At 44.1% G+C, this 60,948-nt stretch overlaps 1 protein-coding gene across 1 annotated transcript; it reads right to left on the reverse strand.

The window, feature by feature from the left end:
• Positions 1–40,245: 40,245 nt before the first annotated feature.
• On the reverse strand, positions 40,246–56,661 carry TACC3 (transforming acidic coiled-coil containing protein 3). Its single transcript, XM_009479809.2, has 15 exons — positions 56,460–56,661; positions 56,167–56,312; positions 52,650–53,744; positions 51,388–51,487; positions 50,731–50,923; positions 49,654–49,706; positions 48,640–48,773; positions 48,439–48,550; positions 47,561–47,713; positions 44,825–44,901; positions 44,695–44,738; positions 43,508–43,668; positions 42,043–42,149; positions 41,715–41,835; positions 40,246–40,420 (listed from the first exon to the last, which is right to left on the reverse strand). The coding sequence occupies exons 1-15, from the start codon at positions 56,637–56,639 to the stop codon at positions 40,355–40,357; spliced, it is 2,742 nt and encodes a 913-aa protein (XP_009478084.1). The 5' UTR covers positions 56,640–56,661; the 3' UTR covers positions 40,246–40,354.
• Positions 56,662–60,948: the final 4,287 nt, after the last annotated feature.

The following is a 60,948-nucleotide window of genomic DNA, read 5'->3' on the forward strand; positions in this document are numbered from 1 at the left end:
GCCCTTCTTGTACAGCTGCCCTGACATGTTTTAGGGGAATTTAAGTCCTTCTTCAGATCTGCCCTGAAGAGGGACCTGTGTGTCCAACTAGTTGTTGATAGATTTCTATCTAGATAAAGTAATCTAATAAAAAATCTCCTTTTTACCCTACAAACTTGTCTCTTCTTTTGACAACTAGACTATCACCTCTAAACCTTTCAGGCACATAAGGACCTTGATTTTGGACCATAAAAGCTATTTAGGCATTTCCAGGCTGGGGCACCTGGCTGTATGCACACATGGTTTCTCATCTTTGCTGCCTGGTCTTCAGTCCAGTGAGAAAGACACTGGCATGTGTCTAGAAATATCTGAGGATTTTTTTTTTTTTTTTTTTTCTTTTCATAATCACTCTCACACTTTGATGCAGATACAATTCAGAGAAACACAGAGTTGTCATATTTTGTGAGAGGGTCCTGGATCTGAGGGGAGCACTGAGGTGGTGTTCTTGCCAATGGATCCAGAAGTACCCTACTGAAATCAGAGAAAGCCAAAATCTTCCCCTCTGTGGGCCTCCAGAGAATAAGGATCACCTTCAAATCCCACCCGCATTTGGAGGTGAAAACCAGAAGCCAGGCAGAGGGGAACTGTAGGGTGGTCTTTGAGAGCCAACTCAGCCAGTGACCATTTCTGATAGGATCATCTCAGAATTTCCACCACTCCGTCTGTTTCCTGTAATTGTGTAGGGGAACACAGAGACAGCAGACATGCTGGCTGGCCTGATAAGATTAAGCAAATTTTTAAACAGCATCATTCCAAGACAGAAATCAAAATGCTCAAGTTTGTCATCTTCTCCTTATACCCTCTTCCTGAGTCTGAATAGGAAAATCAAAAAAAGAAAGCCTCAGATGTTTCTAGTTAGTATTTTAAACCTTTCCACTATGCTAGCTAGGAAATGCTGCAAAACTGCTCTAGATACTCAGAGCTAATTGAGCCACTGAGTGCAGGAGGGTTCATTGAACCAGACTGAGCCAAGCAACAAATTATAGCCTGCATGACCTACTGAAGAATCTTTTCATACTTATTGTTTTAATTCCACTCTTCCTTTTAATTAAACTGTTTATTTTTCAGGATAAAGAGGAAATCCAAAATGCCATTACTTGGAATTTTCAAGTAGTTATTGTCTTGCAAAGTCTATCCCTGGACACTCAAGGATTTAATATGGCTCAGTTCTGGCTAATGAACATTTGTAGAACCATTTGTAGAACAAATGTAGGTTTGTATGGAGGTCCTATGGACCTGAAGGAAGGCCTGTGTGGACACCAGATCATTTGAAATCAATAATAAGTGGACTTCAGCAGGATCAGGATTAATTACACTGTTTTCCCCTGAGAGCAGGGAGCTTTTCTCCTCCAGCTTTCCATAGCTGTCATGACCTCATGTTGCAAGGATATTGCGTTATCCCAGCAGACGGTTGAAATGGCAGTTGGGTAGTTACAATTAATAGCAATTATACAAATAATTCTGATAGACATCAAATGACTCACAGACTCATAACACTTCTTGAGCTGGAAAACAACTTTGCACCAGCCAGGTTAAGACTAAGAAATATTGTCCGTCTCTTTGTGGCAGATGTTCACTAATTCTGATAAACATGGAAAAGGTGGCTTCTCTTTCCATCATGATCTGGGTAATGGTCATCAGTTCAGACAAGCAGAGCTTTGGTATCAAAACACACAGGAGTCCTGACAGTTCAACAAGAGGTTTTTCCTTCCACTCTCTATGGTTCTATGTCTGTTGCTTTTTCTCCCTGCTTATATTTAGCACACTTAAAGGAACTGCAGAATAACCTTTATTTATATCCATAAAATAAATCCAGAGGGAGTCAACGAGCTGATGAAGAAAACTGCGCAAGGCTGCAAAGACAGCAGATGTCCTTGAACATTGTGAATCCAAATCCAGAATCAATAAGTGTGTTAGGAGCAAGCAATGCATGGGAATGGCATGAATGAACTCCAGACAAAGAGTACAGTGGGACATCTATGTGTTAGGCACAGAGGATAATAAATCATAGCTGTACTTACATCATTATGGTCACCCCAAAGGAATTCATGATTACAGATTAACATATGAAGATATTTTCACCTTCCTCAGAAAAGAAATTACCTCGGTCTACATTATGTCAGGAGAGAATAACAGAATCACTGGGACCAGAAGTAGAGAAAAAATTTGCACCCAGCTGAAACTACGGAAAACCTTGGTACAGAATCATAGAAAAGGGCTGAAAACAATCCCAGGACTCGTGTACCATCTGCTGCTGCCCCAAGACAGCAGCCCTGCAGAGGAGGACTTGGAGGTACTGGTGGGTGAAAAGCCAGATGTGAGCTGGCAATGTGCACTCACAGCCCAGACAGCCAACCCCATCCTGGGCTGCATCAAAAGCAGCGTGGCCAGCAGGTCGAGGGAGGGGATTCTGCCCCTCTGCTCTGCTCTGGTGAGACCTCACCTGGAGCACTGCGTCCAGCTCTGGGGCCATCAGCACAAGAAGGACAGGGACCTGTTGGAGCGGGTCCAGAGGAGGCCACAAAAATGATCCGAGGGCTGGAGCACCTCTCCTATGATGCCAGGCTGAGAGAGTTGGGATTGTTCAGCCTGGAGAAGAGAAGGTTCCAGAGAGACCTTATTGTGGCCTTTCAGTACTTAAAGGGAGCTTACAAGAAAGATGGTGACAAACTTTTTAACAGGGCCTGTTGTGATAGGACAAGGCGTAATGGTTTGAAACTAAAGGAGGGTAGATTTAGACTGGATATAAGGAAGAAATTTTTTTACAATAAGGGTGGTGAAACACGGGAACAGGTTGCCCAGAGAGGTGGTAGATGCCCCATCCCTGGAAACATTCAAGGTCAGGTTGGACGGGGCTCTGAGCACCCTGATCTAGTTGAAGATGTCCCTGCTCACTGCAGGGGTGCTGGACTAGACCTTTAAAGGTCCCTGTCAACCAAAACTATGATTCTGTGAAGACAAGACCTAAATCCGTTCCCACAGATCCCCATAGCAGATCCCACAGATAACACTGCCAGTGCTTCACTGTGTTTCTACTATTCCTAATGTCTAAATTGATTTTCTCCTGTAATTTATGTTCCTTGCTTCCTGTCTTAGCTTCATAGATAGGCAATGTGTAATTAAGAAACCAAATCTCAAAGTCTTCACAGTCTTGAATTCTGGAGTGTCAGCCAGCCTAGACTTGATTTTTTTTTTTGGTAGCCACAAGTTAAGCTAAACATGGGATCTAAATGTCTCCACTTGACTTTAAGGAAATACAGATCTGGGGTTTCACCCTGTAGCAAGCAGTCAAGCAACCGGCTGACTCTTACCTTCCTTTATTCTGGCAGGAACCACTGCAGATACTTGAATAAATTGCACCCATGTTTTTATATCACATAAGAGAAGAAGAAATATGGACTGGCTCAGAAGTAAAAGGCTTCAGAGGAATATTGCTGGGCTAGGGGGCAAAGTCCTGAGCATATATATCCCAGGACCTGAAGGTGGAGATTGCTGGCAGGAGGGAAGAAAGATGGGCAGAAGAGGAGCTGAAGCCTCTTCTGTGAGGCCTGGGACTTTTTCCAACTCAGCCAGAATACCCTTTCTGCAAATATTTCAGGGCCTCAGAAAATGTTGGATGGTATCAATTTAGCCCTCCATAAAAATAGCTGAAGCAAGGGATAGGGAAGAGAGGGTGCTGCTCCATTCAGCTGTGCCTCTTGCAATTACCTGGCAGAGTCCTGGCCTGACCTTTCTCAGTCCGTACCAGGATTTGGCTCCGTGGGTAGTGACAGCAAGTGACATTTTGATAACATTCCTTATTTTATTTTCTTTCAAGGGTCTGTTAACAGAAATCTACCCTTTTGCTGCTTCACTGGTTTAACTCCCCTATGAACTCTGAATCCGCAAATTATGAAATCGTAGACAATACAAAAGGAAGCTTAGGAACCAACAGCAGTATTTTGGCTGCTTCAGCAGACATGCATTTGGACCAGCAGCTAATCCTCTTAAGAATTTCTCACCACTTCATCTACTGATGCGAACAGGGTGTCTGTCTGTTCCTTATAGCAGGATGTCTCAGGCTGTGCACTTCAGAGAGCCTGTAAAAACAGAGTGGTTTAGTATGCTTAAATGCCCCTAGCTGAAAAGAGAGCTAGAGAGACATCCCATGTCACCACGAGAGCCCATCTATTTTGACTGAGACAAGAGCAGTGACTGTGCTGCATGAGTGCTCGTCAGTGCCTGTCCGGGAAGGTTTAGTAACGATTTCTAACTCACGCAAAAACATTATTCATCTATTTTGGTGATAGATGCCTAGCACAAAAGTCAAGGCAAAGGTTTGCTTTGCTTGTCTAATCCAGACTTCCCACCTTCCCCCTTGTATTTTGGCCTATGCCTCATCCCCCAAGCCGGAGATGCTCCTTCAGGAATGCGATAAGACTTGAAACGGGGACAACGGCCCCGGGGCTGCACCCGGTCGGATAGGGTGGGTTCGCTCGGCTTTTGGTTTGAAGTCTGCAGCACGGAGCAGCAATTGCTGAGCCCAGGCAGGGCGCAAGTCCCGACTTGATCTCAGTGCACAGCCAAGCTGGGAGAAGTGAATCAGGAGGGGAAGGGTTTGGAAAGGAGTAAGTGGAGAGCTGGAACCAGCTCTCCAACACTGGTTACAAATGTTGCCATTTCAGCCAATTCATCAGGTACCAAAGTACCTCTCTGGTGTCTGCTCCTCCCACTCCACCACCCTGGGCCCAAGCTTAAAAATTGCATCAGCCAATTTTGCCCTCCTGGCTCCTGGCAGGACTGCTAATGTCAGCAAGATGTCATGCCTTTCCACCAGGGTCCCAGGTACCTCCTCTGGAAGAAGCGACAGGACCCTGGGCAGGCTTCACTCACTAATTTGATTCTTCCTTTTCACTCTTCTTTTGATACTTCCACCCGTGAAAACAGTTTGAATGGTGTACAGATCAGGTTTAGCCCATGGTGCCCCAGTAGGCGCCTGTCTGTCATGGTGGCCAATGTTCAACGAGTCATGGGCAACTCAGGGCACTTACTACCCAGCTTTTCTGCCCCAGCTCCCTATACAGAGAAGCTGCTATGATGCTAAAGATGCATCCTGTAGCTAGACAGTTTAAATATGGCCTTTCATCAATGCTGTCTGGAAGATGTGATGCTCCCTTCAGTCTCTGAAATAGGAAAGACATTTTTGAGCTTCTCTACAGTGGCCTGTGTACCAACCCTCTTCGCATCCAGGGCAGCAAAACGGAGCAATCTGCACCTTTCACCTCAGCCGTCTGCTTTTCATTTTCTCCTTTAATCACAAGCAGATTTCAGCTATCAAGTGTGAAAGTTTAGCAGAGCCAGAGACCCCTGCAGAGGAGGAGATCCAAACTCAGTGCAAAATTCATTTTGTGCCTGCTGATATACCTGATCCCTGATTTGAAAAAGGGGATTTACTGAATGTTTTACTCCCATAGAGAGAAAGAAAGAGGGAAGATTTATACACACAGGAAGGTAGTTAAGCAAATACCAGCAGTATTATAGACAGTTTCCCCCTGCTTTCAGGAACAAAACCCACCTTCTCTGTGATAAAAAGAAACACAAACCATGAAGAAAAATGTGCATGGTTACTGATTCACCCAGCTCAGCACTAGCTGACCTCTGCTCATTTCCTATGTGTTCTGCATTTGCATAGCGCCTTGCACCATGGGAAAATAATAACTCCACTCCAGCTCTGACAGGATGGGTACCAATGGCTTAAAGCCCACCAGCAGAAGAAGGCGAGGGACGCACACTGACTGCATGGGCAGGAATGCTCCAGGTGTGGATTCACATGGAGGTTTCTCACAAGGAACCCAGGAAGTGTCTCCAGCTGGAGGATGCACATGCTTAGCCAGTGCAGCCTTTAAGAGGCAGTGGGTGGTTTCTCACAGCCAAATCTAGCACAGGGTATGATGCAGAGCTTTCCAGCCCAGCAGGAACAGCTCACTGGGTGGGATGGTCTCTCCTGGAGTTGTTTCTATCACCCCGTGGACTGCTCAGTCCACTAGGTTGGAGTAGGGTGAAGTGTACATGGCGGGACAGGTCTGCTCTGAATCATGCACCAGAGCACAGCAGGGAAGCTAATGATGCAGGGAGCAAATTCCTCAATGCCCGAGGGAGGAACAGATATGTTAAAAGACTTCCCCCCGCCCCGCCCCCAAAAAAAAAAAAAAGCTGCAAGCAGTGTCAGTGTTGCTTTCTCCACTCTTACTTATTTTAGTCAGCTTATATAGCTCCAACCACCGGTCAGCTGGGTATGTCCATACCCAGGGGAGGAAAACACAGATTCAGGGTGAGGTATTTGATCACAATCCCCTGACACGCACCTCGTGCCTGTGAGAGTGGGGGGGAGCAGAGGGGCCATCCTCCTGGGAAAGGCTTGTGCAAGCAAGACTTTGGGGACTCACCATTCGCCTCCCAACCATCTGGTCCCCTTAGGAAGATCTCGCAGACAGTGATAGCTGCTGCTACTTGTTTTCTCCTACCATGCCTGGCAGCATCCCACGCATTCACCTTTTGAAGTATGTTCCCAAGGCTACGTTGGCCATATCAGCCATCCCCCACCCCTAGACCCTTTGAATTTGCTCATGAGTTTTTCGTGCTCAGCATACCAATATCTCACAACTTCCATCCATCTTAAAAGCCACCTCTCCATTCCTCTTACTCTTGTAATGTGTATGTTGTTCTGACGCTTAAACTATTTACTATTTTTGTGTCTGGCAACTGCATTGAAACCTGAATTCTAGCAGTCTCAAGAAAATGATGAAAACAAATATCTCCAATAGTATATCTATGTGATTTCTATTAATCTACAGTCGTCATCTCTGCAATGTGTGCCTTCTCTGAACCATTAGTTAGCATCAATATTATTGCTGTTAGCATTATCTCTCCAGAAGTCAATCAAGATTAGGGTGTTATCATGTTAGACACTGCTTTTTGCACAAAAGAGCAACTAGTTCTTGGACACTGAATAGAAAAATGTGGAAAAAAGTGAAGTGACTTGAAAGGGACTTGGCACGGCTGCTTGTCTCTCTGGCTGGACCATGGCAGCAATGAATTCAAGTTGTATGTGAAGGTGCTGTCAGCAGACACAAGTTTGCCCAGATTCACTCATTTATCAGATCTGCCCTCCTGGCCCTGCCACTCCTGAGCTGGGGATGAATTCTCCCCGTGCACATGGGATTTCAGAGAAGTTTAATTATTCTGTGGAAAAATTTAATTATTTTGTGCTTAAGCTGGCATTAAGGTATTTTTGTACCATAACATTGACAGAGCATTGCTACTGTGGGTTAGTAGTACGTGTTGTATTAAAATAACACCACACATGGCATTTTAATGGGGATCAAGGGTGAAAAAAGTCTAACTCTTTGGTAGGTCTGTGCCTCAAATTATTTTGCCATGCAGTGAAATAATCCCACATGACTAAATATTTTTTGCTGTCTGACATTTCTCACAGTTAACACCTCCCAAGAACCAAAGGGATTGAAACAGGCAAGTATAATCTCATCACTGGTGTAGACAGGACGGATTATTGTAGGAAGCTGAAGTGGCAACGGGGAGGGGGGCATTTATACCAAATTTGCTGCTCTGGTTAATAAAAGTGCCGAGGCATCATGTCAGCTGTTGTCAAACTTACACTGGTCCTTCAGTGATGGTCCTGCACAATATGCACTTCCCCAACTAGCACCTCCCCTGTGCACAACAGCATTCATGAAAACTGTGTTTGTTTGCTTGGTCCTCTGCAAAGACAAGACAAATGGCTTGTCTGCAATGAGACAGCTTTGTCACTTGCTGACGAGATGGTCCTGAGGGGACACTGCACCAACTGTTCGGGAAAACAGACTGGAATTTGCTGGAGAGGGAGGATGCTGTGGAGAGCTGAATGGCAGGCATCACCATGAACCATCCACCCCTGTAGGTTGTGCTACCAGCAGAGCCTCTGGTTTGCAGCAGGCATTGCTCCTGCCAAAGAGACTCTCTGGCTTGTCTCCTTGGCTTGGACGCATCACTCTCCCAGTTTTTCCCCTAAATAACTTGTCTTTGCAATGGTCAGTTTGTCAGCAGCGATAGCCACCTGAGGCGCAGCAGTCCCCTATCAGTCTGCAGAGAAGGGCTCAAAAGCAGCTGTGCCTTCTGGAGCCACCTCAGTTCCTTCAGAGGGCTGTACGCCCAAAACCACTTGCTCAAATTACCAAAGTATTGACCTACTAATCCCAAATTAGATACACAGGAAGCACAGCAATTTTCAAGAGAATCTGTGTCTGCGAGTGGATTCAAAGTCACTTGGGAATGTCACCTCTCTGGACCTGTGCTGGTGGAGGGGCCATGGCCCCACCAAACATACAAAGAGCCTTAAGTTCATTTCCCTCTGTGTCTCCCCATGCTCTCCATATTGTAAATATTGTGCTTATACCCTGCAGCTATTATGAACCTGGGACTTTGTTCTTATACGTAATATTTTCCTTTCCAAAGACAAACATAATAAGCAGGTTTTTAACGTGCTGGAAATGCTAGGGAATAGTTTGTGCTCAAGATAACAGTCCACTTGTGTTGAGTGCCGACCATCCTAAATTTCTCCCTTGGCTCTGGGCTAGGAAACACTCTCTGATGCTGGGAGAGTGGTAAAAGGAGGGGACCTGTGTGGCACCAATCCATTAGCTCAGTTGGTTAGAGCATGGTGCTAATAACACCAAGTTCACAGGTTCAATCCCTGCTTACTGCAGGGGGGGTTGGGCTCGATGATCTCTCAAGGTCCCTTCCAACCTAAAGCATTCTATGATGATTCTATGATCCTGATAGCATAGACACCCCCAAACTTACCCCATTCAGAGGACCACCTGCGAACTCCAAACGCAGCAAAGCTGCAGAAGTTTGAGTGGGGATTGAGAGATGGAGATGCGATGCCAGAGACCCTCCCCACCCATGCGGCCATTCAATAAAGATGTAATCATCAGATCAGAGCATCTTATGTACGTAGAAAAGGGCTGGTCAGAAACAGCTGGGGTCCAGCTGCCAGACAGCCACACACTGCCAGTTACGACATGGCCAACAACATGCCCCTGTTACATGCTTTGCTTGCTATTTGCTGTATGGGGGAAAGGGGGTAATGATCTTGCTGCTGAGTGCTAGAGAGGTTAAAGGTCCTTGGCTGATGGGAAAGGCATATTGTGGAGAAAAAGGTGACATCACAGCTCACTAGTGTTTATGAACACTGAAGCAGAACAAAAATTAAAGTTTGGACTTCAAACTAGGAATCTCAGGAGGCAGACGGACTAAGCCTGCCAAAAATGCCAGTTGCTTTGTAAAGCCCCAGTCTGGTGTTAGACTCTTGCCATACAAGGTAGCAATAAACTTACTAGCCATCATCACTTGAGGTGGGGATTGGGGATGAGAAGGAAGAGGCCTGCAGATGAATGCTAGGGCTGGCGAGCACCTTACTGGCCAAAGGAAGCCTTCCCTCAAACCTTGTTGAAATGTGAATTCTGCCACTGTGCAAGGCTTGAAATCTGAATGTTTCCTGACATCCCACACTGCTATTAAAAATAAACCGAAAAGGTTTCCAACAAAGCAGCACATTTTATATATGCCAGGAAGAAAATGAATTAAAAATGCATATCTTTGTTTCTTCCTGACAGTATCCCATTGATGCAAAGCAGCAAGCAAAGTAGAGCAACAATCAGTGCTCTGCAAAGAGGTGCCAGTAACCACGCAAGGAGGTTTTGTTCCCCACCTTGGACTACGCTCACTATTAATCTGGATTTCCACGCACATCTCCCTCCCCACCACGGGGAAATCTTAAGGCCTATTCACGTGCAATGGCTCTTTAAAGGAGTAAGCTCTTTACACCATCCCTGACACTGTGGAAAAATCAGGAAACTTTAATTAAGGGAGCAAAAACAAAAAAACACCCACAAGGCATTTTTGTATTTACTTTCACTAAGTGCAAAAATGAACTTCACGGGAATTTCATCCCACAGGAATTTCCAATATTTTAGTATTTGTTTCCGTTATGACTTGGGACAAAATGTTGAAATATCAAAGCACTTTCATAGAATGAAGTGTTCTGGGAAGCAATATTTTGTGCGTCATTTTGACGTGTTTCAGACTTGAACATGCACCTGGCTGAGCTGCTGAGAGGTGGCCATGCAAGTGCCTCATGGTCCCAGGCTCCTTTATAAACCAACCTCAGAACATGTGAGATTTCCCACCCAAAATACGTCACCAGGTCCCACAGCATAACACAGAAATGCAACAAGGCAGAAGGCAGTAGTTCATCACGGGATATGTAGTCCAGCTAATAACTTGGTCTATCTAAGAGAACAGGCTGTCAGATCTCCATCGTGTATGAGCTGAGCATACATAAAAGTTGAACACAGCTGAAACCAAATGTTTTGTTTCAGTATTGTCGCCTTTGTTTATTTTTTAGCATAAAAGATGGACAATTCTCAGCCCGCTGTAAGAGTGTATTGGTCTGTCAGCACTCCAGAGACATCCCCACCTCAAACTGCATGGCAGAACTGCACCCCTGCTGTCTTCTCCATGACGCAGATGGGCAGGAGAGGGGGGCTGTGGTGGCCAGCGCTGGGAATGCCTGTGCACACCAGCATGTCCTTGGCCTGGATCCGTTCTGGGGGCTGGATCTGTCCATCTCTTCCTTTCATCACCATCTTCAAGAGATCAAGCTTCTAGCTTAAGCTTGTCGCTTAAGCTCTCTCGCTAAATCTGTCTTTCTTTTGTGATCATTTGTCCCAGCCCTGCCTTGCCGAGTTTTCCAAAGGAGGTCAGGCTCAGGGAGCAGAGCAGCAAGTGGGGCCACCAGGAAGAAAGTCACCTTTGGAGGAAAGGGGAAAAACCTCATTCTCAACACAGAGCTGTAACAAAAAATCCCAGCGGTACAAGGGCCCTCGTGCCTCTTTCTGTTGGCCAGTCTCAGCATCAGATTTCACATCACCTGGCAGAAAAGGATGGCAGAACTGTTTGTGAGTTTTAATTTTTCAAACATGTCTGGCCTAAGAACCGTTGTTGTACATTTTCCATGTCTGATACTTTCTCACATATTGTTTTGTGCTCTCCAACCATTGCCTTTCTGGGAATTCAGGTGCGCTGTGGCTTGTGCAGGAATTTCCTTGCCAAACTTCATTCTTCCAGACATTTTTGGTATCAAGAAAAATAAGCCCCACTCTACACACACACCCTTTTTACCTTTGAAACCTCAATTTCTCCTGGAGCAAGCATGGATCAGGAGCTGGCCAGGACCACACACAGCTCTTCTAATATCCCAGCCTGATGAACAAGAGGGGGATGGAGGAGACAACCAGCACACTGTGCAGAAAGGAAGGAGATGAAATCCAGCCATCAACAGGAAAGGACCGTGAAGCTCTTGCTCAGATCAAAAAACCTATGAAAATGAGTGGAGCTTTTGACAGAATAAGGACAGAGGCCCATGATCTGAATCCTAGAGCTATGCCTGAGACATTCCTCTAGGCACGAGCCCTGCTTTGGGCAGAGCAGGCTGGCATGCCTACTGCTTCCTCTCAGACCCCTTGCAGGTCTCTCCATGGGCCAAAGTCTTATGGGCAGCCAGGGACAAAGGTGGGCTTCTCAATGCCAGCTCAGCCCCAAGGCTGGTCTAAGCCCCTTGCAGAGCTCCTGGTGGGGTGGGGAGCTGTCCCCGGGGTTTGGCTAGAAATAAATAACTATTGCATTCCTGTGGGTTTCCTGGCAGGCCGAGCAATCATGCCCTGCTGAGTTAGGATCACAAATGTTCGTTTACTGTGGACTTAGCTTCTCGTGTAACGGAAGGCTTGATTTCCACCATAACTTTTAAGTCAATATGTCACAGGCTGTAAGGATGCATCTAGCCAAGGGCTGGAAACAATGCACTGGACAGAGTTCTTGCAGAAGGGGATCGGTTTGTTCCAAAGGCAGGTCTTCACCCAGCAAAAGGTGTTGCCAGCAAATGCAGCTCCTTCCTGGAGCCCACAGCCCTCCATGCATCTCTTGCAGCAAGCACTTTCTCTGCTTACAAACAAGTCTTGCTCTTCCCAGTGTTTTCAGGGTGTAGGAAGATTTTTGATACGCAGTCTTCGTGGCCACAAACACACTGTGCATGTTGTCGGCTTAATAAACAAAGAGAATTTGTTATACTTTCCATCAGATTATTTCCACAAGATATGACACGTTCTCAGGTCCAATCAGTGGAAGCTTTTACTTAAGAAAAGACAGGGAAAGATGTCTGTTGTAGCAAATATCAGCTGATATTAACTGGGAGGGGGCCATTATCTCCTATAATGCTATGCTAATTCAAACCAGATCAGATTTCCTTGGACACCATGGTGGCAGGCTCAGATTGTTACAAGAACCAGGACCGCTCATAAGAGCAGACTCACCTAAATCCTAGAAATGCTGTAATCTGGTCAGAAAGCACCTGACTTGCTGACAGGGTAGATTCAACTGGTCCCACTGCTGTGAGGTCTGCCCATTCAGATGTCTGATCCCATGTCAGGCCAGGACTTCAACTCTTTCTCCTTGCCATAGTGCCAAGAACACTCAGTCCTCTGCTCTGCAAAAGGCTGAAGCACGTGGCTTTCTTTCCAGCCAAGCATCAAGGAAATAATGAATTCTCAACCTTTTGGTAACCTTTAAATAACGCACAACTTATCTAAGCTGGACAGATCCTGTCATTTTCCATGACTGCAAATTCATCCTACAGCTGCCCAGTAGGAACTGGTGAAGAGTCACTCCATGTGGGCAGTTATTTGCTGGTGTCAGGGCAATAGAACTGATTGCTTCCTACTCCTGCAGGAGCACAAACATATATATTTGTGGCATTGTGTTCAGGGGTTTTGGCTCCAAAAAGCTCTTGTCTCAGTTTGCTTGAGACACAGGAAGACACCAGAGAGTCAAATGATGCTTCTCAAAGTATGTGATTCCTCAGGACTGTAGGAGTCAGGATTTCCAGATGCAAAGTCCCCTCACAAACTCCAGGAAAAAATGTGCAAACACACTTACAGGCAGGGACAAGAGCAGCCTGAGCAACCCTGCTTGCTGACTGCTGGCCCCAGCTTTAGGTGGGGGTCCCCTTTTGTACCCAGTCATGCAGAGAAGGGTACCATGCTGGCTGACAGATCAGGTAAAATCACTCTCGTGATCTGCTCCCTAATTACACTTTTCCAGCATAATTTTACCTCTCACCTTTTTTACTCTCTTCCTAACTAATTTGTTATCTACACAGTTGTTTCCTACTTCTGCTCCTAGACCTTACCATAGCCTCTCTTCCAGTGATGCTGAATGCCTTCTTTGATGCTCCATGCTAAATAAATTCTTTCCCTGGTGTCCTAAATGACACTAGAAAAAATACTTCCTCGTATTGTTTTTTGGGCTTGCCAATTTTCAGATGTGCTGGCTCTGCCATCGTAGGAAGGGTCAGCTCAAAACGAGGAACACCTCATTTGTGGAGGCAGTGCTGGGAAGCAAGAGCAGCATAGATGGAAGAGGAATCGGGAGGCCTCGCAGAAATGCTGCCCAATGGTTGAAGGTGACACCAATACCTCAGAGCAGCAACTTCCACAGGTCAATGGCAGCATTTGTAAGAAAACTCTGTTTCCCTCTGTATTTGTCACCTGTGAGTGCAGGTATGTTAGAGATGGCCATAGTATTACAGCTAAACAGAACAGAACACCCTTCAATAACTATAAAAGTGGAGCCCTTTGACTCAGATATCTTTTTATCTGTCATGTCTTCCTATATGATCTGCAAAGCTGCAAGTCTGTATACAACACCATCTACCCGCAGGTGGGTCCACTGTCTCTGCAGCTTCAAAAATGAAAATAAAAAAATAAATTCCCAGCACAGGCACAGAAGCACCAGAACTAATTTTCCAGCAGATGCAAGAGACCGTCAACTAATGTAGGAAATTAAATGTTAAAGGAAATTATAGAACGAAAATATAAACTCTTGAACAAGAGCCAAAAAACACAAATTCCATCATGTATCAAAAAAACTCCAAAATGAGCCTGAAACAGTGTGGGGACAGCTGAATGAAAGGCTATATTCAGGCAGCAGCACTGTTTAGCTTATTTTTTGGACCTTTTCCCTTTATTGATGCTGTTGGGAGGCCCTCATTCCGAAACCTCTAATGCCGTCGTGTTCTAGGATGAGTTACTAAAAGCAACCGTTCTTCTGCATATGAAAACATTCGATTATTTGCATGTTCGGTGTCTTTAATGCCTCTTTTGTGCCTCTGTTTTTTTGGCAGGGGGAGGCAGATGAATTTCAGGAGTATTCTGGTATAAACTTCCTCTGAGAGAGGGAAGGCAAAGAAGAAAAAGTCTTTGCAAGCCTGAAATGAAGTCGAGGAGGGCTGGCTTTCTTGATTTACTTGAAGGGACTGATGAAGGTGTTTATTCAGGATTTGTGGAGTCCTGCCAGCCCTTAAATAAAGACTCAGCCCTGAAGTTTCAGCATTACCTAGCGTTCCTTGAGCCATGTGACAAAAAATGCCCAATCTGATGATCCCAAAATGTTGCTGTAGTGGCACGAATACTGGCACTGTGCACAGAACAGATGAAGGGCTCAGAAAGCTGCTCCATAAGCATCTCCACACAGAAAAGTGTGAGGGTGTGTAATGCTAGGCAAGTGTTTTGGGGCAGAAAACCTCCAGGCACGTCACAGCAGTCAAGTCCAAGCCTCCATGTGGTCATCTTGGCTCTCCATTGCATGTGCTAGAAGGTTACAGGAAAGCTGAAGGCACCTGGCCAGCTGTAGACATGTTACCAGCATTAGGAAATACTTTAAATACTGTCCAATTGACCTGTGAAACTCACTGTTACAAGGCATTACCAAGACTCTGGGTATAAGCAGATCATGGCTTGTTCCCTAGCACGCTGGATGATGTTGAACCAGTGCCTGGTGTTGGGGGAGATCCTACCCTTCTGTAAATGCAGGTTAAATCTCAGTTAAAAATGCTGCTGAGCTCTGCTGTGCAACTGCAAAGAGCTAAGAGCTCACAAATGGCCAGTGGCCACCGCTCAGTGGAGAAGTGGTAATTCATTATGCCATGATAATTCAATTGCTTGTGATTTTCTTCCCATAACCAACAAATGTAGCAGGAATCCAAAAGAGAATTGTTTGCATTTATGGCTAACAAGATTAGCTGGTCATTAGAGCCAATATTAAACAAACAAAAATAAGAGGTTTGGAATAAATAAAAATCCTCAGGGTTTAAACCAGTGAATGAGGATTAGGAAGAAATTTCTCTGAGGTTCAGTTGTTCCTAATCTCTTGTGGCTTGTTACATCTTCTGCCAGAGCCTCTAGCCTTTGCCCGAGAAGCACTGGCCTAGAAAAAGCACTATCCTGCTTCACTGTAGGCAGGCATGGGTCTGCAGAGAACAGCCAGAGCAGAACACCTTGTCCCTGTGAATCCCATGGTGGTCCTCAATCACTTGATGCCATCTCTCTGCATCCCATTTTTAACTCACCAGCGTTTGGCATCGGAGCTCAGGATTTACCTGTCAAGGTGCTCCCACAGCCCTGAGCCTCCCTGGTTTTCTCAGTCCCTCTGACTTGCTCATTTAACACTGCTTTTATTGGAGCTTTTATTATCAGTGAATAAAGAGCCCAGCTTTGCTTTCCTGGGCCAGCAGCACCATCTACAGCCGGCTCCAACATGTGCAGTCCGCTTCTGCCTGCGGGAACCTACCTCATCCTTCCATCTGCAGCTGAGGAAAAAAAAGAGACAAAAATAGTTTACACATGTTAGGGTGGAAAGGAGAAGGTGGCAGAGTGAACAGCACCTCTGGGGCTAGAAAAGCTAATAAACAGTCATATACAGCTGATGTATTGTACTAAAAGAAGGGAGGTAGGCTTTGTACAGCTAGGGGCAAAAAGGATGTGATTTGTAGCTAAACATGTTATCTGCTGATACAAGGTAGCACTGCACGTATTTGGAGGAGAAAGCTTCAAATATATGCAGGCATATATGAGCCTTGCATACTGCTTCTGTGATGTGAAAGCAGGGAAGTGACTTGGGCAGTGTTACAAAAACAGCTGGTGACAGAGCCAGGGCTGGAGCCTGTGGCCACTGCTTACAATTTCCCAGCCAACAGCAGGGTCATTGCTACTTTTCCCAAGGCAAAGAAAGAGGCTCGCTGCCTTCAGTGTCCTAAAAACATCCACCCAGTTCAGAACAAGGGCCCATGCACCTTGACATGCGCTGGTGCTGTGCAGTGCTTCCAAGGGCCACTTACAGGGCAAACTTATAACCTGCAGCAGAACCATATGAAATCATTCTAACATGCCACTGGAAGAGTGTGGGAGAAACCCAGGGCATAGCCTCTTGCAGACCTCTGCAACAGAAAGGAATTTGTAAGGTAAAGCTCTGAGATAATGCTAGCAAGCAGAGCGTGCCCCATGCTCACAGAGAGCAAAAGTGAAAAAACTACTTTCCTTTGTCTTCTGGTCTAGGGGAAAACCCTTCCTCATGCCCCATTTTAAAATCACCAGGCTGACCTTGAAGCACTTAGCTGGATAGGGAGCTGGTACCCTAGAAATGAGCATGGGTAGCGTGCTGCCTTTCCCCAAATGACTTGGAAACATCATATCCTGAAAAATGGGTTAGCCGAGGCACTGATGTTTGTACAGGAAAGGACAGCCCTGCATGGCCTCCGTGCTGCACGCCACCACTGAGGACATTACAGCAGCTGCATACATCTGCATCATGATACACACAGAAAAGCAGGAGGAAGAGCTGGATGCCCAAAAAGTGGAACAAAATGTCCTAATCTATCCTATCTGGTTTTGCAACAAATCTATGTTTTGCTTTGCTGTTACAGGAGCCATGGGCCAGTGAACCCAAGGGAGCAGATAGATTTCTCCCTCATCTCCTCTTCCTTCCTCTCTGCAGAAAGCAGGATCTGCTGCACTGGCAACAGCCCAGTTAGACCCCACCAGCACTTGTTAGACAAAGCTCTCTGGCTACATCCACACCAGTAACCTAGATAGTCCCATGGGTGTCCATGGCCTCCCACAGGATGGTAGGACACAACAAGGTAACACAGGCCAGGAGCTGCTTTCCCAGTTGGTAGCTTGGATGAAACCCTCTGCCGCTCCTGAGGAATTGCTTTGACCACTTTGGAGAAAGCTGCTATATACGCAGTAGCACACTGCAGTCTGGGGTACTCAGGAGTACCATCGACCAGGGCCCAGAGCCACAACTGCAAAGCAAAAGTTCCTGGGAGGAGGGAGCAGAGATTTCCCAGGAGATGCTGAAGTGCCAGGACTGTGTGTCTTTGATCTCATTCACTCTGTCTCTCTCTCCAAGTAACAAGGGACTGTATGGGAATAAATCAGCATATTAATGGAGATGCTAATTACAGCTGAAACTGGGATGGACTAAAATCTGCACATTCCCTTTAATTATGAGTTCTACAGCCCAATTTAAACCACGCTTGGAACAATTCATGAGAGCAACTATTATTTTAAAGATCAGCCATCCTTTCAATGGTTTTGATTTTTAGATTAAAATATAAAGGCAGATAACAGGACAGATCTGATCTCTATATCACATCTCTATATCACAGCATTATCCAGACTACCTCCCTTATAGTGGAGGAGCCATTCAGAGTAACTGAGGTCAGGATAGGGCCCTGTTTTTGAAAATATGCCTTTTTAATAAAAGGCGGAAATACACTTCTGTTCCATTTCTCCTTGGCTGAGCAATGCTGCAGTGATAAGTAATTGGCATTTCAATGCCTGTGTGCAGCGACCACATTCTTGAGTGAGCTCAGACCTATGAAGTTTCTGTAACTACAAATCCTACATATTGTTGTGCATATGGGGGGGGGGGGGGGGGAGGGTGTATGTGAGAGGCGTGTGTGTGTGTGTGTGTGTGTGTGTGTGTGTGTGTGCACTGCTTTGTTACCACTCCTCCATGTGCAGAGGAGTTGGGGGTGTTACCAGTTTTCCCATTCCAATTTCCCCAGCCCAGAAGGACTTCAAAATGGGGTTTAAACACCTTTAGCTTTTTCTTTTCTTTTTAGGCACCTTAATGAAGGAAGTCTAAAAAAAATGAAATGTTGCCTCTCACCCGCAGTGTTATACATGGCCCAGAGCCTTGTCTGGAATCTGCTACCACTGAAGACAGCATGAGCAAACCAGTGTCAAAGATGTCTCCCTCGTGGGAACCTGTCTAAGGAGAGGATGATCTACAGCCACAGTTATGAAGATTAATGTCTCTTACAGGACTCTTTTGATAGCAAGGAGAGGCGAGAAACTAGGTTCTACATCTTCCCCACCTCCTTCCAAGCTCTGTTCATTTGCTTCTTCGGGCTGAGCTTCCAGCCCTCGAGGCGTCTTGCAGCAATGAGTTCCACAAATCATACCAGTACTCCTCACTCAGTGCACTACTTTGTATGAATTATCTCCAGGCTTTGGTTATTTAATGTAGTTTAAGTGTCCAGTCTGCCTTCTTTTTTCAGTCCGTCCTCCTGCCAGTACCTTTTCCCCACCCTTTATTGGTTATGGTTGCCATTCTTCAAAGACTGAGCATGTACCCCTCTGGAGACCCGTCAAGCCACTTGGGTCTCATCTGTCAATGTAGAATTTCAGAGTTTGCATCGACTGAGTATTTAATGAGCTTGAGATATTTCCAGTTACAGAGAAGCTGCAATAACCCTTAGGAAATAATTTTAATTAATCACACAGTTTCCTCTTTTTCTATTGTCTTTCCATTAAACTCTCTGTAGGTCCCAACAGCACCTCCCTCGGGTCCTCTTCTGCCTTTGGTTGCCTGAGGACTCAGCCCCAAGGCCAGATGCTGGTCTCACTGGCACAGAAGCAACATCCAAAGCTACTCCCTTTGATTTCTCCAGAATGCCACCAGCAAGAGGCCACTCCAAAACCCTCCTTCCACCATCCACATGCAGTGGTTTTCTTCATGGTTTTCTGTATTCATCCTGGACACTTCATACCTGCATCCATCCCAAAACATTTCCCTGGAAAATAAGCAGTTTGGCAAGTTTCCTCATTATAGCTTATTCTCACTTCTTTCTGGGGCTTTGCTCAGGAGAGAGCGGAAAGCTCCAGGGGCTTCTGCATTGGGTCACAGCTCAACCCTGCAGATGATCTAATTGTGGCAAAGCCCAGAGCCCTTGATTTGGGATATTTCTCTACTCCTAATAGAAAAGCTCAGAGACTAGGTCCAGGCATGCACATACTTCCTTCTACACTGAATTCAATTTATGGTGTGTTGTCATATAAAGAGCTGTTAAATGGAGTGCTAATCTTCTTCTTTAAGGGGGAGCTGTAATAACACAGGGATATGAACAGGCTTGTGCACTTGAATCAGCTAAGTCACATCTCTCCAGGCCTTCTGCCCTGTAAAGAGTCAGGGTGGGAAGTCATAGCGTTGCTGATGGCATTGTATGAAAATTGGTCCACAGCCAGCTGAACATGAGCCAGCAGTGTGCCCAGGTGGCCAAGAAGGCCAGCAGCATCCTGGCTTGTATCAGGAACAGTATGGCCAGCAGGAGCAGGGAAGTGATCGTCCCTCTGTACTCGGCGCTGGTGAGGCCGCACCTGGAATACTGTGTCCAGTTTTGGGCCCCTCAATACAAGAAGGACATTGAGGTGCTGGAGCGTGTCCAGAGAAGGACAACAAAGCTGGTGAAGGGTCTGGAGCACAGGCCTTATGAGGAGCGGCTGAGGGAACTGGGGTTGTTTAGCCTGGAGAAAAGGAGGCTGAGGGGAGACCTTATCGCTCTCTACAACTCCCTGAAAGGAGGTTGTAGTGAGGTGGGTGTTGGTCTCTTCTCCCAAGTAATCAGCGATAGGACAAGAGGAAATGGGCTCGAGTTGTGCCAGGGGAAGTTCAGATTGGATATTAGGAAAAATTTCTTCCCTGAAAGTGTTGTCAAGCATTGGAACAGGCTGCCCAGGGAAGTGGTTGAGTCCCCATCCCTGGAGGTATTTAAAAGATGTGTAGATGTGGTGTTTAGGGCCATGGTTTAGTGGTGGACTTGGCAGTGCTAGGCTTACGGTTGGACTCAATGGTCTTAAAGGTCTTTTCCAAGCTGAATGATTCTAAGATTCTAAAATACATATTTTCTGACACATTAGATATGCATGCATAGGAAAACTTGCTCTTCAGTTTTGCTCTGCAGGTATACACAGCATCTGGCTTTGTTTCTTTGGCAGAAAACTTACGTCTGGATGAAACACCCAGGTGGGACTGGAGAGTCCCCAAGAACCCCTGGACAGTGGTCCTCAGTGACACTGGTGCAGGTACCTCGGGTACAGCCCCGTGGGGACATCAGAAGGGCAAGGCTAGAGAGCAAGAGAAGTGTTAGGTTGGTTCTGGATTCCCCACCACCAAACCTCCTCCCAGAACTCTTTGGAGGGATGTTTCACATATTATGGGAGTCAGCCTTGTCTTGGAGCATGGGATTGCAAAAACCAGCTTTGAGTTTCTGCCCAGCCTTGCTGGGGTTGTGATTCATCTCATCCTAAACAAGGATGCCAGGCAGGATGAGTCCCTCTCTGGAAATGCCTTTCCATCCCCAGTGACCAGGCAAGGGGCGAGACAACTAACTCATGTCAAGCATGTACCCTACTTTTAAAAAGCTATATCCACCAAGATTAAACCCCCCTCATCCTCTGTGAGTGTGGAAGGACCCTCTAAGAGAGATGTCAGAGGAGGGGGAATGTGTCAAACTCTGGGTGAGGACACAAGCCCATAGAGGATTTTAGCACCAGGAAGGGTCTTTAGCAGTAAGCCCCTGGTCCAGCAGTCCCTACATGGCTGTGGGAAGATGTACATATTACTTGACTCCAGATGGAGGTTAGCAGGTTTCTCCATGCTTCAGCTTCAACATGGGCTGAAAAGCGCCTGGTTCCTAACATCTCACCAAAGAAAAACTTCAGCTGCTAAAAAAAAATATGCAGAAGGACCTCACCAACCACGGCTTCCAGAGCTCACCCTGCCACAGGCACAGCTGGAGAACAGGCTCCCTCCTGCACTCAGCCCACCACTTCCCCTGGCCCAAACAGCCTGGGACCTGTTCATAACACAGATGTACCCTGAGCACTCCACCAGCAAAGCGCTCCCCGAGAGAGTGGCCAGTGATTTAACTGGGCAAGCATGCTGTAAAGTAGCAAATGAGTGGGTCAAAAGTAAATAGTAGGTTTTATATAGTTGTTATATTTATTCTGCTGAAGTGTTTTGATGCCAGATTCAGGGGGAAGGGGGGAGGAGAAGTTCAAGTCGCATAATGGAAGCTGGCTCCAGTATAAATATCCTTTCAAGCTTTGTCAGTCACTGTTATAAAAGGGGGTGGCAAGGTGGGTTAACACGCCAGCTTTTCAGTCTTGTAGATTTATGTTCAGTTCACAGCCATGCACTGATTCCAGCTCTCACTAGTTTAATGTGCACTTTGACACGGGGCTCTGTTCCTCAAGCTGCAAACCCTGCAGTCAAGTACGCAGGCGAGACGCTCAGCTTGTGATGAACAGCAAAAGCTTCAAGACATCACAGTGGGGCAGAAAGGCTTAAAAAAATACACAGTAAGAACTCCAAATTGATTATTTCTTTAGACTCTAGGAGTTTTTAGGTGCATCTGAAAGTTTCCTGAACCATGATACAGGTTTAAACAAATAGGCAATCTCTGCTGGAACAAAGCCCCCACCAGTGTGCCCAGCACTCCCTTTGAGGAGAGGCTGAGAGAGGGACCAAGGCATGCGTGGCGGATACTGGTTGCATCCTGGTTGCAGAAATGGGAAATGCACACATGAGAGGAGGGCACTTTTTCCATAGGTTGCCATTTTAAATGTTCATGGATTGGCAGTTTTGGATTCCTTAAAGCCACAGACCTGACCAGGTGCTGTTTATAATGTTTATCAACATAAACACTCAAGGATAATGTATTGTACTGCAGGTTATTATACTTCTTTAAATAAAAGTCAGTTTAATTTCTATCTGTGTGTATGTCTGTCCCCTGCGATGATGATCTCTGCAATGAAAATCAGGGCTTCCCCCTGAGATTTCCACACTGCTATCATTCTACCACAGATACGCTGAAGAGGGCACAGGAATGATGCTATTTGAACACATATACATCCTACCCACCACTACTGAAAGCAGTATCAATATATAAAAATATCAGTCACACAAATCTTTTCTGGTGAAGCTTTTCTCATGACTACTGGCATTTCTGCAAGAGGAAACACAATAAATACAAACAGGCTCCCACTTATTGCAAAAGCAAAGCTTTTAACCAGTGGCACTATACAGCACAGAAAAAAAGTCAGCCGGGCTAAAAAGCCTAAAAAATTTACCCAGGCCCAAGTCTACACAGCAAAGCACCATGGGATTTTAGTTCTGTTTAAACCTTTACCAAAGAGGTATAGAAGCAAGTGCCTAAATTATAGCACAGGCCAAAAGAAATATGACAAAAATATGTGAAAGTCAGTGGAAACGCGTTGGGAGTTGAAGGGCTCATTGCCCAACATTGGCTGCTCCCTAAGAAATGGTTTCTTCTGTTTTCAAGTGTGCTACAGAAGCAGCCAAAGAAAACCTGTGGGTTTTCATAAAGAAAACCAGTGAGAGAAAATGTCTCTCCTTGGTGCTCTCACACGAGAAGAATTTCGCATTCAAAGCCTTGTGATAAATTTTTCACGTCAGGTGCCTCCTTCACCCTTTGGCTGGCAGATCCCCAGCCAGGCTCCCCACAGAGATGTCAGACTGGCTAGACATTCATGCCCCATCGTGTCTAAACAAGCCCTAGGTGAAGGTTTAAAAGAAGCTGCTGCTCAAGCACAGGAATAATGGGAGTCTGCTGAGCCATAAACTACTAGCCCCAGTTCCTCTGCTCTCCTGGCCAGGTTCAATGAAGCGTCATGGGCCATCCTGGAGCCGCGCACCCACTGATTGCCTTGCTGGAGGCTCTCACTCAACAATCGTGGACACTGGGTGCTCCCTGCTTTCTCCTGGGTAGGGCCTCTCATTCTCTGGGCACCCAGAAACATAATGAATCTTCTTGACCAGATCTGCCAGCTGCATTCACACAGCAGTCTTACAAGCAACAGAGACACCTCTGCATCTTCAGAGAAATTCCATTAGCTACAACACATGAAAATCTGTCTCTGGGCTTTTTGGTGGCTTAGTAGCTGCCATAAATGATACAGAAACACACCTCAACAGAGTCTGGTCCCGTGGGCTGCCTGACTAGATGAGTTGCCGTTGACCTGGTGGGGAAGAGGACAAACTCCACACATCAACATGACAGATCTGAAGTCTGGGAGCAAAACCCAGTGAGCAGTGAAGAAAGGAGGAGGAGAGCTGCTCAGTGTGGAGCTGGGGGCATCTCATGCAAGGGCTTGAAAGCTGTACCCTCACCGCAGCTCAGACATACCAAAGTCAGAGGTCACCAGTGTGGCAACAGCTTCCTCCCTGCTGTGCCAATGTTGTAGATAAGTGAGGGGGAGAAGCATGGAGACATGACCCTGCTGCAGTGGGTCTGTGAGGAGGGGTCTTACCCTGAAACAGCCCTCTTCCAGCCCTGCAAGTGGTGGGTTTTGGAGATAACCAGGAAAGATGATCTGACAGAACTGGGACATTACCGGAAAAGTAAAAAGGTGTCACTGGATGACGGCTGCAGCAGCCTTGGGTAGCAAACAGATGGTCGGATCCTGCAAACACCAGCTGTCTGCCCAGGAATGACAGGAGGAGCCCAGGTTTCCCAAGAGAAGAGCTCAGAGAAAGGAGCAGGAATCCAGCATGTCCACACCTTGAGTTGTAGCTACAACCAGCTACAACTTTGAAAATTAATTCTCCTTATAATGATTTGGCAGCATTTTTCATGTCTCTGAGTCCTTCAACAGTATTGCCTGCAGTCACAGGCTGACTGCATGATTGCAGAGACCTGGAGACCGACCCGCTCAGCCATGGGGCTGGATCAGAGCTGGCCACCTCACTCTGTGCCATGCCTCCTCTGGGTGGTAAACCACCCCAAACCTGAGGAACGTGGTGCAACCACGCAGAGCTCCTTCCTTTTCTGTCCTGATCATGATGAGATCAAATGCTGCACCATCAGAGTAAAAATATCGCTCCTCATACAGAGAATAAGGAGAAAATGAACACAGGGGTTGTAGCAGGATATAGCAATGGTGACAAAATTTTATAGACCTACTTTTTAGGTTAGGTCAAAAAGAGAGGCCAAGGTGTCAAGGAAATGGGTATAGGCAGAGGGAAAAGAAAGGAGCTTTCCACCTCCACAGCTAGAAAAGACCACAAAACAGGGTCAGGTCATTTTAGGGAGCTTAAGATATAAAATTAAGGTAAAATCAGAGTGGAGTCTGTCCAGAAACAGAGGGATAAGTACAGCTATTCCCTATTTGCAATAACACAGGTTTATATGAGTGATGAGCTGATGCAGGTGAGCTCTGCCCCGAGCAGCATCCTTCCCACTGACCCCTATCTCCACCCTGCAGCGGGACCCCATCCCCTCACAGCTGGACCCCTGAAGCTTGGCCAAGCCTTAGTCCTAACCCACTGGCACCCCAGGGGCAGTCCTTAACCTCTGCTTGTCACAGAGTCACAGCACAGCTGTGGTGGGAAGGGACCTCTGGAGACCCTCTCGTCCAACCCCCTGCTCAACCTGGGTCAGTTGGAGCAGGTTGCTCAGGACCTTGCTGGCACCCCAGTTCATCTCACCAGCACAAAATGCCCATGTTTGGGGATGGGATCACTCCCTTGCTGTCAGCAGGGCGTGCGTCACCCTCAGGGAAGCTCCTGGTGCACGGGCTGATCCGCAGCCCCAGACGGAGTGGTCCTACTGTGCCTGGGACACATGCAGAAAACTGAAATATAACCCTAGTTAAAATCCATGTCTTCACCACAGTTTTTACGCTCTTTCTTTGGGTTTAAAAAGAAAAATCTCCACTCTAAAGCACATAAGTTACATCAGTCTGTGTGTCTGTGAGACGTGATGATGGAAGTCGGGTCAGAGATGCTCAGGAGCAGCGTGTTAGCAAGCAAACCATGTGGAAACGAAGAAAGCCAGTGCCAGGACTCCTGGGACTGATGGATTTCTAGAGAAAAAAAAAATGTTCAGACCAATGTGGAAGCAAGCACAGCGTATATAATGGGCTGATGATGGGATAAAGTGGAGGAAACAAAAATGCAACCAATTTTACTGTCTCACTGTGATGAAAAGCATGTGAGTTGAGCGGGACATTGGAGAACAACGTCCAAAGGAATGCAAAGGCTGAGGAGTCATTTAATGAGCACTGGGACTCCAGCAACTGGAAGAATGAACAGAAATACAATTGTCTGGGGGTTGTTTGGGGGTTTTTTTTTCCCCCACCTGAAACCAAGGAATGGAGGACAGAGTAGAGACTTCTGCTCCACAGCTGAGAACTTTGGCATCTGCATACGAACTGGGAAGCACAAATGCTTCCTGGCTCAAAAGCGAGCTCTTCGCGGGACCCAAGATTTTCAGGAGGAATTACTGAGGGCAGCAGAGCTAAACATCCAAACAGCAAGGCCAGCAGAAATGTCAAGAGAGAGGATACGATTGGCAGCCAGTCGAGATGAGCAAGTACACAGTTTCAAGTGAAGGGAGATTGGGAATCAGGACGGAGAGATGAATGGGGAAATCATCTATCGCAGGGCAGTGCAGTGATGTAGAAAAGAAAAAAGTTTTTAAATTCTGGACAACAGCACAGGGGGAAAGAGGCTTACTTTGTGACCCTAGCTAGTCCTTCCTTGCCAGAAGTCAGGCAAGAAAAAAGCGGTTTTGGTGACTGAGTCTGAACCACTTCCCTGGGCAGCCTGTCCCAATGCTTGACAACACTTTCAGGGAAGAAATTTTTCCTAATATCCAATCTGAACCTCCCCTGGTACAACTTGAGCCCATTTCCTCTCGTCCTATCGCTTGTTACTTGGGAGAAGAGACCAACACCCACCTCACTACAACCTCCTTTCAGGGAGTTGTAGAGAGCGATAAGGTCTCCCCTCAGCCTCCTTTTCTCCAGGCTAAACAACCCCAGTTCCCTCAGCCGCTCCTCATAAGGCCTGTGCTCCAGACCCTTCACCAGCTTCGTTGCCCTTCTCTGGACACGCTCCAGCACCTCAATGTCCTTCTTGTATTGAGGGGCCCAAAACTGGACACAGTATTCCAGGTGCGGCCTCACCAGCGCCGAGTACAGGGGGACGATCACCTCCCTGCTCCTGCTGGCCACACTATTCCTGATACAAGCCAGGATGCTGTTGGCCTTCTTGGCCACCTGGGCACACTGCTGGCTCATGTTCAGCCAGCTGTTGACCAACACCCCCAGGTCCTTTTTGGCCACGCAGCTTTCCAGCCACCTTTCCCCAAGCCTGTAGCGTTGCATGGGGTTGTTGTGACCCAAGTGCAGGACCCGGCACTTGGCCTTGTTGAACCTCATACAATTCACCTTGTCCCATTGATCCAGCCTGTCCAGATCCCTCTGTAGAGCTTTCCTACCCAACCTGGTGTCTGCAAATTTACCGAGGGTGCACTCAATCCCCTCGTCCAGATCACTGATAAAGATATTAAACAGAACTGGCCCAAACACTGAGCCCTGGGGAACACCACTTGTGACCGGCCGCCACTTGGATTTAACTCCATTCACCACAACTCTTTGGGCCCGGCCTTCCAGCCAGTTTTTACCCAGCGAAGAGTACACCCGTCAAGAGACCAGCCCTAAACTACTGCAACTGTGCAGAGCAACCAAGGACCAGAGTGAGGAAGAGGCATAAGGATAGCTCAGTGCACAGCCAGCAGCCCCCAGGGCCTCAGGCAAGGATAGGGGACATCCCCATTAATGGGTCCAATCCGTTGGCTTCATGAACGTGGACCCATGTTAACTCTCCACCACACCAAACATGAGATATGAGCCTGGCTGACACAAATAGCCAAATGTCTGAGGCACTGCCCCTCAGGCCCCCACAGATAACCACCTAAGGAGCTGGTGGTGGCTCCCGTCACTCAGCTGGCTGCCTCCTCCCCTTCTCAGATGGGCCTGCTCCAGGAGACCTCCCAAACCCCCACATTTCCCAGCACACAAGGCCAAAATATCAGGTGCCAATTTCCCTAGCATCCCACCCTAAATAGCATCGCACTGCAGAGGAGCAGTAGCATTACTGTGGTCATCCTAAAGCAAGAGCGTGAACGTGCCCTTCACCCATTTGCTCCTCATGGCACATCAGCTGCGGCACATCAGACCGAGGACCATGGTCCCTGGCATTGCTCAGCCACTTGCTGGCAAATCTGAGGCAGTCCCATCATTGGATGGCAGGGAGCATTTTAAAGCAAATTCAGCTTTTTTATTTGACAGTGGCTTGCTATGCACATTACAGTATAAAGGTTTTTACTTGTTCCTGTTGTTGCAATGTTTATTCCCTAATCGCTTTTAATAGTGGGCTTTTGACAAAGTGTTTCCCCAGCAGTGGGAACTACATACACAGCACAAAGCAAACACTTGCAAGATAAACATCCTTCACATCCCGTGCTGGTCCTAACCCCTCAGAGCTCGCCATTACCTCCCTTGGAGCAATTCAGCACAACTTAATCAAAGTTAAAAATGATACTGTGTGATTTTATTTTTTGTACTTGCTCAGTGAGCTTTTATTGGCAGCTGCTGCCAGGATCTGGGACTCTGCCAAATTCCCTGGTTATATTGCTCCAGTGTGGACAAACAAAGAAAGCCTATTTAATTTTCTTGGATGCAAATAAGGTAAAAACATAACAAAATAAAAAACAATGTGTAATTATTTGTTGCCTTTGCGAAAGGCCTCCTTGGGAATCCTTTGAAATCAGTTCTGGTTCCCACCTACAAAAGTCACCCAAGTGAATTATTTAAGTTAATAGACATTCCTGAACCACAACGTTACAACCAGAGGCACAAAATCCAGGGGAAAATGGCTATCTACCTTTGCCTTTCATATTACACTTCCTGAGCCAAAATAACAACTTTAGCTCCTTGCCTTTCTCAGTAACATTTGTTGCTTCCAATCACAACTCAAAATAATTTTGTATTTAAATTATTTAGGCACAATAATATTCATTAAGAATTTTGTATTAATTAAAGATTAAGGCCACTGTCAACAATGCCTGCCTTTGGGTGTATGTGTTGATCTCCTGACCTTTGGTGTTTCTGCAGCAGGGCTGCCACCTTCTCATGCCATTTTGCAGGCAATCATTGCTCCTTCGTGACACTGAGGGCTTTGTCGCCTTGTTAAGGTCACTGCCATTGCACTGGGTCCTTCAACAGTTAAAAAATCAGAATCACAAACGGCACTGCTGAATGCACAATTTGAAATTCATCCCTTTGCATAGAGCAGCCTCTCGCCCCATATCCTGTATCAGAGGGAGAGAAGTGCAGAGAGGACAGGAGAGAGGGAGAAGCAGGGAGAGGGACACAGAGAGAGGAGAGAAGGAGAAGGGAAAGGGAGAGGAAAATCTCTCCCTGTTTGACAAGGCTATTTGGCAGTATTTTGGAGCCAAAGTGCCTCCTGTCAACAACACATACAATGTGCTTTTGAAAAAGCAGAAGTGTACATGCAGTTCTTTGGCAATTGGAAATAACAGTCAATATACAGACAAACAGGTTTTGGAGCATATGTTTTTTGAACTCCCAAGAAACTGCAGCTTATCCGGCTTTTTTTCAGGTCACCTCCAATTTATTATGCAGAGTCAGTCGCTTGCTGGTGTGCACAGTCCCGAGTCACAATAAGCATAAGAAAAAAACCCACCCTCTCTCCCAGCAGAAAAACCTGAAGCAAAAAAGGCCTAAAAAAATGCTTCTTGTTTCCTCACCAGTGGCTGCAAAAAGGTGATTAGGGAGGAAATAAAATCCCTGTTTTGCCTCTCCCTCTCACTCAGCGAGTTTTGGTCTCTGAGCCTCTTAGAACTCATTTAAGCACCTTGAAAATTCCAAGTCTAAGAAAAATTCAGGTCATTTGCAAGAGTGTCTTGGGCTTGGGAAATGTCTGAATCCCACCTGTAACAGAAAGCAGGACCTGAGGTGTCTGCCTTCCTTGCTAGAACACCTTCTCCACCTTTACTCCACCCTGCCTCAGCACGTGCAGCTGCATCACAACTTGTGTCTGTTCCTTGTGGACGGCAGACATGGCCAGCCTGCCCCGGCTGGGAGACACCTGCCAGAAACTGCCCTTGCCCGTGGACACACTGTGCGCTTTGGGCAGCCACAGGGACGTGGGGACAAGGACTGGAGACCACAGCACCTTGGACCCTTACTGCTGCAATTCGGCTTCCTCCACTCTTGAAGACAAAGATACCCCAGCATCCGTGGTTTCTCTGGAAGGGACATGCACCAGGACACACATGGCTCCATGGAGCCAACCTGTGGCTCATAAAGATGCTGTTATCTTATTCTGACAAGGTGGGTTGCTTAACTCCATTTATTTCTGTGTGAGGAGGTGTTGGCTCTTCACTGCTTTTGTCAGGATGGATGTGACTTGGAATAGGATGGAGGGAAAGAATTGGGACTTTGCCCCATGGAGCTCATGGCTCATGTGTCAGACCCTCAGTCAGGTAGACCATTTGGAGTGAAAAGTCCTGGGTGTGTTCTGCAGACCTTTAACATGGCCCCAACCTGCCCATCTTTGAAAGTCACAGTCCTTAAAACCTACCAATTCCTTCCTGCAATTTGTTTTCTGCTCTTGCTGTGACCCATCAGCAGCTCTAATCCAGGAGCATTTCTTGTGTTGCCTTGCTAGTTCCCTTTGTAAAGGACAGATCATCTCTCCACTGGCCTAAAAAGAAAGCTGAGAGTTGGAATTCATCTATTGATCCATCTGCAGAGCTGTGAAGAGGGATATGAAAAGGAAAGAAAGGCAATTTGCTGTGACACCAGCCTCCCTCCCTGGAGAAGTGCATTTTGTAGTGGGGGAAACAGCTGGGAGGCAGGTTAGCTTTCAGCCAGAGGAATCGCTTGATTCCACTGGAGTGACACCAGCTTGCTTCAGCCATATATTTTCTAAAGATACCTTTAGAATTATAAGTTATATTAAAAGGTCTTGCAGCAGAAGGAAATCGCAGCAGAGTGCAGCTTAGTGGCAGGGGTTCATCACAAGTCTGCCATCTCCCCTTGAGCAAAGAACAGCGTGTAGAGGCAGAATAGTGCTCAGGTCTTCAACACGAGTAGGTGCCTCAGTCCCATTGAAATCCATGAGAATGACATGTCTAAACCCCTTTGAGGACCTGGCCTTATAGTACCAGGATATTTCTAGCTTCCCATGCATGAGAGTTGTGCTGAAACATGCCTTGGATCTATTTATCACTATTACTGAGATGATGCTGTTTTCTGTTGGTGCTAACCCAGTTGTATAAGTTTTGCAGTGGGAATAAAGCAAGTTGAGAGCGCACAGTTTTACAGGCAAGACAAAAAACTAACTCCTTCCTGCACCTTGCTGCAGATGGTGTGGATACGCTGCCTTGCAGTTTGGTCTGTCTTGTCTTGATTGTTCCAAGGGAGGAGGAAGAAACAATCTTGGTTTCACCTTTTCTTATTTGGAGACTTCCACCAGCACACAAAAGCAGGCGTGAACTAGTAACTGGAGAATCCAAACCCACTTGCAGCATGTACTTACCTCTCTTGGAGCCCCAACCCTTTGCAAACCACAGGCTGAAAATCATGCTGGCTCATTCTGCCCTGTGTCCAACAGACAGCATGCTGCCTGTGGCCTTCCCTCAGCTCTGGGGTCTATCACCATCACCATGAATTCATGGCTCGGACCCCTCTTGGCATGCTTGTATAGACCTGGAGACAGGCTCGCTGCTAACACAGGGACCCACAACCCCACCTGAGTCATATCAGAAGACCTGGAACTCAAATTGGCCTGTCCAGTTAATTTCTCCTGCAATCTCTGGGTTACAGCCCTTTCCTTTATACTTTACTCATCGTTAATCTAACTAAAACCCAAGCTGCAGATCATTTTACTTGCAAGAATCCACAATGTAAATCCCTTTTATCCATTTCTTTAACATCCTCTGGACTTCACAGCCACAAATCACAGCAAAATGCAGCTGAAAGATGCAGTCTCAAATAATTACTTTGTTGGTTGCCAGGAGGATAAAGTTCCCATAAATAATATTCCTTACAATGCTGAGAAACTGAATACCACTGTGAGCAAAGCACGTAATTAAGTGCACAGCAGTTTCACACCTGGACAGCTAGTACAGGTAGCCTAATTCCTTGTCTGCAGCAATCAAGCTGCTTTGCTCCCCTGTCCATCCACACAAATCAGCTGAAAAACACCTGGCAGCCATGCAAAGAGCTTTTCTGTCAGTGGATCGGGACACTCGTTTAGCTACAGCAGGAGTTCTCCGAGCTGGTAAGCCCCAGGGAGGGCTGCAAGGGGCACTCCACATCCCCAGCGGTGCAAGGCATTGGTAGCTGAGACCAGGCTGCATGACAGGACCACTCCAGTTTTGCAATGGGACCTCTGAGATAAACCTATCATCGCCTGCCTGTGAACTACTCTCTTCTCCACAGCACGTGGCTCAAGGCTGGTGGCTTTCAGCACATGAAGATTTGGGGATATCGCCTCTAGGGTCAAGAAGCTTGGCCACCTGTACTCAGAAGACTAATTGCAAAGCAATAAATGTTGCATGCCTATTTCTCACATATGGCTTTGAAGATCTCTCTTTTGAGTGAGTTATGCTTCTTGTGCAAGGGCAAACAGTCAATTCTCTGCAGCCAGCCTCACCCTCATAGATTCCCTATAGAACAAGGATACCAGGGACCACCACCAGCTCCAGCTCTGCACAACACCTGCTGCAACAGGCAGTAGCTTGCCCAGTGAGAGCTGGGATAAAAATGAATAGGTGGGTATTAAAAATAATCCTTATTATGCTTCCCAGCAGACATATGCAGGCATCATCGATACTGCTGCTGATGTCCTAGGAAGCTTTGATCAGAAAGCAAGAAGTGACACTTATAGAGATGTGCATATACATATGGGCACACGTATACATACACATACGTATAGATATATATATAAATATGCTACCAACATTTCCAATTGCAGTTCTTTTCCTGCTCAGGTTAGTATGGATGCTCAGATTAGACCTAATCCTGGAAATTAGGATTAGGTACCCCTAACTCCGAAAGACCCTGAGAGAGTTCATTTCCTTCCAGGTGGGACTCTCCCTTTCAGGAGCCAGCCAAACACAACCAGTGTTTACTCTCACATACATGCAGATACTTCCAAAGTTTTTATGGGCAGTCTGGATGGACGCGATATCCTCAGTCCCTACAGAAGCAGCCAAGGACGTTTCCTGGTACATTCACACCTAGCCCAGCTATTGATCAGTCACACACATTTTTCAGTCACCTTGTCTCACATCACCAGCTGGTGCCACCGCCAGTGTCCTCTTTTGGCCTCTGCGCTCTGTTGCCGTCTAAGCCGAAAGCACAAGTGCTTTCCCAGGGCTCCTCAGATGGGCTTTATGGTAAAAGATGAGAGCAGTGCTTGGAGGAATGAATTACAGATCCCCGGCAGACAAACTGACTCCAGGCTCTGCCTTGCATAATTGTCACTGGAAGGACCTCAGGCACCAGAAAGAGGATAATAACACCCAGTGCTTGTGTTGAGTCACTCCAAGTATTCAAATGTCATGAGTTTGAGCAATGGATTTGTCAGTGCCAGCTAAATAAACAGTGTGCGATAACACACCAGTTGCTGTGGGCTCTGCAATGGCCAGTCCTCCGGGATCCCCACAAGATGCTTCTGCCTCGCTCCCAGCACTGACCGCTCGGGGTCCTAATAGAGACCACCCCTTACAGACTCCTTAAAAGCCCTCGTTTTACAGAAAACATTGGGCTGTTTCCATTTTTATTTAGAAGCAGCACATTTTTTCATTATAAATGGGAGATGTCTAATGAGCTGTCTGGTTTAGAGGTACCATTGCGCCATGAACAGAGACAGCTCCTACATCACTTGTCGTGGGTAACGCAAAAAGAGCCAGATCAGTTTTAATCAGGTTTCTATTTGGAAGGGGGAGTTCTTGTACATCACCTACATTAAACAGTTAAATCCACAGCAAATCCACCGGCCCCGATATCCTGGATTCCAGTGGGACTAGATCTCAACTGGAGACTTTAGATTTGGGATTCAGATATAAGCTCCTTTGTTTGGAAACAACTGCTGATCAAAACACTGTTTTGGAAAAGATTTTATTTATTTACAGAAATCTCCATAGAAATTACAGCAGAGATTTTTCAACCAGATGTGATGCTTCATTGTTAATTAGTTCATTTATTGTGACAATGGCTTTTCTATCACTAGATCTGGGCAGCTAAAATTTGAAGTGCTAGCTCCAAGCTGCCCATCAGATGGAAAATATTACTAACACTCTCAGCTTTTGGAACTGAAAATCTCAAGTGCGTGGTGTAAAAGCAGCAGACATTGTTAATGTCTAGCGGCCACCGTGGAAACAGAGGCACAGAGAAGACAGCACCAAAATGGTTTCTCCAAGAGCACACTGCTACCCAGCACGCAGATCCCAGCACTCAAATTCAGACCATTATACCCTGCAACAGACTAAACCCCGTCTTTACTGCAAGATCCAATAAACGACGTTATTGATTAATATTATGGATTATATCCAATGACTTTCTGCATGTAGGCTCTGGGGGCCATGGTGAATAGCAGCAATAAAAGCAGGGTGGCAGCAGATGATACTGTGATTAGGAAAACAAAGCAGCCATCACATCTCTGTCTCCCCGGCTTCACTGAACACAGTTTAGAAGCTAGGCTGAGGATCTATTTTTAGACCAGCATTTACCTCTTCCAACCCAAATATAGTTCTCCATTGTAATACCAACGATGCTTTCAAACGGGACAGCGAATCACGGCACCACAGTTATAAATAAAATTATCAGCTGTCGGGCACGGGCTCCTGCACAACTCCTCAGTGCAAGCTGGGGTAACACTTGTCTCTTGCCTCGCAAACGTAGTCCCGTTGTGTTTGCTAATGGAAAGGCAGGCAGGGGATGTTGTTTTAAATGCCAAAAGACAGACAAGCAGTGGAACTTTCTGCATGATGAAACGTTACATAAATAACTTCCCAAAAAATGTTCAGTTCCTGGGTCTACTATCCAATGGTGGGTTTTTTTCCTTAATGGTACCTGTTCACTTAAACTGGGGACAAATCCCAGACAAGAAATTAATGTGAAACATTTGTATTCTCTCACCACCGGGGCCTGACTGGCACCCTCCTGCCCTCTGGGACACACAGCCCATTCACGCTGATTAACTGTGCTGCTCGGTCCCCAAAGCCAGCATCACCTTTCTGTTAGCTTTGTTCTCTTTTTGGCTGGGGCATTCCCCAGGGTGAATTTCTTTGAGGTTCAAGTTAAATCAGACAATAGAAAACAGTCTTATTTTTAAGACATTAAAAGAAATGAAAAAGCAAAAATTAAAGCAGTTAACTGGTCTCCAGGAGGCAACATTGCTCCGCAAACTTAGAAAACAGAACGAGAATAAAAAGTTTAAATGATTCATTAGATAGCTCCATGCCATCCTGACACATTTCCTCCACAAGCTTGAAGAACTTGTACAAAAGGAAATGGGCTGATTGAATTTGAGAAGCACAACATTTACTTGTGTTGGGAGGGATGGGAGCGATGTAGGCTCTTGATTTGGAAAAAATAAAAATTTTTTAAAAAGGACTTGGCACTGCAGGGAAACTATTTCTTTGAGGTTCAAGTTAAATCAGACAATAGAAAACAGTCTTATTTTTAAGACATTAAAAGAAATGAAAAAGCAAAAATTAAAGCAGTTAACTGGTCTCCAGGAGGCAACATTGCTCCGCAAACTTAGAAAACAGAACGAGAATAAAAAGTTTAAATGATTCATTAGATAGCTCCATGCCATCCTGACACATTTCCTCCACAAGCATCTGAAGTCAACCCTGGGACTGTATGAAAGGGCTAGGCACCAGGTTTGGGACTAAGGCAATATGGAAGTGAGTATTGGAAGGTTCTGAAGATCTTCGCCCCAAGTCTTGCGCTGCAAGTCTAAGTGGATTCAAAGAGATGCAGGGAGGAAGATTCACCACGTTTGTGTCCCCAGTGGCTATTTCCTCAAGCCTGACAAGCCATACGATACATGTGAGCACGCTTGGTGCTCTGCTGCGACCTGTCACATGTGTTAGCCCCATTAAGCTGTCACAGCTGCTTCTGGGCCACTGAGACCTATCATACATAGTCAGGCAAGCTGGTCCTCAGCTCCATCAACTCTTGTTGCTCTGACAGGTGACACTAGCCAAGGGACTGTCCTCTTGCACACCAAGAGACAGGAGAGACTCTGTGAGATGGATAAAGTTACACCATAACCCTCTTAAGGACAGCAGAACTTCACCACTGGGAAACTCTCCCAACAGAGAGAAAAATCAAGGTCTGACACAGGGTCTGAGCCTGCAAACTGCTAGAGAGACTTTCAAACAGCAAGACATCATCGGTAAAAACCTGGCAGCAAGCACTGAAAAGCAAATATCTGATGTAAACTGCAGTTAATTTTACTGGCACTATCATAAAAAATAGGACAAAACTCACCAGGAACTTCCTTCCCCTTCACTCCTGCAGAGGATTTAACTTGTCTGCACTAGGCATACTGGAAAGGAAAAGAAATCTGTAAGAAAGTAAACACTGTGACTGATCCATTTGACAAAGTCAAAACCACACACGTCTTTCAAAACTGTAAAATGATTAGTCATGTCATGATCTAATGACTTCTGAAAAGATGGAGAGCTCCTCATACAGCCAAAGACAGCATGCTGAAGTTAAATGCTTTATAAGTTTGTTTTCTAATGGAAAAATAGTATTAATTTCCCTTTTCTGCTTTAAAATGCTCTGTTGTTTTCTGGTTCAGGTAATAAATCCGTCCTCCAAACTACAGAAAAATAGGAAACGGTCCATTATTTCTCTGGTTTTCTTCTGTGCAAATTAAATTTTTACAAGAGGGAGGAAAAAAAAAGATGAGTTATACCTGCTTTGGAGATATAAATTGCAACCTTAGAAGTGAAGCTATGTGTTTAGATGTCCAGCTGAAGTCACAGAGTTTGATTCAGCCCTTGCCTGGTTACAGTTTCACACTGAGATGACTCTGTTGAAATTCCCTCACGTCAAACTGTGGCATTTCTTTAATTACTCTGTTCTGTCAGAGCAGCGCAAAAGGCCTAGAAAGTTGGTTGGAATCCAACCTGCTGACTCTAGGATCAATCTGGAGACATTTCCTGAATCCAGCAGGGTTTAAGCCATGGCTCCTGAACCAAAGTCTTTTAACTATGCAAGAGACTGGAGCCTGTGCTTGGACAATGACAAGTGTTCTGCTGAAAATTGGTTTTGGTGGAACAGGAGTGGAAATGGCTGGAAAGAAGGTGGCTTTGGACCATGTAGGCAAGGCTGCGCAATTATGTTTGCTTTGGAAGCCTAAGAGAAGAAAAAATCCCATTACAAGAGAGATTGACCAACACCAGTGCAGGTATATGGCACCGATTGCCGGCGTGGTAGTATGGTCAAGAAGAGTCCAAGGGCAGATGTGCATCCTCAAGACTTCGTGGAGAACCCAAGAAATGCTGTGAAAAGGTGTTAAAAGCACAGACCTGTGGAAGCCCTTGACATAAACACAGCAGTGCTGTTAGATCACGCAAGCAGGTTCAGCACCTTTGATCCACCCCGATCAGCTCTGAAACAAAATACGTCCTCCCATATACGTGAACCGGGAACAGGCTGTCTGGAGCAAAAACTGTCATCTTCTGTTTGTACAGCACCTAGCAATTGTTCCTATAAATAATAAATAAAACCAAGCGAGCAGAGGCACCAAGCAGTATCAGTTTTCCCTCCTATTATCTGCTTCCAGAGAGGCCAATTCACATCAGATGAAGCTCAGTAAGTAAATGGTAATATGGTAACAAACCAGCCAGCTTGATTCTTATCTCAGTAAGCGTACACTAACTAATCCCACTGAAACACACATGTATTTTGCGTGCAATAGTTCACACAAGTTCATTAATGTGCATCTGGCCACCCATACTGTGTGCTGTAAAGGTGAATTCTTCTGAAGGGGACCATCTGGATTAGAAGGCTAGTAACAAGAATGATTCTTTAAAATAAGGAAGGTAACATTTAAACAACACTTTTTAGCTAGGAATTACAAAATACTAAATTCTTACAGATGGTGTGAGTGTTAAGTTGGATGTACATATTGCACCCACAGGGAAAAATAAGCCATCCCTTCTGAGCAGTTTAAAAATGCAGAGGCCCTTCCGGCCCCCCAACCTTTGACAAGCAGAATGTAGTTATTATCAAGCTGAAAGCTGGGCAATGCCTTGAAGTTCAGCCTTGGTGACTCACACATTCAAAAACTGCTCACTCATCCTCTTCAGTGCCCAGGCATTTATAGCAATCTCCATTCAAGCATTGGCTTTCACATACAGTGGGTTTTCTCGTAAGTACTGACGCAATCAGGGAACAGGAGAGCCCCGGGCAGATTTCACAGGCGGTGGTCACAGGTTACAGGAGGAGTGCGGTGTGCTGTCTTTCCACATTACACCGAAGTGCAATTTCCCTTATCTAATATCAACAGGCAATAACTGGCCACACAAGGCGCGACTCTTGATAACGTGGGTGATAATAGACCCACTAAGAATTGTCAGGCGCTGACAGTACCATAGCATCTGTACCTGGTACGCCGGTCCCTGCTGCGCTTCTTCCTCTCTATCCACCTCCAGCGGCAGGCCGGGGACAGTGATGCCCGTAAGGCCGCTATGTTCAAGCAACAGAGCAAACAGGTTGAAAGGCTCCCCTCTCTTCTCTCCCAGCAGCTCTCCTCCCTTCATCCGGCAAGCTACCGGACCAGACGTATTCTGCATACGTACTAGAAAGCTATTTTACCCTGAAGGAACAAAGGAAGGTAAGGAAGATCCCAGTGCTCCCTTATGCAGCGGTATACTACTACTTCGGTAGCTGCAGCACAAAAACTGCAGATAGCATTGTGGCTAATTGCATGCAGTCCGTTGGCAATCACTTGGCAGCTCTTAAATTCCTGTTGGAAAGGATAATCAGAACAATTGTCTTATTAACATGAAGTGGAACTAGAGGAGAGACACAATCTCCACCTCCGCAACGCGCTGAAGCACAGCTCGGGCTAGTACAGCCAATATCTCAAAGAGCGGCAGCTACATCTTGTGGGAAAATGTAGCATTGCAGGCTTATTCCTAATAATGTGAGTTTATAAAGTCAATAATGCAAGTTCAGCTTAATATTAATCTAACCAGGAATTCTGCTGAAATGCTCTACCCTTTTCTACCCCTCCTTTTGTGCAAGATGTACAAAGTTAACCTGCACAGCACTCTGATCTACTGCAAAACAGCAGTTTCGTCCAGTCATCAGCCTTTCCCCTAGACCAGTTTGTCTGGCTCATCACACCGCTGAGATGATCCAACACCAGGGGAAAGAGCAGGCCTACCCTTTGTGGCTGCATGCTTAACCTCATCTAACTGTAGGCTACATCAGCCTCTAACCTCAATATTCACTGAGGACTTTAATAGAAATCAGTTTCCATAATTAAACACACATGGGCAAGACAGTTCATAAATTAGACCAAGTGTGAGATTTCTCATCTGTATGGTTAAGTCTGTTACAAAGGAACATTCCAAGACACAGCCTTGAGCAATCCCTGCTATCTGAAGTTGAGGCAGAGAGTAGATTTTGGTTTTGTACACTCTGTTTTATGATTATTTTTTTCCTCTGCTACCATCTGGCACTTTTCCAAGCAGTAAGTTAAGGAAAACATAGAGCAGAGCAACTTCTGCAGGAGCTAGGCATTCAATGCTGTTGCTACTGACTTTGTACTGACAGTCTCAGGTTAGCGTAGAAATCACAAAGAGAACATCACATACCATGAACTCAAAGTGTGTTAATTTAGACCTGCTCTGCTCTATAGGGTGTTCGTGCTATATACAGTTGCAATAACCATAACAATACCGACAAGTAGCTACCTAACCAAACAGTAGACCCCAGATCTCCTAAGCACTGCTACTCATTTCTCCACCTGCCCTGGCAGACTACCCTTACATGTAAGGGAAGGGCTCTAAGCACAGCTAAGAGCACACCCAACAGCAACAGCCCTTCAGAGAGGAAAAGGCAGCTCCTAGTCAGGCAAGTGAGGGAATGACCTCCCAGTAATATTAAAAATAAAAAGCTGTAGCGTGCACTGAGACTATCCTATTAGTGTCTGTTAGGTAATAAGAGCTTATCTGAGATGTCTGCTACTGCCCTAATTAAAGCTGACTTCATCATAACCTGTGACCTGCAGCCTGTATCTCTCAAGGCTTTCCATTACACACAAGTGGCAGGGAGCTCCAGGCACCAGTCAAGACTGGTGACTGGCAAGTCAATAGCATCAGACAGACAATGACATCTAAAAAAAAAAAAATCATGGAGATAAGAGTAGCAAGCAATCTGTCCTGCTATTCAGTACTCTGCTTAGCTCATCTGCAAAAACAGAATCACTCCAGCTCCTCTTAAAAAGCAAACCACACACACATCCAAACCTGAAGTTCCAAATTCTTTTTACAGCACTAAATTAAAAAAAATCATCCCACCCCTCCCCCATGTTCTGTTTGCAAATAAAGTACTAGACAACCATATACTATGTTTTGCTTATTATTCACTTTCAAGATTAATAATTGGCTTGGTTTACTACAACCATTTAGTAAGTGCTCTGAAAGTTCACACCAATAAACAAATGTGTCTTACAAAGAGGGACTATAGGTAGCTGCTGACAGGATATGACATCTAGTCTGCTTAAACTTTCACTTTATAGCATTTGTGACAGGTCAAGTTTTATTACAATCTTGTAACTCTGGAATGTTTTGATTTAAGTGAGACAGCAGGAAGTGCAAAGTATAGACATGGCCAATGCTGACCCTCACCAGCAAAGCCAGGTCATGACTACAGAACATTGGTGTTCTTACACAGGGAAAAGACCAAGGGTGAGACAATTAAGAGTTTCTCTTTTGAGTGACATGTGAAAATGTTACACAAGACAGTTCAGCAACTAAACTTAAGTATTCATGAACTTGTCAGTTTATTGACATTTCCTACAAGAAATACAGCCAATAATATGCAAGACAAGTGCAAATCAAGAATTTTATTTTTTCTCACATACATAATTAAAAAAAGCAAGTGAACACACAGGACAGGAAGTCAGAGAAACTACACATATTTACAAGACAGTTAAGCTATCAAATTTTTTCCATCTTCAAGATCAAGTCATCACAGATCTTCGTTAGTTCGTCATTTTCTTTAGTCTGTTGAAAACAGAAAAAAAACACCCAGAAGTGAGTTTCAGGTATGCCTAAGCTATCATACATCCATGTAGCGAGCAGAGTTGCAGCAAGTCATGTTTGCCAAACACATGGAATAGAAAGCCCATTTACATTCTAGTGAGTCATGCAAATTTACTCTAAAGCACAGTCTACTTTGTAGATCACATGGCAACCTTAAGAGCCTCAGGAAGTAAGCCAGAATCCACTATAATGTCTCCACTTCTTCTACAGACTTTCCCATAATATGCAGAGACCAACTGACCTAGGGAATTAAGACTTTCCAGACTCAAAGTCTTTTTGTTAGATACACTGAAATTCAAGATAGAGACAATTTAGGTTTTAAACTTCACAAGACAGACAAGTCCTTAGGATGATGCTTTGATACTTTTACTGACATGTGACAATAATGTCCAGTTTGTGTAATTCCTTATGTGGTCAAAGCATTTTAATAAGATTTCTTAACATAAAATGTTACTGTGTTTATAACAGGAACAAAACTAGTTCTTTGTTAAATAGCTTGTCTCATTCTTGAGTTACAGGCCTATTGTTTGCCTAGCTATGCAAAACTTAGTCATAAGCCTGAAAACTTAACACAAATATGGGACTTTTCCCCTAACACGAACATGTCAGCATTATCTGGTTTTGAGTCTTCAATGCTAGCAAAGATACAGCCATGATGCACTAAAACTAATAGCATGCATTTCCAGCAATATGACTTTAGAACCCTCAAAAAGCTTTTTCCTTTGAAGGGTTCTAACAAAGGAAGCTGATGTGCCTTTACAAAACATTTATCTACACAATATGAAACACTGCAATCAGATACAGGGATTAATGGCCTGAACAATATTGAAAGAGTTCAGTCAATACAAAAGAGTCTGTATCAGCGCTACTAGCTTACAAGTCACATATTTATGAACAAGCTGAACCACACAGTTATTCAAGATTCATTCCCAGATTCTGCTCTGGGACACATTGAAGTTTTAGATCATAATCTCCTTCAGTAGTTCAGATAACCTCCTGACACAGTAAACTGGATTGATCACTTCTGCAGCCTACCTATGGGTAGGTTTTGCTCCAGAAAATCTAAACATACAGATGAGTCAAGACATAAGATTTGTGCCTCAAGTTTCAATGCCTGTTTCTCAAAGCCTGCCAGTACAGCAGCCATCAAAACCAGCACAGTTAGCCTGGCTATTTGTAGCACTGGTACAAGGCAGTTCTTGACCTAGTCTAAGGCAATAGCTTGCAGAGACTCACTTATGGCATTTTGACTAACCTTTTGTTCAAGGCTCCTCTCTAAAGACTGGATCCTCATTTGTTCTTTGCGGAGACTGGCTTGTAGTGCTGCAGTCTCCGATTTAGCTTTGCTTCGTACCTGGGCAATTTCCTCATTTGCTCTGAAATGGAAGCAAGATGGTGTTTACATCCCCTTCAGACAGCACAACAAAACTGTTCAAAGAATCACACTAGATTCCTGCACTTCAGATTAATCTCCAAGCTAAAAATGTTTTAGGCCAACTTTTGGCATTAATGAACCACATTTTGCAGCAACTGATGGCTATATATTTCACTCCCAGTACTTGGCTTCTTGACATGGTACTTACTGATGCAGCTTTTCTTCAGCATGTGCCTTTAGTGCCTGATACCTCTGCTCCTCTTTTTTAATTCTAGCCAGGTATTCTTCAGCACATTTTTTCAGAGCTTCTTCATTCTGTCCCAAGAATAAGCTTAGTTAGTGTATGTGCTAGTAGATGGAAGAAGAGTCTCCCCACTTCACAAAGGGGCTATTGGACTACACTGAAGTGGCAGTTATTTGCTCATCAGAATAACAGGGACAACTGTGAAGTCCCACAGATCTATAGGGACTGAAGTTCTCCCTTTCAACTCTTAACTTTGCAAACTAACATTTATTCACCCCATTTCCCTCCCAACATACTCTCTTTATTTAGTAGCAAACATTACTCAAAAGGGAAGATCATTGAAACTAAGGTCACTAATCAGTTTTGTGTATTTTGTTTTGCTGTTATTTTAAGTCAGCTTTGTCTTAGCTTGCAGTTGTGCTAAGACTAGCTAAAAATTCAATTACTTCAGAAAATCCATGGAAAGATTCAGGCTTTGGACCCTGATGTAAACAAATCCAGCATTAACAGCAAAAAAGTTACCTTGGTAGGCACAGACACTATGACACCTTATTTTATTAGCTATTATAGCAAGTTGGAACCATTCGAAACAAGCGCTAAGACTCCCTACTAATTCCAGCTCTTGAATTTAGCAATCCTGTTACCAAGTCATACTTTAACTCTGTGCTAAAGAAAGGGCTTCTGAGTTTAGTGTGGAGATAGAACAGACAAGATGAAGGAAGCCTGACATGTTAGTAAAGCAGAAGCTTAAGTTGTAACACAGACATTATGCCTGTTTCTCAAACCTAGACTACCATGAACCTTAGAAATAACCTGTTACAAGCTTGAGTAAGTAGGGGGCATTAAAGGATAACTGAAGGAAAAAAATCTGAAGACACTTTTTTTTTTTAAAACACCAACCAAATGAATTTTTATGCATTTCATGCAATAAGAAACAATAGTTTATGCTCCTCATTAGCTTAAAAAAAACCCCCAACTTGGTAAAGTCAGGCCTTCATTCTGCAGCATCTTCAGAGACTGGAGGAATGAAGCTAAAGAATACCCAATAAAGTAGTATAATTTTGACTTGTAATAGCAAATCCTCTTCAGCACCCATTCAACATGATGCAGGGGAAACAAGCTGCCCTTATGCAGCAGTTGCTACATGAGAGTGTCTCTATGATTAACAGAAAAATGATATGTATGCAGCAAGAAACAGCTCATTCTTCTCTTTGAAGAAACTTTGGCTTCTAACAGAGATCATTATCATACCTTAAGGCAGCCACTAAATACAACAAACCAGTAATTCTTTAAATAAACAACAACTTAGCACCTGGTTTTACAGGTACTGCCTATACTAGCTAATTAATGGCTGCTCTAGAAATTCATCATTTCCCCTCCACTGTCTCATTTATCTTGGAAGGATATTATTTGCATTATAGCATCTTACTTTGCGGTAACCCTCTAGCACTTCTTTCTGTTTTTCAAATCGTTTGAAGAGTTCAGAGAAAGATTTCTCCATGGAGTTCAGATCTGAAATAACTTGTTGCTTCTCTTCCACCATCCTCTGCATTTCTTTCTTTGATAATTCCTTTTGCTTCTGAGCATCCTCTAAAGAAAGTGGAGTTAACAGGGTTACACTCATGATAGTTATTGCATTAGCGTAAAGCTAGGTCCATAGTATGGACTGATAACACCCACACCTTCAATTCCTCTTAAGCAAAAAAGGGTTTTCTTAATGTAGCCTCTCCTCTGAAAGGACACCATATCTTTGCTTTTAAGGAAGCAGTCATAGTCTCTTTATGTGCTGCACACCACCTCTCACCAACCCTAAGACCATTAAAGGTGCTTGCCCAAAGCATTGTTTCTCCTGCAATGTAGTCAAAATACTACACCTGAGTTTACGTAACAGGAGCCTCGAATGTTGTGATAGAAACAAGGAATCAAAAAAATATTTGTTTTCATTAAATACACACAATAGCTGGAAGATCTGGAGGAGACTGGGATAATGAGCCAAACTAGCACAGCAAACTCTTTCAGGACAAGTTTTTGTTAGCACACCTGAGCCAGGTTTCCCATAGGCTTAAGTAGTACAAAAAAGCTGACATAATATTCTGTCTCCTTAAAAAGCTAAATTTAAGCAAGGCACAGATTTGGCTATTCAGCTTTGAACTAGGAGAATGTACCTATACAACAAGAGTTTCATTAATGTCTTCCTAGCTTTGAAACCACAAACTTGACTGAAGCAAAGGCCAGGTCTGTCCAGCAAGAACCCCTATTGACATCTTATCACTTAAATGAGGTCAGATAATAAACAGTTAAATACAAGGGGCAGACAACTGGATCTGCCAGTTTTAATAAACCAACAGCTCACACTCCACTGGAGAATAAGAAAAAGTTACATGTGTTCACGCCTGGTTCAGGAAGTCATCATTACCTACCAAGTGATATCATATCTGTATGAATATGCATAAAAGTGTTACTCTACCTACCTTGTCTGAAACCTTACACTCACCCTGGAAGCACTTGAAATATTAATGCCATCAGAAGTGAAAGAGTACTAACCTCAATTGGTAACCTTCGGCTAAGCATGCCCCACCCCTCCCAAGCCATTCAAAGCATAAATACAGAACTTACCCATCATTTGTGTTATTGTACCTTCAAACTCGGCAACTATTTTTCTAAAAAAACATGAAAAACAATGTTGAACGTAAGTTAGAAATAGCATCTGGAGCAAGTAGATATAAAAATCAAGACAGATTCATACCCCATTTCCTTGTATTCCATATGAAGCTTGTCATACTTCTTTTTCCATTCCTGTGTCTCCAACTGTTTCTCTTGAACCTTTGAGGGGAAAAAAGTAAACCTTTATTTCTTGCAGATGCAGAGATGCAGGATTTGATACTCAGAACAGTCTAAAAGGCAGCTTAGGTATACTTATAACTTGATTCGGAAAAAAATAAGTTCTGCCTGCTTAACAGATTCAAATTTAAGTGTTTCATTACACAGTCAAGTCAAGATGTAGATCAATATGCAGATTTTGCATACATCATTCCCACTCAATGTTACCAATCTCTCTCAAATGTCAAGATCAGAGCCAAGTCAGCCAACCTCTGGGCTACTCTTACTCATCCTATACATAGACCATTGTTCCTTGGCCAGTAGTGTGTTCTCAAGAAATAATATTCTCTCAAGTGACATATATTTCCCTTTTATTTACAGGGCAGACAAAGTAAGCCACAGAAATCTGTTAATCTTAACACAGGAAAGAGTAAATACCAGAAGACTATTCTAGTCAAGATCAAATTGTTGTTGGGAGTCATTCAGAATTCAATCCTCCCCCTATCATGTTTCCAAATTTAAAAGGACACCTCAGTTCATTTAAGAATAACCATACCTATTTCACATCAGCTGAATTGAAGCAGAACTCACAGTAACAGTATTAAGCACTCTTTGCTAAATGCTTTGCGTAAACTCCATGAACTTAATTTTGTCCTGCAGTTTCTAGTTAGAACTGTAACACTGATAGTTGACTGCAGTGTGGGAGGCCTTCAATGACAGAGGCCCAAAATACATAAAACAACCTGGAATTTTAAACAAGAGAACATGAGAGCACCTTCCAATTTCCCCTAAGGGTTGCATGATATACTGTAATACGCTGATTTTCAGTATTTGTTTTAGAGTAAACTCATTTTAAATGTATTGTAATATTTCGGATGACAAGTAGGGCACAAGTGAAAAAAGAATGTACCAAAATATAAAGAGAAAGAATTAATAGTAGTTAGGCTAGAAACAAATGTTACAAAAGCAAAAATGTGTGAAGATGGAAACAAGTTAGAAACTTTCATTTGCAAACTCAACAGCACTGGTTCCATAGACCCAGAAAAGCATGCTTTCATGAAGTGCTGTATTCGCCCAGATTCACCCAGTTTTTTTTTTTTCCTCTCCTCCCACTCTTGAGTTGTTTCACCAAAAAAGTCATCTTAAAATTTAGTCTGTCTTTCTTTCAAGTTAATATAGTAATTCCAAGCATTTTTATTTGTTTAAATGACACAGCTGGAGTCATCCAGTCACACCTGTCTTGCTACAACTGTGTTTGCACATTTAAAATAGTTCTTAAGATGTTACAAGCTTTACCCCCTGTTATTAGAGAAATTTTTCATTTTAGATCAATGCACTAGGAGCTGCCCCCTGTCAAAGCTGCACTTGTTGTCCTGTACTAGACACTATGCTGGGTAAAAGTGTCCTCCTAAATGACAGAAAGGAAAAGTTATTCCTAGAAAAGGTAGTATCTTTGTACTTTAAAGGGAAAGAATAACTTAAGCAGAAAATAATCACAGGTCATCTTTCTTTGGTGTCCTTAGTGTCAATGCCTGCAGTATTAGCTAGTCAGGAATTCTGAATGCTCCATTTTCTTCTGAAGTTAATTTTAAACTGACACAATTACTTTAAGGACATTTATGCTTAACTACTCCTATTATTTAGCATCTGTAAGGTTACATAAACCAGAAGCCATAATGAATCAAGTACTCAGATTTTTGAAGTGAGTGGATACATAATTCTTGCATCAGTAAGATGGGCATTCAAAAGCAATTTCTGTAGCGATACAGTTACAGAATACGCTTGAAATCCCACCAACTACTTCTTCCCTCCTCCACTAATGTTTTTCTCCTCCAGAGTGAGCTCCAGATCTCACTTTTACTTTATTAGCTGAACATACTGTTGTGCCTCCCCATCCCACAAAAACCCAAAACGAATCACTGCACTGGTCAAGCTTTGGAACAGGCTGCCCAGAGAGGTGGTGGAGTCACCGTCCCTGGAGGTGTTCAAAAAGTGGGTAGACGTGGCACTTTGGGACATGGTTTAGTAGGCATGGTGGTGTTGGGTTGGTGGTTAGACTGATGATCTTAGAGGTCCTTTCCAACCTTAATGAATCCTAGTTTTACTTCATTAAAAAATAATCCAGCCACCAAGCCAGGAAACATGAAATTAATTATCACTCGATCCTGACTTGGTTTAGTGGTGGACTTGGTAGTGTTAGGTTAATGGTTGGACTGGATGATCTTAAAGGTCTTTTCCAATCTAAACAATTCTATGATTCTATGAGTTGACATTACAGTTTTATCTTGTTTTAAGGAATTGTATCAGAAGCAGCCACTCCATCCCACTGCGAAGAACAGGTATTTCCTGCCTAGTTTAATAAAGAGTATTCAGATCACTGATATTAAGCCTAACCATTCCATCTGATAATGGATGCTTTTTAATACTGTGACCAGTTCTAAGGCAGAACCTGACTAACAGTGAAGTTTACCATATTTCCCTGGATATTAGCTCTGAAGAGTTCTATACCTACTGCTCCCATTAAGTGCACAGCAAGCTTTTCAGAATGCTTATGTCAAGTACGATGGAAAGATTTACCAAGTATAGAGATTTATACCAGATAATCTAAACAAAAGGGACTTTCAAGGCTATGCAAAGTTCTGCTTTGGAAGAGTCACCATACCTCTCTCTTAACCAGTTCAACAGCTGCATCCATGTCTTTTTGGCTATATTTTAGCACATCTATAATAGCATCCACTGCAGTGTTTGTGGAAGCAGCAAAAGGGAGTGGAGGAACATCACTAGTCAGGGAGTCTGGAATTAGGGGACCTGTGTCCTGCAAGGAGAAAAAAAAAAAGAGTAGAGTTTCAGATTCCTATTTTTGTGCCATTAGTTAGCTGTATGCAGATTATTTGATGCTAAGTAAACATATTTTACTTAAACACCCAAAATACCTCCATAACTTTGTTACCATAACTTTCTTACTTTCTAGGTATGTTTTAGAACTACATAGTTATCTTTAAGGTGTAACAGAAAGTGCCATCCACCAATTATACCTATGAGAAACAAAGCAAATGACAACCACACTGTTCCCCACAAGTAAAAAAAAAGGCACCATTCCAGGATGAACTGCTGTGTGCAGATTTGTTCATAAAAGACTGTTCAAACTATAAACCTTGGACTGCAGAGCATCAGGTTTTATCAAAAAAGTGCTTTTCATCCCAGCAGTGCCATTAAAATACAAGCTTCTCTGATTTTTGTGGCTTCAGCAGCATGAAAAAGGTTGCTTGATTAAAGCATTCCTAAAACCAGCTCCAATTCTCCTAGATCATGTGCAGTGCCCCCAGTTTCTACAAAAACGTTTTTAATATTTAAGAAAAGGCCATCAAAAAGTTCAACTTTGGTATAAGTGATTATCCAACCTGTTTAAGATAAGTTTAAATAAGCATGAAGTATTATGCAGATATTCTAAGGATCACAGAAATCATAAGTCCAGAACCTAGCCCACCCCTTTCCCAAAATATCAACATGAGACCTGAATACCATTCCAGACACCCTTACAGAAGTTGGAAATGTTCCCAGAAGATCTAGTCCTTTTGGTTTTTCTTCATTTTGAAGACTCACTGCAGGCTTTTCAGCTTCCTCAAGCAATTTACTTAAATCAGCAACAGGACTAAAAATGAACAAACATACACCATTATATTCAAGTGCTGCCTTTCTTTGTAAAGAATGTACTACAGCCTAGACTAGGTCAATACCTACCCATGCTTAAGTGGAGCTGTCATAATATTCATATCTGTTTCAATAGTACCAGAAATTGGTTTTCTCGGACTGTCTCTCAATAGAGGGTCAAACTTCAAATACAGCGACTGTTTCCTCAAGGCAGACTCTTTGAACTGAGGGGAAAGAGGCATAAACTGGCAGATATGCTGCTTCACAGCATAACACACACATCCCACACGCGCACATAAATAATACTCTAGAGAAAGGGTGAGCCTATTGTTCAGTGGCCAGAGCATTGTTCTCAGGAGAAAAATTACGTAAGAGAACTCGGTGCCCACACGCTTAAATCCTTATGTAATATCAAGTGAACTCAATCTGCTCAGACAGAACCAAAAGGGCGAACATCTATGAACTATTCAAAACCAGCAGAAGACACAGAAAGGGAAAGATAGTATTGTAAGCTGAATCAGCAGTGTACATCACTGTCTGTCTTTGCTCCTACAACAAGGACAAACACAGTGTGATCAAAACCCGATTTCAATTCAGCATACTCACTGTATATTCAGAGCCACTCCCACTCTGGATCAAAGCAGGAGAAAGCATAACTAAGCTGAACTCATTAAAACATGACATGCCCAATTTAGAGACAGATTTCCTGAAACTGCCCATAAAACAAAAAAGCTTAGGAAAAAAAATATTTTCAAAACAATAATCCTGCACTTTCAAAGCATTATGTTCTTCCAGTTTTGGCAACCAGAGACGTGAAACATCATCCATCTCTGTTTCACCACTATTAAAGGAAAGCAGCACCTTTGCAAACTGAAAGCAAAAGACCTCTGATCCTTAGCAGAATTGCTTATAACTACACTTCCTTCCACCACCACCACCCCCTGCTCAGCCTTGTTGACATGTTCCTTTGGAATAGAACCTATGTTTCTGTGGGCAAGTTCAAAGTGAAGCTTTCATGAAAACATTTAAGGCTTGACAGTTTCATTTGCCTTTCCTCTCCCCTCTGCCAGGGAGACAAACAAAACATTTCAATGTCATACTTACTGATGAAGTCCCAAACTGTTCCAGATAGTCTATTTCTATGCCCATCCCTAGAACTGGAAAAGAAGGAAATGATACAATAAAGATGCAGTATTGTCATATTGTCTTACAGTGAAGCACCCACAGACAGAAACAAATAGGAATGCATATAAAGCAAATAAATCCCCGCCCCCATCTCATAAGCTCTAGTTTTTCATTTGCTAAAAATACTGTATTTCTATCTGGACCTGCAAAAATAAAATAAAAATCAAGCAAGTATTTCTAAGCTAAAGCAAACTTAGCACTTCCATTTGTCCCCAAATACCTGTAAGAATATGTAGAATTAACCATAAGTTCTTCAACTGTATGTTAAAAGTGGCAAGCACACTCAGATATTCTACTTTTTCACACAATGTCCCATAAACAAGATTGATAATCTCACCATTAAAATTAGCACACAGCTCAGATTTGAACAATGAAGTTATAGCCATTTCTCAATACACTGATTCCACTCAAGTATTAAGGTGACAGACTGCACTGCAGTCAAATAATTTGCTCATCCTTCCACACAATGCTCCTACAAAGAATAACCCTTCCAGGTGGTTAAGTGACAGCTATGTAGTAAGCTTTCGAGACAGGCATGCAAGTGCAGAAAGACCATCCACACTGTAATATGAAGTCAGTATTCAAGTAGTGCCAAGGCCTGCAGTAATCTACAAGACTCAAGTACAGGCAGTTGCATAGCTCTAGTGCTCTCATTTTAGTAAGTCCTTAATACCAGAACTTATTTTAAGGGAGCATTTTTTTCAGCACAGAAAGCTGCCACTGAAACTCTAAAAAGATTGTTTCTGTACCAGCCTAAATTCCATCCTTCCAGGCAGCTGAATGCTAATAGCCAGCTTTTTGAATTTAGGTTAATCCAGAGAAATATACTTGGGTACATTTCCCACCCCTGCTAGTCATTGTAGGTTTTACTGTCCTTTCAGAAGAGCAAAAGGAGACACAAAAATTAGAATCAATGCCAAAACTGAAGAAGAAAATACATACACAGAGGTTATTGTAACAATATCTTTTCAGTCTGTTCCAACGAAATGCCCTTACCTTCTGATGATGGTCTGAAGAGCTCTTCAGGTTCAGTGTTAGCTGTCTGCTCATCTGCTGTTATTTCAGTTCTGTGGGAACTAGGTTTAATTTCTTCTGCAGACATTGACTTTTTTCCAGAGTCAGCAGAAACCAAATTATCTTGAGAGGGGACATTAGCTGGAGACATTTTAGATTGACTCATTTGCTTCTCCTGATGAGAAAACCACAATTCTTTTTTACTGTTAAAATAATTATTTAAATGCAATGAAAATCACAATAATGATCAAATTGTCATTTTGTCATAAACTAGCTGGGCAGCCAGCATAATAAACCAAGAGTTCACAGGCATAGAAACTAAACTACCAACACTGAGTACAGCTCATATTATACAGGAGTCACTTTTTTTTTTTTAAGAGTCCACACCCTTACGTTTGTCCTTATATGTGACTTCTGATCAAAAAAGACACTAAATACCAAGGTACCAATTTGGCTGTCTCTGATGTTACCTTGAAAATACAAGTCTGCACAGCTGATATTCATTCTAGAGCTGTTGAAGACGTACAAAAACACTAATTCTTAGACAAAACATCAAACATGGGTTCGACAAGGTTAAGTCAAAGAGCTGTGTTTCATGGAACAACTTGGTGAGAACTGGTTATCTTTCCTATACCTTACCATGGTAATCCTTCCTGGAAGTTCAGCTTCTGCTTGAACTCCTGGCTTGTCTTCTTGATTTCTTGGCTTGTCTTCTACCACACTCTGTTTGCTGATTTCCCTAAAGAAAAAAGAAAAAAATTCAAAACCCAAGTCACACAGACAGTTCTGAATTCTATATTACCAGATATACTGAAGCATTGAACAAAGCAAGCTTCTTTGAGAGTTTCTACTGCCACAGTACAGGAAGCTTTACAGAGGGTGGGGATGTAAATTCACTGTCTTGCCTGGTGACAACTTAAATGACAGAAAGCTTTCCCTCCATCAGAAGCAGAAAGTCACAGTAGTATCACTTATTCCTAGTCACTTAACACTGTTCTCTTATTTCCATTTGTTAAGCTCTTTTTTTTTAATAAAGATAGGCTTTTTGTTTAATTAAGAACAGAATTACAAGCAGCCTGCTACTCTTTCTAAAGTAATGCACTGGTTACTGGTGTAAAGCACAGAACTTCATTAGAGAAGCCAATACTTCAGGTACTACTGACAGCACAAACTTAACTTTTCGCCTTGGTAAACAGTAGTTGATCACATTACAGAGAGCAAACATTTCAGTCAAATTAACATCTTATGCCAGTCTACTTCTGGTAAGCACCTGGCTATCTATAGCAATGCTGACATTTTAATAGTTAGACTTTCTAGGAAAGGCAACGCAACATGTCACATTCTCAAATAAAAAGTTTTATGTGGCTTCAAAACCCCACAAATTTAGCAACAGGCCTTTTTATTGGAGACAGCATTCATATTCCAAGAACATGCAAGGAAGAAACAGCACCTCAGAGTTCAGCCAGGACACTAAGCAGAGAGCAGAATGGCCTAGTCCCTTCACATGCTGCACGATGTGCAATGCTACTGCCTACTTACCCGGTTTTTTTGAAAGACAGCAGCAGTCACCCGATTCCCCACATTTTACTCTAATCTTGGAGGAGTAGGGAAAGAGCCACTTGGCCAAGGTACTAATGTTCTTCCCATATAAGCCTGTTTCCTCCCATTCCTCCAGATTTAAGAACTCCTTTTGCCCAGAGCTAGCCATCTCGGAATGGTTTCCCCAATGTGATCTTTGCTGTTGCAACCTAGTGTGTTAAAGCTTACAACGTGCAACAGACTCTGCCAACCTCAGAGGGAGGGAGTCAAGGAGGTAGGCATCAGCTAGTTAGAGATACCATCTAACTATTCTCCTCACATGATTTCAAGGTGCTTCTACATTCAGCTACAGATTTACTTACGGACTTTTGGGTTCTCTTTTCTCAAGAGTTTCACGGGTACTTGGTTTGTTATCCTGCTCCACTGGAAGAGGCTCCCTTCTTGATGACGTACTGTCCTGCTCCTCTTGCAGGGGAGTTTTCTGAGGGCTAGGTTTAGAACACTTGGGTGAGCTGGAAATTTTAGAGCCTCCTCCAAATGGATTGAAGTTTGGATCATCAAGTTTGTCCCAGTCGAACTTATAAGATGCTTTGGGAACAGGGATTTCATCTTCCACATTACTTTTACTTTGCACTTCAGTGTTCTCTGTTTTCATTTTGGTAATAGGAGTTTTTTTGGAAGGTGGCTTAATTCCAGGTCTTTTACCTAGTTTCTTCGGAGGTGGTTTTCTAGCAGTGGTATTATCAAAGTCAAATTCCAGTTTTACTGGCCCAGCCTTGGTGACACCAGGCTTTTCTGCAGGTTCCCCTTTGGAGATAGCCAGCTCTTCTGCAGGCTTTGACTCTTCTGCAGAGGCTTCTTCTGCTACTGCAACACTCTGAAGCTTTGATTCCCCAGTTTTAGAGGAATTTGTTACACCAGAACCACTGGGACCTAAGTTGCCAGATAACTGTACAGGAGGTGTGGGTGCTTCTGCTAATCCCACTGAGTTATCAGTTTGGCTGACATCTGTGGAAGCAGACTTCACATCCTGCACAGAGTCACTGATTGCTTGCTTAGGGGACAGCTTGGATTTGTTAGACTCCAGCTCTCTCAAGACAGATTCTTGTCCAGAGAAAGAAGTCTTCTCCTCCTCGCTTGAGCGCTCTGTTCTTGCTGTGGTTGAAGCAAAAGAAGCTGTATCATCCACAAGAGAATCACTGCTTTTTTCAGAAGTTTTCTCAGGGCTGCTAGATGCTTTTACAGGAGACTTTTGCAGATTTCCAGGAGAATGCTGCAACTGCACTGAACTTTGAAAGGGATTGATGTCATTTAAGTTATCAAAATCAAGATTGTAGGAACCTCGACTCATCACTGGCATCTCATCATCTGGGTAAGGAGCCACACTGACCTTCTCTGGCATTTGTGTATTTATCGCTGTATTACCTGCTTCGGCTTCAGTCTTTTGTTCACATGTGCTGCATTTAAAAAAAAAGGTCAGATCACACATGCTATAGTTATTTTTTAGACATCATTTGAAATCATCTTTAGAAAGATATTTGCACAAGTAGCTTTGTATGCGCAGAGTAATCTGATTTTTTCTGACATAAGGCAGCTGACAACAAAAGAATATCATAACAGCAAGAATTCAGTTGCCACCTAAACAGTCAGAAGTTATGAGCTCTGGTACACATGAACTATAGGAAGATCAATCCTTGAAACTAGTCAGTATTCTTAAGCTATCTGTTCTACACAGCTATGTAACCTTATGCCAGTCATCACTGGAGACTGCTCTACTCACTGCAGCATATGGACATTTCCATTTCACTAAACAGTGAAATATACATTCCTTAGGAGGAGGTATTAACAGTAAGCAGCTCGAACACAGGCACAATGAGTAGTACATCTTCATGTAGATTGATCTGAGTCACAACAGACAAGTCTAGGACCAAACTGAGTCATGATTCAGGTTCTCCCATTCTAGTCATTACTTTGTCTGGTCATCCTGGCAGATATTTTTCCCCTGAAAGTATGCACCAGCATTTCATCTATGAGGGCCTACATACCAAACCAGAACCTGGACTTCAGGCACTCTAAACTCTGTACAACAACAGATCTGAAGAGTAAAGCAGTATACAAGAAAATACTTCTCCAGTAAAAGAAAGGTAAGATTCTCTAGCAGAAGAAACAGGTTAGAGTTTGTGTACTTGCTACTGCTGGGTATTCTACAAGTTATTGGTCTCTACTGTATTTCCTCAAACTCTACTCAACTTTTGAGGCTTAGCCTCAGACTACAGAGAGTTAAGCCATTACTTCCTGAAACAGGATTTCCTCCCATTGTTTTGTCCCTTCGTAAAGTTATTATTTCTATGTGCCATCCATATCTGCTGTAGAACATAACATGATTAAAAGCCACGCACTAAACACACCACTTTGATAAACGTGAGAGCAAAGGCAGAAAAAGAGTTCAGGAAATCCTTCTCACCCGGTCTGAGTGCCTCTTCCCTGCAACAGTTCAGCCCCAGGCTTGTTCAACTACTCAGGCCCCTCCCATTCTCCTTCAGTGTTTAACCTAATAAATGCCAGTCAAGAGCAAGACACCTGCTTGAAACTTGAATTACTCGAGTCTAGTCAGAAGTGACACCCTTCAGCAACACCCAGTCCTTTAACTTTTTCACTACAAACAAATCCTGACATTTTAAAAGTAGAAAGGACACATACAGTAAAAGAAGTGTCTTGACACATAATTACACCCTCACTAAAATGAATTCAGTGCTGGCCCTTTTAGCTCACTTGAACCTTATATGTACTAAATCTTCATTTATTCATGTGAGCAATAAGTTTGGGGCATAAATGCAATTAAGTCATTTAATTGTGGTGGCTAGCTCAGAAGTACTTTTCTAAACTAGAGTATACATACAAGTTCACAGCTGAAGCAAATCTATACATTTAAAGAACATTTAAGTGTTCCCATCTTTCTCCCTTCTCCCCTTCCCAAAAACAAGAATAGGGGTCAAATGAAAGTATGGAGTAGTTAAAAACAAGCAAAAGGATGTATTTCCTTGCAGAAAACAAAACTGAGACCCAAGACTTCTTGCCACTAGGAATTATAGATGTCAGACATTATCCATAGTTAAAAAGGGGCTAAAATAGTAACAAAAACATGCACTGAGGCCTATTAAATAACATTGTATTATTATACCATTACAACAGTATTTCTAGTAAAAGAGAGTTGCAAAACCCCAAACTGGAACACTGCAGACTTTACGCTGTTCTCTAGACAGGTACCATAAGCCACTTTGAGACCCAGGCTGCTAGACTGCAAAGGCGAACAAACTTGTTCGTCCTTGGGACTGATGTTACATTCACTTTGTGTTGCTAGATTTTCTTTAATCTTAATACTCACTGACTCAAGGTGTCAATTCAAGCTAACCCTTCAGAAGATGCATCTTAAGAAGAAAAATCTAAAGAGATAAAACTGTACTTAACATACAAGAGGAGAAATTTTAAGGCTTAGCTTTAAGGATTAGCTTCAGAATAGTTGCAGTCTCACATGAAAGCCTTGCTGTAGTAAACAGTTTTGTATTCTCTGCCTAATGTGTCTCTTAAAATATTTATCCATACTGTAAGTCATCTCTATGAAATCAGTTACTGAGGAATTAGAAAGACTTTGATATTCAATATTACAACCAAGAAAATTGTCATTACTTTTAAGAAAACTTTATCTTTGAAAAAGAGTTTGTGCATCAAAGTGAGCATTAATTTTGGTCCTTTTGTGCAGTCTACACCTTGTTATAAAATACAAAATTACATTTTAAGTATACAGGTTTATGATAGGGAAAAGTTAACTCGAGTATGTCCCACATCGCTAATAGCACTAGTGGTGAATACATTACTTACTCAACATTGATGGGTGCAGATAAAAGATCATCCGCCAAGGCTTCACTGTAGTCATCAAGCATGAAAGTACCCTCAAGTTTGTCTGTCATAGTAGGACTTAAGATTTTTCGAGTCTGAGGATCTCTTAGAGGAGTTTGAAAGGTTACCTTTAAGAAAGGGGTGGGGGGAAGGGAGAGAAAAAAAAGGAAGAACATGAACACCACAGTATTTTCAAGCTCCAAATAGTGTATGCATTCAGTAGCAGAGATCATAGAAGGCGAAAGAATATAATCAATACCAAAGCAAAAGTTTACCTTCATAGCTTTTGCCACACTTTTTGGTGGTAAGTTTTCTTTCTGGGACAGGCGTAGAATGGAAGGTCTCCCTGTAGGTTCCGGTGGTGCAAAGAAAAAGCCACAGTCTTCAGCTGTTAGATCATCATTGATGCTTCCTCCATTTTCTCCATTTTCTGCATTCAAAATCTGCAGACTCATTCTAGAACATCAACATACAACGTTGCAGCATGAATGAGAGGGTGTGGTCAGCCAGATGCACTTTCAGATAGTCGAAGAAGTTGGAAACCTGGCACTGACTAGCAAAGATTAACAGCTTCAAATAAATTCTAGAAGTATTGAAAATCTCAATATGAAAAATTAGATCTCAGAAGACTCTGAAAGCATCCTAAATGCAGCACTGCACAGCCCCTCTGCTTTTGTTAGGGGTCTAGGAAGTTACTTGTTGATACTATGCTTTCCACAGTTAACATTATAACCTTACTAATTAAGCTGCTCATGCCTTAAAGGGAGCTCTGTCATTTGCAAGTTTCTTCATTCCCAACCCCTTAAGGCCAGTAGCAACATACAGTCACCTCTCTTGTAATAGGGCATCTAGCTAAGCAAAATTACAGCTTTTGCAAGGGGCTGATGACAATAATTTCTCTATTTTATTCACATGGTCTCATTACTACACTGTATATCAGCAAACAGCAAAAGCAAATTTGGTTAGTTAGGGTGTGTTTAGGATCAGAGTCCTGAATAAAATTATTTAGCTTTTTCCTGCACTGAGCACATGCTGCTTTTGTAAGACACACACTACTTAAGAATCCTTTGCTGCATAGACATTATTGGTATGCAAATCTGAAAAAATGCAATTAAAAAGGTATTTTTATATGTTGTTCTTACATTGGATATGCACAAGCTTTAGTAGACCATATAGGCTAATCTAATCTTACTACTATTTCAACTGTGAAGGACTTGAAACTTGCATCACATCTAACATTAAGGATGAAAGTACACATTTCAAATACCCCAGGCAAGCCAGCACATTATAGGTACTTGAACTCTGTCTTATCTTTTATTCTCACTGGAGCCTCCGCTGTTCTTAAAGGTTTAACATTAATACTCAGTGATGCTACTGTTGTTTCTTTAAAACAGAAACAGACAAAAAACCCCAAAAAGAACCAGAGCACAGAAGGCATGTTAGACAAGATTTAGGCATAATCACTGTCCATGAAGGATGACCCCTGAGAAGCACAGTTCATTATCTGTCAAAACACTAATAAAAAGTTTCTTTTCTTTCATAAGAACTGATGTATTATCTTGTCCCACCTATGCAAGATAATCAGTATCATCAAGTGGAGATGTTGGCTTTCTGCAATGGATAACCATTCCAAATGATCTCAAATGCTTGACTTGAGAAATAAGCTAAGGATTAGCTTTTTGGTCCATTCTCCATCATGAAGTCAGGATTAATCCAGAAAACTCAACTGAGGAAGACTCCAAATGATTGTCTTCATCATAAAGAGGTAACAAGAACACTCCCACTGAAAATTTTAGTCATGTTTTCAATCTCATTGCCCTTATGTATTCAAATTTCTGTATTTAAGTCTCTGCGCACATTTCATACTCTCCACTGAACTCAGCTGCTTTGTCTGCAAGCCCGACAACAGCACTTTTAATCAGCAATGGAATGCAGACAATGGCTAGAGAAACAATCGCAAGCAAAGCACGCCTGTATTAGCTATTTCTTCATTCCTTCTTTATTCTTCATCATATTCATATTTTAGCCCAAGTTATTTCATACATAAAGTATTTTTACATTAACAACTTGTAGAACTTGAGGTGAACGTCATTGCTTTCCTTCATTCCAAACTAAATTCAGACAACAGATCAAGTGGCTCTTTACAGACTGAAGTTGTTTATTTACTTTAGAAACAAAGCCTAGGACATGAAAAAGTTGGCAACACCTTCTAAAAGAAGCTCCATAAGCAGGGAAGGTTTGTTTGGAGACTTCCTCAGGTTTGTCGTGGAGCTACTTTGGCACCATTGCTAAACCAGATTCAGATCACTAAAATACCCAATAGATTGACACTATATACATACACCACGCTTGCCCAGCATTTTAGATAGTAAATCTAAATATCAAACTCCTTTCTAGGATTAAATCATTAAAAGTAATTCAGCATTTATTTAAAATATTTGCAACCCAGATTTGGTCTAAACTCTATTTCACAAGTTCATTAGCTAGTAGCTGTGATAAAGCGCAAGGGAGACTTTATTAAAGACATCTTTTTGTTTAAAGTGGTCAGTGTCCAATGCATGCAAGCAAGTATTGTGAAAGACAGCAAGTTTTCCCACTATGACCAATTAAAATTCACAAAAATGAAACTGCTCCATGTTTTAGAAGAATATTCATCCAGGCACAAGCAGCACTCTGTCATTGTGTATTTGAGAATGAACATAAATTCAATGACACCAGATAATTAAACCTAAGGTACCTATCATTTGTAAGTTGAGGGCTTCATGGCAACTACCTGTTGTTTCATGATCACTGGGGCATAACATCCAAAACACTGATGTGATCCCAAATGCCTAAAAAAGCCACTGAACATTCAGGGCAAAGATGGAATTTTCCTGCTTAATTATCCTTCTGAAGTCCTCCAGCAGCTAAGATGCATAGCATTTGCTCACAGAGCAACTTAGTATGTGCTGTGAATACTTCCATGCAAACTGACACAGAGCTGACTGCTATGTATTTTTTTAGTGCCAACACCTGAATTCAGAACACACACACACGCACTCCTCTGGTTAACCAGCTCCTTCATAATCACGACCTTCCCCTTACTACAGAAGTCACCGGACTCTCAGACCATTTGAGGAAGGGGAATTCCCAGCAGTTTTAGCCAAAACCAAGCCTGGGAGGCAGCAGATGTGGAGCCCCAGCCCAGCCGGCCTCGTTAACCCCCGGAGCAGGCACTCGGGGCCCGCAGCTCCGTGCAGGGGAACGAAAGATGGCCTTGGCCTTCAGCGGCCGAGTCAGGGGGGGCCGCTCGGGGCGGGGACCGGCAGTGAAGGGGCTCCTCCGGGCTGGGCAGGGGCGAGGAGCAGCAAGGCTGGGGAAGGCTTCGCAGGCTCTCCGGGAAGCACCGTCCCTACCCAGCATTGCACATAGCCACGCTTTAAGTAAAAAAAAAAAAACCAAAAAACCCAACACCAAACACCCAAAAACCACGAAACACAAACACACCCCCCCCCCCCCCGCCAACCTCCCCCACCCCTCCCGAGTCACCCCAGGCCGCAGGAGTCCCGCATCACCCACCCCGAAATACAGCAGGGTGCCCCCCACAAACCCCAGCCACCGAGGCTGCCAGAGCCCCCCTCAGCCCCCAGCTTCACAGGGGTGGCCACGGATACTCGCCCGCCCCCCCCCCACCCCCGCATACTCGGGCGACCCCGAGTCCTCATCAGCCCCATATCACCCTCAAAATGCAGAGATGCTCCCAGCATCCTCCTGAGCCCCACCTCACCCCCGAATTTATGGGGGAGCCCCTGAGCTTCATCCCCATCACCTCGACCCCCCCCCATTACCCCTAAGCTCCTAGCTCCATTTCATCCCCAAACTCACAGAAGTTCCCCCCAAGTCTCCTAGTTCTAAGCTCACAAAAGTGCCCCTGAGACCCCTCGACAGCAGCTCCTCCCAGCCCCACACGAGCCCAAGCTCACAGAGAGGGTCCCTCAGCCTGTCGTGCCCCCCCAGCCCCACACCGCCCCAAGCTCACAGAGGGGATCCCCCAGACTGTCCCACCAGCCCCACACCGCCCCAAGCTCACAGAGGGGATCCCCCAGACTGTGGTGACCCCCCCTAACCCGCACCGCCCCAAGCTCACAGAGGGGATCCCCCAGACTGTGGTGACCCCCCCCCCAGCCCCGCACCGCCCCAAGCTCACAGAGGGGATCCCCCAGACTGTGGTGACTCCCCCCCCAGCCCCGCACCGCCCCAAGCTCACAGAGGGGATCCCCCAGACTGTGGTGACCCCCCCCAGCCCCGCACCGCCCCAAGCTCACAGAGGGGATCCCCCAGACTGTCCCCCCAGCCCCACACCAGCCCAAGCTCTCAGAGAGGGTCCCCCAGACTTTGGTGCCCCCCCCAGCCCCGCACCGCCCCAAGCTCACAGAGGGGATCCCCCAGACTGTCCCCCCAGCCCCACACCGCCTCAGGCTCACAGAGGGGATCCCCCAGACTGTGGTGACCCCCTCCCAGCCCTGCACCGCCCCAAGCTCACAGAGGGGATCCCCCAGACTGTGGTGACCCCCCCCAGCCCCGCACCGCCCCAAGCTCACAGAGGGGATCCCCCAGACTGTGGTGACCCCCCCCAGCCCCGCACCGCCCCAAGCTCACAGAGGGGATCCCCCAGACTGTGGTGACCCCCCCCCCAGCCCCGCACCGCCCCAAGCTCACAGAGGGGATCCCCCAGACTGTGGTGACCCCCCCCCCCAGCCCCGCACCGCCCCAAGCTCACAGAGG

This window comes from Pelecanus crispus, chromosome 4 (genome assembly GCF_030463565.1).
Source record: "Pelecanus crispus isolate bPelCri1 chromosome 4, bPelCri1.pri, whole genome shotgun sequence".
Lineage (NCBI taxonomy): Eukaryota > Metazoa > Chordata > Aves > Pelecaniformes > Pelecanidae > Pelecanus > Pelecanus crispus.

Bases quoted from the DNA above. Each gene is read 5' to 3' on its own strand.
- TACC3 (XM_009479809.2), bottom strand. From the start codon at position 56,639: ATGAGTCTGCAGATTTTGAATGCAGAAAATGGAGAAAATGGAGGAAGC. The intron at 49,707-50,730 runs GTAAGGGCATTT...CTTCTTTTCCAG, and splicing joins CTTCAGACCATCATCAGAAG to TTCTAGGGATGGGCATAGAA. The intron at 47,714-48,438 runs GTAAGGGTGTCT...TTCTCCTTGCAG, and splicing joins TGGGAACATTTCCAACTTCT to GACACAGGTCCCCTAATTCC.